The sequence below is a fragment of the Ranitomeya variabilis genome, chromosome 1, assembly GCF_051348905.1.
Source record: "Ranitomeya variabilis isolate aRanVar5 chromosome 1, aRanVar5.hap1, whole genome shotgun sequence".
In the NCBI taxonomy this organism is placed as follows: domain Eukaryota; kingdom Metazoa; phylum Chordata; class Amphibia; order Anura; family Dendrobatidae; genus Ranitomeya; species Ranitomeya variabilis.
In genome coordinates, this window is record NC_135232.1 from 268,425,352 (window position 1) to 268,497,440 (window position 72,089).

The 72,089-nt window shown below is 45.4% G+C and overlaps 1 protein-coding gene across 1 annotated transcript; it reads left to right on the plus strand.

The window, feature by feature from the left end:
• Positions 1–17,089: 17,089 nt before the first annotated feature.
• Positions 17,090–47,384, plus strand: LOC143814713 (glutathione S-transferase theta-1-like). Its single transcript, XM_077293468.1, has 5 exons — positions 17,090–17,478; positions 33,794–33,881; positions 44,777–44,927; positions 45,969–46,145; positions 47,067–47,384. The coding sequence occupies exons 1-5, from the start codon at positions 17,364–17,366 to the stop codon at positions 47,262–47,264; spliced, it is 729 nt and encodes a 242-aa protein (XP_077149583.1). The 5' UTR covers positions 17,090–17,363; the 3' UTR covers positions 47,265–47,384.
• The last annotated feature ends 24,705 nt before the right edge of the window (positions 47,385–72,089 follow it).

Sequence of the window (72,089 nt, forward strand, 5' to 3'; positions counted from 1 at the left end):
TACCGCTCATTAGAGAAATGAATATGCGGCTCCACCCCTGTTGTGAATTTGGTTTCTGGGCTCCCCCGGTGGTTTCTGGTGGTACTGCACTTGTGTGCTTCATCTCCTCTGTTCACCTGTTTCCATCAGGATGTGGGAGTTTTCTATTTAACCTTGCTCCTCAGTCATTTCTATGCCGGCCAACAATGTTACCAGAAGCCTTTCTGTTGCATGTTCCTGCTCCTAGACTACTATCAGCTAAGTTGGACTTGTAGTCCTAAGTTTGTTTTGCATTTTTGTTCCAGTTCTCTGCGATTGATTATTTCTGAGGCTGGAAGCTCTTGTGAGCTGAAATTGCCACTCTGGTGTCATGAGTTGATATTAGAGTCTTAAAGTAATTTCAGGATGGTGTTTTGAAAGGGTTTTCAGCTGACTGTGAAGTTCCCTTTTCTGTCTTCCTACTATCTAGTAAGCGGACCTCAATTTGCTAAACCTATCTTCATACTTCGTATGTCAATTTCCTCTGAAATCACCGACAATATATGTGGGGGCTACTGTCTGCCTTTTGGGGAAAATTTCTCTAGAGGTAAGCCAGGTCTGTATTTTCCTCTGCTAGGGTCAGTCAGTTCTCCGGCTGGCGCTGGGCGTCTAGGGATAAAAACGTAGGCACGCTACCCGGCCACTGTTAGTTGTGCGGTAGGTTTAGCTCACAGTCAGCTCGAGTTCCCATCTTCCAAGAGCTAGTCCTTTTTGTATGCTTTACTATGTTCTCTTGCCATTGAGAACCATGACACACCCCTATGGGAGTGGAGTCCATATTAATTTTTCTAATGAGCGGTCCCACGTGACCGCTGAACAGGGGAAGAGCTGCGTCACCCGGAGACCGTGGGACTGCAGGGACAGCGCCAGGAGCCCCGGAAGCAGGTAAGTATGCCTCAGCGCCCTCGACCCCTCACCCGCCGACCTTGACTCGAATATAAGCCGAGTGGGGCACTTTCAGCCCAAAAATTTGGGCTGAAAATCTCGGCTTATACTCGAGTATATATGGTAGTAGCTCAGAGGAGGAGGATACATTTCCAGCAGAGGCTACGGATAAGCTTATAAAAGCTGTTCACTCTACCATGGGGCTGGTAGATGAGAAGGCCAAAAAGACAGCCCAAGAACTTATGTTCAGTGGCCTACAAAAGAAAAAACGGAGGTCATTCCCTGTTAATGAACAGCTACAAGAACTGATTAAAAAGGGAATGGCAAAAACCAGAAAAGAGATCCCAAATAACCACCTTCCTAAAAAGAAGGTATCCTTTTGAAGAGGAGGCGTCCTCATCTTGGGACAGAGCCCCAAAAATTGATGTGGCGGTCTCCAAAGTTGCCAGGAAATCCTCCCTGCCATTCGAGGACCTAGGTTCTCTAAAAGAACCTCTGGATAGGAAGGTGGACAGTTCCCTGAAGACAGCATGGGAAGCCTCAGCAGGAGCACTAAGGCCAGCTATCGTGGCCACTTGTGTAGCCAGATCCCTTAAAATCTGGATAGACAACCTGGAGGAACAGGTAGAGCAAAAAGTTCCCAGAGAAGCTATCCTGGAGGCAATACCAACCATGAGAGCAGCGGCTGTGTTTCTAGCTGAAGCATCAGCAGACTCGGCTAGGCTGGCAGCAAAATCAGCAGCTTTAGCCAACACAGGACGCCGTGCCGTATGGCTTAAATGCTGGCCAGGAGATACTCAGGCGAAGATGAAGCTTTGCTCTTTGCCTTGTGAGGGGAACTTCCTGTTCGGACCGGCATTAGACGAGGTATTGGAGAAGGCCGGTGATAAAAAGAAAAGCTTTCCAAAACAGCCATTTCAGCCCTTTCGTCGCTCCTTTCGGAGAGGCCAAATATTCCGAAGGCAGCAGTACAGAGACCGAGACAGGAGCAACCTGGACAAGCGACCCAGGGGAGGAAAGGGCTTCTATTTTGGCAAGTCCCCGAGAGACACCAAAAAACCCTCCCAGTGACAGTCCTTCTCAGGTGGGAGGGAGGCTCTCTCACTTCCTTCCAGCCTGGGAGAGGATCTCATCCAGCATATGGATCCGGCAGATCGTAGGATCCGGCCTAAAACTAAAATTCCACCACTGGCCTCCAAAAAGATATATGCAGACTCCGGTACAGTCCTCCCAAGAGAAACAAGACAGTCTGGAGGGGGAAGTAACATCACTCCTAGACAAGCACGTCTTGGAAGAAGTTCCTATAGAGGAAAGGAGGGAAGGATTTTATTCCCCTCTTTTTCTCATGAAAAAAACCGGACAACTCGTGGAGGACAATAATACATTTAAAAGGCCTCAACAAATTTCTTGTAATACCATCATTCAAGATGGAGACCATAAAATCAGCGGTGAAGCTTCTATATCCCGAGTGTTACATGTCCGTCCTCGACCTCAAGGACGCTTATGATCACGTCCCAATCAGACAACAAGACCTTCGGTTTCTCAGAGTGGCAGTTCAGATGGGGTCCCAGTTGCGTCACTTTCAGTACAGGGCTCTGCCCTTTGGGATAGCAACAGCCCCACGGGTATTTACAAAGCTGATTGCAGAGGTCACAGCACATCTCAGAGTAAAAGACACTCTGATAATACCCTACTTGGACGACTTCCTGATAGTGGGGAAGAACTTTTCTCACTGTCAGGAGCAGGTCAGGATAGTGATGGACACTCTACAGACACTGGAATGGCAACTAAACCTCAAAAAAATCAAAACTAGAGCCAGCTATGGTCCAGAATTTTCTGGGGATAACAGAAGACTCTGTGGCACAGGAGTGTCGCCTCCCAGAAGAAAAAGAGGAAAAAAATCGAACAGATGATTATGACCACTTTAAAAAAGCCATAGATGACTTTAAGAAGAGCCATGTCAGTATTGGGGTCCCTAACCTCCTGCATACCGGCAGTAAAATGGGCCCAGTTCCATGCAAGAGAACTGCAGTGGTGTGTGGTGCAGAACGACCTGGAACTTCAGGTGCAGCTAGAGCAGAAGCTCATTCTCCCACTCTCTGTACTCCAGTCGCTCAGGTGGTGGTTACAGATAGAGTCATCTCCGAGAGGAGTTCCCTGGGCATATACAGCCTCCAAAGTGATCACAACGGACGCCAGTCCATGGGGGTGGGGAGCTCACTCAGACACGCTATGGGTCCAAGATCCCTGGGCTCAAGAGGAGAAAAATCTATCCTCAAACGAGTGGGAACTCCTAGCAATAGAAAAGGCGCTAGAGAAGTTACTTCCACACTTGGCAGGGCAACATGTGAGAATCCTATCAGACAACCGAACAGTGGTCGCATACGTGAACCACCAGGGGGGCACCCGTTCTCGGTCACTGATGCACATAACCAAGAGACTCATGGCTCTAGCAGAAAGGCATCTCCTTTCATTATCGGCCCTGCATATTCGAGGTGTGGACAACATAAAGGCAGACTTTTTAAGCAGGAACCACTTGAGGCAAGGGGAATGGTCCCTAAAAAAGTCAATTTTTCAACGGATAGTACACATGTGGGGAAGACCCAGGGTAGACCTCTTTGCCTCAAAAGCCAACAAGAAAGTTCAAAAGTTCTGCTCCCTGAACCCAGCAGACAGGCCATTGGCAGTAGACGCCTTCAGTATAGAATAGACGTCAGGACTCCTGTTTGCCTTCCCACCGATATGTCTAGTTCCAGCAGTTCTGAGGAAGATCAGGGAGGAAAAGGCCAGGGTAATTATGATACCTCCCTTCTGGCCGAAAAGACCATGGTTTTACTGGCTGAGAGTGATGTCAGTGACAGACCAGTGGGTTCTCCCGGAAGACCAGGACCTTCTAACGCAGGGTCCCTTCAACCACCCGCAGAACTCCGGGCTTCATTTGACAGCCTGGCATTTGAGCGGTTGTTACTAGAGAAAGAAGGGTTCTCAGCTGGGTTAATATCCACCTTGCTCAGCAGCAGAAAACCAGTAACGACCAAGATCTATGGGAGAATATGGAAGAAATTCCTCTCCAGCACAGGGCCAATACGGGAAGGGGAGGTCCCGATAGTAGCAATACTAGTTCCTGCAAAAGGGCTTAGATCTGGAGTTAGCTGTTAGTACCCTCAAAGTACACATTTCAGCCTTAGCAGACCTATTCAACTGTGACCTGGCAAGCAATAGGTGGGTGGTGAGGTTTATCTGAGCCTGTAGTAGAGCTGACTCTGTTCCATCCCCTACTCCTCCACCATGGGATCTAAATCTAGTGTTAACAGCTTTGACAGAAAGCCCCTTTGAGCTATTAAATACAACTTCAGATAAAATACTAACATTAAAAACAGGTTTGTTAGTGGCACTTACATCGGCCCGTAGGGTGGGGGATTTACACGCGTTGTCATCTGACCCCCCTTACACACAAATTATGGACGATAGGGTTGTATTAAAATTAGATCCGGCATATCTCCCCAAAGTGGTATCGAGATTCCATAGAGCTCAGGATATAACCCTACCCTCTTTCTGTCCCAATCCTAGTAACAAGAAAGAGGAGAGACTCCATTGCCTAGACGTTAGGAGATGTATCCTACAGTATCTAGACGTGACAAAATCCTGGAGGAAGCAGAGGGCTTTATTTGTTTCATTCCAGGGGTCAAGGAAGGGCCTTAAAGCCTCAAAACAGACTATAGCTAGATGGGTGAGAGAGGCCATTATTCTAGCATATAGTAGTGCAGGCAGGGTTGTTCCACAGGGTCTGAAAGCCCATTCCACGAGGGCCATGGCGACATCGTGGGCGGAGAAAGCAGATGCTACCATCGACCAAATCTGTAAGGCGGCCACTTGGTCCTCTCCGTCTACATTTTTTAAACATTATAGGCTAGACCTATCTGCTACCTCTGATCTCACATTTGGGAGAAGAGTGTTACAAGCAGTGATCCCTCCCTAAAAGAGAATACAAATCTCTGTAACTCTCTCATGGTGCCGTCATGTATGATGGAAAAACACGGGTATTACATACCTGGTAATGTGTTTTTTCATGAGACATGACGGCACCCTTATATTCCCACCCTTTTGATCACGTCATTAGTTGGGTGCATTATTAGCATTATTTGTATTATACACTCCCTGGGGTATCGTGAATAGAGCCGTATAGGATGTATTATTTATGTGTACACTAACCAGCGGAGTTCCTCTCGTACTCTGTAAAACAACTGATGTGGAGAGAGGAGCCGCCCCTTTTATCTTGAAGGTTTCCTGTCCTTGATGGGCGGATCCCCTCTCTCGTGGTGCCGTCATGTCTCTTGAAAAAACACATTACCAGGTATGTAATACCCGTGTTTCCCAATTTTAATTTTTCCAATTGTAACGGGACCCCAAAACTTATTGTGCAATTTGTCCTGAGTACGTCGATACCCCATAAGTGGGGGTAAACCATTGTTTGGGAGCATGGCAGACCTCAGAAGGGAACGAGCACCATTTGACTTTTTCAACGCTGAATTGACTGGTATTGATATCAGACGCCGTGTCGCATTTGGTGAGCCCTGATGTGCCTAAACAGTGGAAACCCCCCAATTCTAACTCCAACCCTAACCCCAAGATACCCCAACCCTAACCATTTTCCTAACCACAAACCTAACCCTAACTCACCCCTAACCCTAATGCCAACCCTAACCCTAATCCCAACCCTAACCATAATCCCAACCGTAATCCTAACTTTAGCCCCAACCCTAACCCTAATGGGAAAATAGCAATACTTTTTTTAATTTTATTATTTTTCCCCAACTAAGGGGGTGATAAAGGGGGGTTTGATTTACTAATCATAGCGGGTTTTTATGTTTGGCAGCTGTCACACACTAAAAGATGCTTTTTATTGCAAAAATAGTTTTTGCATCACCACATTTCGAGAGCTATAATATTTCCATATGTTGGCTTACAGAGTCATATGAGGTCTTGTTTTTTGGGGGACGAGTTGACGTTTTTATTGGTCACATTTTCGGGCAGATGACATTTTTGATGGCTTTTTATTCCGATTTTTGTGAGTCAGAATGAACAAGAACAAGCAATTCATGAATTTTTTTTTTTTTTGGGGGGGGGGCATTTATATCGCTCCGCGTGTGGTAAAATTGATAAGGCATCCACATTCTTCGGGTCAGTACAATGACAGCGATACCTCATTTATATAATTTTTTTATGTTTTGGCGCTTTTATACAATAAAAACTATTTTGTATAAAAAGTAATTATTTTTGCGTTGCTTTATTCTGAAAGTTATAACTTTTAGGCTATGTGCACACGTTGCAGATTTTGATGTGTTTCCGCAGCTTTTTTGGGTACACAGATTTGCATCAAATCCGCAGTGTGGTGCACAGCCAATGTTAATCTATGTGAAATTGACATTTGTTGTGTACACGCTGCAGAAAAAACCCCGCAGAATCGCATCTTTTTTTTCCCCACAGCATGTCAATTCTTTTGGCAGATCTGCAGCGCTTCTGCACCCATTGACTTCCATTGTGTCAGGCACATCCGCAGCAAAACTGCAGGTTTAAAAAAGATCTACGGATGAAATGCTGCAGATCGGGAGGAGGGAGTGTGTGGGCAGAGCTATGTGCATGTATGTGTGTGTGCCGGTGTCTGCGTGAATCTGTGTCTGTGTGCAGGTGTGCGTGGGTCTGTGTGTGTGTGCGTGTGTCCCTGTTTGTGTGCGTGTCTGTGTAGGCAGCCATTGTCTGATAGGACTACTGCTCCCACCCGGCAATGAATGCTCACAGTGACAGCATAGCCGATGATGGGAAAGTAGTCCCATCAGACAATCAGACAATGGCTGTGTTCAGTAGTAAAAAAAAAAACAAAAAACATACAGAACATACAGCAGACATACAGGACATACACATAACATACAACACATAAGAACATAATCAGTGTGTTCTGATTTATTCACACTGCGGGACGGGATCTTGGGCCACGGGTACACGCAGGCAGGGGATGAATTCCATCAGGTTATGTGAGTCAAAGGGCAGCGCAAAGGGCGCATGCCCAAAAAAGAGAAGCACAGTGCAGGTGCCGGGTATGTTACTGAAGACAGAGGAGGCGGCGCCCGGCCCATGGAGGGGCTGACTGATGGCTGGGAGGCGGTTTTGTCCGGGGAAAAAGACGTGCCCCCAGACAGACTAAAGGTATGGCGCAAAAATTATAAAAATATTGCGTTAGAAGGGAGCACAAAAAGAAGAGCCACCTTCACAGAATGCAGCATTAGTGGCTCTTTTAGTTAAAAACGCCAGGGGGGTGACAGGTTCCCTTTAAGTTCATTCTCTCGCCGGCAACGCTGTGTGAGAAAATTCCCAGGCAGCATTGCCATAAAGCGAGAGAATGAACTCAGGTAACTTCTTCAGCGATGCACTGCAGGAGCCATTATCTTCTGTCAGTGCATCGTGGGAGGCCTATAGAGCAGTGATATCACCCGATGTCAGTTTTATAGGGGAGATCATCGTGGGACACTCATTATTAATTGGACGGCGTCGGATGAGGGAGTATACTGTTGGTTTATTATTTTTTGCAGGTGAACGATGGCTTCGGGGAATTAGGAGTGGTTGTAAGTATGGTGAAATTAAGAATATTAAAATACTTTTTTCTGGCTGTGTCTGTTTTTAACTCTTTCACTACTATAGGATTATTGATGGATAGGTGTCTTATTGACGCCTCTCTATTACTAACTGGGCTTAATGTCACCTTACAATACAAAGGTGACATTAACCCGTTATTACTCCATATGCCACCGCTACAGGGCAGTGGGAAGAGAGAGGCTAAGTGCCGAAATTGGCGCATCTTACAGCTGCGCCATTTCTGGGGCAGCTAGGAGCTGGTATTTGTAGCCAGGGGGGCCAATATCCATGGCCCCTCTCTAGGCTATGAATATCAGTCCACAGTTGTCTGCGTAGCCTTTCTGGCTATTAATTATAGGGGGACCCCATGTCATTTTTTTTTTGGGGGGGTCCCCCTATTCTAATAGCCAGTAAAGGCTAAAAATAAAGCTGCGGGCTGATATTCATAGCCTGGGAAGATCCATGGGTATTAACCCCTTCCCAGGCAAGCTTTCCCTCTGTGGTGCAGAAAATTGAGCGGGAGCCCACAACTTTTTTTTAAAAAACATTTTTTTTAAAATTAAACAGATACTGCGTTTAATAAAGCAGATTTTGTGTGTCTTTACTTAACTCTTTATGTACCATTTTATATTGTTTATTACTAAACATTAGGCTTGGTATTATCCATCTATCTATATCTGTATCTACAGTATTTATAGATCTATCTATCATCTACCTATTATCTATCTATTATCTATCTATCATCTATCTCTTATCTATCTATCTATATATATCTGTGTGTGTAAACCTTATTCTTCAATGGAGTATGTAAATGAGGAGGTTGGACAAGAAATGACATCACAATATATTTTTTTTCAATAATAGATCTTTATTTAGCTTTGAAAAATGCATACAAATCTGCATGAAAAACCGCATGAAAATCTGCATCAAATCCGCACCTGCGTTTTCTGGCAAGAGAGGAAGAATCTGAACAGAAAATTCCACAGGCAAATCTACAACGTGTGCATATACCCTTATATTTTTCCGGTAATGGAGCTATATAGCAGCTTGTTTTTTGTGGGACAAGTGACGTCTTCAGCGGTACCACGTTTATTTATATTTGTCTTTTTGATCGCCTGTTATTCCACTTTTTGTTCGGCGATATGATGATAAAGCAATTATTTTTTTAAATGGTGTTCACTAAAGGAGTTAACTAGAGGGATAGTTTTATTGGTTGGGTCGTTACAGATGCGGTGATACTAAATATGTATATTTTTATTGTTTAGATTTTTTGTTTAATTCAAATATTCATTTATTGATGGAATAAATATTGATTTATTATTATTATTTTTTTTTTAAATAAAAAAATATTTTTTAAGTTATTTTAATTTTTAAAAAATTAATTCTTATTTTTACACTTTGTACACTTTGTCCCACTATGTGACACTCATTTTTTGCAGGCTGATCACTTCTATAGCATGCAGATCTGCATGCCATAGAAGCTGTCAGCGCTGCAGCTTCTATACACTGACCTCAGACACTTCCTGACATGCACTGCGCATGACAGGAAGTCTGTCAGGTCTGGAGACCTGGATGTCGTCATGACGACATCGGGTCTCCATTGCAGCGATCGGGAGCCTGCGGCATGCTGTGGGATCTCTGATCCAAAGGCAGAGGGGCTGTTAGCTAAAGCTGGAGTGTGTCAGCAGTTACTGCAAGATGAAGGCATTGAAGCTATGGACTGGCCCGCCCGTTCCCCAGACCTGAATCTGATTGAACACATCTGGGACATCATGTCTCGCTCCATCCACCAACGTCACATTGCACCACAGACTGTCCAGGAGTTGACGGATGCTTTAGTCCAGGTCTGGGAGGAGATCCCTCAGGAGACCATCCGCCGCCTCATCAGGAGCATGCCCAGGCGTTGTAGGGAGATCATACAGGCACGTGGAGGCCACGCACACTACTGAGCATCTTTTCCTTGTCAAGAGGCATTTCCACTGAAGTTGGATCAGCCTGTAATTTGGTTTTCCACTTTGATTTTGAGTATCATTCCAAATCCAGACCTCCATGGGATATTCATTTTGATTTACATTGATCATTTTTATGCTTTATTTTGCTGAACACACTCCACTATGCAATGAATAAAAATTAGCAACTGGAATATTTCATTCAGAGATATCTAGGATGTGGAATTTAGTGTTCCCTTTATTTTTTTGAGCAGTGTAATATAATGCACTCCCCATAGACCTCCATATAGTATAATGCACTTCTCACAGGCAGACTCTATTTTGTATAATGCTTTCCCCATAAGCATACTCTATTGTATAATGCATGCCCATAGGCAGACTCTATATTGCATAATGCACCACCCATAAGGAGATTCTATATTGTATAATGTACCCCCATAAGGAGACTCTATATTGTATAATGCATCCCCCATAGGAAGACTCTATATTGTATAATGCACCCCCATAGTCATACTCTATTATATAATGCACCCCCTATAGGCAGACTATATATAGTATAATGCACCCCCCATAGGCAGACCCTATAGTATAATGCACTCCCCATAGGGAGACTCTATACAGTATAATGCACACCTCATAGGCAGACTATATCTAGTATAATGCACCCCTCATAGTCAGACTATATATAGTATAATTCACCTCTATAGGCCTCTATAGTATAATGCACCCCCATAGGCAAACTCTATATAGAATATTGCACTCCCATAGGCAGACTGCATATAATATAATGCACTCCCTTAGGCAGACTATATAGTATAATGCACCTCCCACAGGTAGACTATATACAGTATAATGCAGCCCCCATAGGCCTTTATAGTATAATGCACTCCCAATAGGCAGACTCTATAGTATAACGCACTCCCCATAGGCAGACTACAGTATAATGCACCCCCATAGGCAGGCTGTCATGATTCCCAATGGCAGGGACTTAGGCAAAAAACGGACAAGCTCTAGGAAGGATGGTATCTTAGGTAACTGCGATACTGAACCTAACACGCAACTAAAAATAGCCAGGGGGTGTGCCTACGTTGTCTCTAGACACCTCGCGCCAGCCGGAGAACTAACTACCCCTAATAGAGGAATACACAGACCTGACTTGCCTCCAGGGAAACCCCAAAGGTTATAGTAGCCCCCCACATATAATAACGGTTAGGTAAGAGGAAACCACAAACGCAGTATGAATATAGATTCAGCAAAGCGAGGCCCTCTGACTAGATAGCGGAATATACCAAAGAGGACTTCGCGGTCACCTCAAAACCCTGAACAGCCATCCTGGAATTACCTTAACTCCGTTGTCAACTCATGACACCGGAGTAGCAATTCCAGATCACTAGAGTTTCCAGCCGCACGAGATATGAAAATGCATGCTGGACAAAACAAACACAAAAGCCAAAGATTCAACTTAGCTGACTTGCAGACTTGGAGCAGGAAGCAAGCAACAAGGTGCTCTGATAACATTGATTGCCGGCACTGCAATGACTGGGAAGCCAGACTAAATAGGAGACTCCCAATTTCCTAATGGAAACAGGTGCACTGGAAAAAACAAGACACCAGTCAACCAGTACCACCAGTAACCACCAGAGGGAGCCCAAAAACAGAATTCACAACAGTACCCCCCCCTTAAGGAGGGGGCACCGAACCCTCATGAGAACCACCAGGGCGATCTGGATGCGCCCTATGAAAGGCACGAACCAAATCCGAAGCATGAACATCAGAGGCAGTCACCCAAGAATTATCTTCCTGACCGTATCCCTTCCATTTAACCAAATACTGAAGTCTCCGTCTGGAAATGCGAGAGTCCAAAATCTTCTCCACAACATACTCCAATTCACCCTCCACCAGCACAGGAGCAGGAGGCTCAACAGAAGGAACAACCGGTACCTCGTACCTCCACAACAACGACCGATGGAAGACATTATGAATGGTGAAAGATGCTGGTAGATCCAAACGAAAAGATACAGGATTAAGAATCTCCAAAATCTTATAAGGACCTATAAACTGAGGCTTAAACTTAGGAGAGGAGACCTTCATAGGGACATAACGAGAAGACAACCACACCAAGTCCCCAACACGGAGATGATGACCCACACGACGATGACGATTAGCAAACTGCTGAGTCTTCTCCTGAGACAGCTTCAAATTGTCCACCACATGACTCCAAATCTGGTGCAGTCTATCCACCACAGTGTCCACTCCAGGACAATCCGAAGATTCCACCTGGCCAGATGAAAAACGAGGGTGAAACCCTGAATTGCAAAAGAAAGGAGAAACCAGAGTGGCAGAACTGGCCCGATTATTGAGGGCAAACTCTGCCAACGGCAAAAAGGCGACCCAATCATCCTGATCAGCAGACACAAAACACCTCAAATAAGTCTCCAAGGTCTGATTAGTTTGCTCCGTCTGGCCATTAGTCTGGGGATGGAACGCAGACGAAAAAGACAAATCAATGCCCATCCTGGCACAGAACGCTCGCCAGAACCTGGACACAAATTGAGATCACCTGTCAGAAACGATGTTTTCCGGGATACCATGTAAACGAACCACATTCTGAAAAAACAAAGGAACCAACTCCGATGAAGAAGGCAATTTGGGCAAGGGTACCAAATGAACCATCTTAGAAAAACGGTCACACACCACCCAAATGACAGACATTTTCTGAGAAACCGGGAGATCCGAGATAAAGTCCATAGAGATGTGCGTCCATGGCCTCTTCGGAATAGGCAAGGACAACAACAATCCACTAGCCCAAGAACAGCAAGGCTTGGCCCGAGCACAAACATCACAAGACTGCACAAAGGTACGCACATCCCGAGACAAGGAATGCCACCAGAAGGATCTGGCCACCAAATCTCTGGTACCAAAAATTCCAGGGTGGCCTGCCAACACAGAAGAATGGACCTCTGAGATGACTCTACTGGTCCACTCATCTGGAACGAACAATCTCCCAGGCGGACAACGATCAGGCCTATCAGTCTGAAACTCCTGCAAAGCACGCCGCAAGTCTGGGGAGACAGCAGACAAAATCACTCCATCCTTAAGGATACCCGTAGGCTCAGAATCACCAGAGGAGTCAGGCTCAAAACTCCTAGAAAGAGCATCTGCCTTCACATTTTTCGAGCCCGGCAAGTATGAAACCACAAAATTAAACCAGGAGAAAAACAAAGACCAGCGCGCCTGTCTAGGATTCAGACGCCTGGCAGACTCAAGGTAAATCAGATTCTTGTGATCAGTCAAGACCACCACCTGATGTCTAGCACCCTCAAGCCAATGACGCCACTCCTCAAATGCCCACTTCATAGCCAAGAGCTCCCGATTACCGACATCATAATTTCGCTCAGCGGGCGAAAATTTTCGAGAGAAGAATGCACATGGTCTCATAACTGAGCAATCGGGACCTTTCTGCGACAAAACCGCCCCTGCTCCAATCTCGGAAGCATCAACCTCAACCTGAAAAGGGAGCGAAACATCAGGCTGACGCAACACAGGGGCAGAAGAAAAGCGGCGCTTAAGCTCCCGAAAGGCCTCCACAGCCGCAGAGGACCAATTGGCAACATCAGCACCCTTCTTAGTCAAATCAGTCAGAGGTCTAACCACACTTGAAAACCCAGTTATAAATCGACGATAGAAATTAGCAAAGCCCAAGAACTTCTGAAGACTCTTCAGGGAAGTAGGCTGCGTCCAATCACAAATAGCCCGAACCTTGACAGGATCCATCTCAACAGAAGAAGGGGAAAAAATATACCCCAAAAAGATCTTCTGAACCCCAAAAATGCACTTTGAGCCCTTTACAAACAAAGAATTGGACCGCAAAACCTGAAAAACCTTCCTAACCTGTTGAACATGCGACTCCCAGTCATCCGAAAAAATCAAAATATCATCCAAATACACAATCATAAATTTATCCAGGTATTTACGGAAAATATCGTGTATAAAGGACTGAAAGACTGAAGGAGCATTAGAAAGACCAAAAGGCATTACCAAATACTCAAAATGGCCCTCGGGCGTATTAAATGCAGTTTTCCACTCATCTCCCTGCTTAATCCGCACCAAATTATACGCACCCCGAAGATCAACCTTAGAAAACCACTTTGCCCCTTTAATACGAGCAAATAAATCAGTCAATAGTGGCAAAGGATACTGATATTTGACTGTAATCTTATTCAACAAGCGATAATCAATACAGGGCCTCAGGGAGCCATCTTTTTTACCCACGAAAAAAAAACCTGGTCCTAAAGGGGATGAGGATGGACGGATATGTCCCTTTTCCAAGGACTCCTTAATATACTCTCGCATAGCAGCATGCTCAGGCACAGACAGATTGAACAAACGACCCTTGGGAAACTTGCTGCCAGGAATCAATTCTATAGCGCAATCACAATCCCGGTGAGGGGGAAGAGAACCAAGTTTAGGCTCCTCAAAAACATCACAAAAATCAGACAAAAATGCCGGAATTTCAGAGGGAGTAGATGAAGCAATGGAAACCAAAGGTACTTCCCCATGAGCCCCCCAATATCCCCAGCTTAACACAGACATTGTTTTCCAGTCGAGGACTGGATTATGAGTTTGCAACCATGGCAATCCAAGCACTAAGACATCATGCAAGTTATGCAACACAAGGAAGCGAATCACCTCCCGATGGTCAGGAGTCATACACATAGTCACTTGTGTCCAGAATTGTGGTTTATTCCTAGCCAAAGGTGTGGAGTCGATACCCTTCAGAGGGATAGGAACTTCCAAAGGCTCTAGGCTAAACCCACAACGTCTGGCAAAGGACCAATCCATAAGACTCAAGGAAGCGCCAGAATCCACATAGGCATCCACAGCAATAGATGATAATGAACAGATCAAAGTTACAGACAAAATAAACTTAGACTGTAAAGTGCCAATTGCAAAAGACTTATCAACCTTTTTTGTGCGTTTAGAGCATGCTGATATAACATGAGCAGAATCACCACAGTAGAAGCACAACCCATTTTTGCGCCTATGATTCTGCCGTTCACCTCTGGACAGAATTCTATCACATTGCATAATCTCTGGTGCCTGCTCAGAAGACACCGCCAAATGGTGCACAGGTTTGCGCTCCCGTAAACGCCGATCAATCTGAATAGCCATAGTCATGGATTCATTCAGACCTGTGGGCGTAGGAAACCCCACCATGACATCTTTAACGGCGTCAGAGAGACCTTCTCTGAAATTCGCCGCCAGGGCGCACTCATTCCACTGAGTAAGCACAGACCATTTTCGAAATTTTTGACAATATATTTCAGCTTCATCATGCCCTTGAGAGAGGGCTATTAAGGCCTTTTCAGCCTGAATCTCCAAATTAGGTTCCTCATAGAGCAACCCCAGTGCCAGAAAAAACGCATCCACATTGAGCAGCGCAGGATCCCCTGGTGCCAATGCAAATGCCCAATTCTGGGGGTCACCCCGCAACAAGGAAATCACAATTTTAACCTGCTGAGCGGAATCTCCAGCGGAGCGAGATCTCAGAGAAAGATACAATTTACAATTGTGCTTAAAATTCAAAAAACGAGATCTATCTCCAGAAAAGAACTCGGGTATAGGGATCTTGGGTTCAGACACAAGAGCATGCATAACATAGTCTTGGATATTTTGAACCTTAGAAGCGAGAGCATTTAGGTTTGAAGCTAAACTCTGGATATCCATTTTTCAACAGCAGAGATCTGAGCCATTCAGGGGTTAAGAGGAGAGAAAAAAAAACAAAACAGCAGACTGCAATTATGGCTAGGAGAACTTCTGAGCAAAAAAAAAAAAAGTGTCAGAAACTTCTTTTACTCTCTTTCTTCAGCCAATACTCTTAATACATTAGGCCGGCAATACTGTCATGATTCCCAATGGCAGGGACTTAGGCAAAAAACGGACAAGCTCTAGGAAGGATGGTATCTTAGGTAACCGCGATACTGAACCTAACACGCAACTAAAAATAGTCAGGGGGTGTGCCTACGTTGTCTCTAGACACCTCGCGCCAGCCGGAGAGCTAACTACCCCTAATAGAGGAATACACAGACCTGACTTGCCTCCAGGGAAACCCCAAAGGTTATAGTAGCCCCCCACATATAATAACGGTTAGGTAAGAGGAAACCACAAACGCAGTATGAATATAGATTCAGCAAAGCGAGGCCCTCTGACTAGATAGCGGAATATACCAAAGAGGACTTCGCGGTCACCTCAAAACCCTGAACAGCCATCCTGGAATTACCTTAACTCCGTTGTCAACTCATGACACCGGAGTAGCAATTCCAGATCACTAGAGCTTCCAGCCGCACAAGATATGAAAATGCATGCTGGACAAAACAAACACAAAAGCCAAAGATTCAACTTAGCTGACTTGCAGACTTGGAGCAGGAAGCAAGCAACAAGGTGCTCTGATAACATTGATTGCCGGCACTGCAATGACTGGGAAGCCAGACTAAATAGGAGACTCCCAATTTCCTAATGGAAACAGGTGCACTGGAAAAAACAAGACACCAGTCAACCAGTACCACCAGAGGGAGCCCAAAAACAGAATTCACAACAGCAGGCTCTATATAGCATAATGCATGTCAATATGCAGACTCTCTGGTATAATGCACCCCTATAGGCAGGCTCTACATAGTATAATGCACCCCCATAGGCAGACTCTATATAGTATAATACACCCCATAGGCAGACTCTATATAGTATAATGCACACACCCCCATAGACAGACTCTATAGTACAAGGACCCCCCCCCATGCAGAATCTATAGTATATTACACCTCCACACACACACAGGCAGAGTCTATAGTATAATGCACCCCCCCCATAGGCAGACTCTATAGTATAATGCACTCCCCATAGACAGACTATATAGTATAATGCACCCCCATAGGCAGATTCTATATAGTATAATGCAGCCCCCCATAGGCAGACTCTATAGTATAATGCACCCCCATTGGCAAACTCTATATATTATAATGCACTCCGGATAGGCAGACTCTATATAGTATAATGCACCCCCAAAGGCAGGCTCTATAGTATAATGCACCCCTTCTAGGCAGACTCTATAGTATAATGCACCCCAATAGGCAGACTCTATATAATATAAAGCACCCCCCATAAAAAATAAAAATACATACAATACTCACCCGAGTCACCTTTCCTCCTGGTTCTTCTGCTGCTCCCACTGCCCGCACATCTTCGGACAGCGGACGGAGGTTATCGGGGGCTGTAAACAGCCCCCACTGTAAGTCAATGGGACCTGCCAAGGTTTTTTTTTTGTTTTTTTTTTTTTTACTGAAAATAAACGCTAGTGTTTTCTTAATTTTCTTATAAATATTTTTTAAAAAGTCTTGAACTCTATTAAAAAAACTGCTGAGGAAATGACCCCCAAAACGCTGGCAAAACACGCTTCAGTATTACAAAACTTCAGAGAAAAGTAACGAATGCTGAGGCGTCTTTTGTTTGGAAAACAGACACGCAGTGTGAACATGCCCTAATTTTATGCTAATGAGACTGACATGTGCTTTCTCACAGGGATAAAACTCTGAACTCCACCAGAAAGTGTTTCTCTATGGGGAGGAAATTAGTAGAATCCTGACAGGAGGATTAGAACAAGATGGCAGTGACCAGGATGCATGAGGAATCTCGGCAGTGAGGAGATGTGTCAGCCATGAAGCAACAATGTGACACCGTGCAATTAACCCTAATGGAGCCATAGGCAGCGCAATAGGTGAGAGCTTGGGGCGGGCGAGGCTCCGTGCCGTGGGCGTGGGCACTGCTGAGTAACCGGAGTCCCTTCCCGGAGCCTCTCACTGCCGAGTGCAGGACTGGTGTGTCATCATGTCGGCACTGACCCTGTACTTAGACCTGCTCTCCCAGCCCTGCCGCGCGGTGTACATCTTCGCCAAGGCTAACAACATCCCCTTTACACACCAGGAGGTGCTGCTGTTCCGAGGTCAGTCGGGGGTCTTGTGATGTGGGTGTGGGGGGCAGTTCTTGGCAAGAATCTTCGGAGACTTGCAGCTGCTGCAATGGTGGATTAGCCGTGTTCTCTGAATAGATGGTGTCAGAAGTGTGCGGGCTGATGTAAAGGATGTAGCTGGGTCAGAGGTGACTGTCCTCTGTGGCCCCCAGGGGCCCCTACACCGCAGCCTTGTAAGTCAGTGATATGGTAGATGATCATTGTACCGAGGAGTTCATAGTGCGGCAACGGCATAAGGGGCACAGATCGAGTGTCCGTGTGCTGTACGCTATTCCATCTTGGCGTTGTGCTTGGTGATATAAGGCTTGCATGCTGCTCGGCCGTGGAAATCCATGTGATTGAGTCAGCAGAGTTACTGAACAGAGTTCATAGCTGAGTTATGGAATGGGCACATGTTAAAGGGAACCTGTGGTGCTAAAATCCGCTGTTAATCAGCAGGTTAACGGCTTTCTTAAGCCATGCGGCCGCCACACGGAGAACCACACCTACAGGAGGAAAAGGACTTTATCCATCCCTGCAACCTCCGGCTTCAGTCACCGCTCAGTAAACTGCGCCCCCCAACGCTGACTGACAGGCAGGGCCGGTTTTATAAAAAGTGAGGCCCCAAATGCTAACACATTGCACCATCATACAGAAACATTTCAGTTGTATTTACATGCGCTGATTTCCAGCCGTTAAATAACTGTGATTGACAGTATTGAAGTTGTTTGACGGTTGTTCCCAAGTTTCTTTACACCGACTGAGGAAGAATGACTTGATACAGTATAATTATAATGCAGGTCCCATGTAAAACTTATAGCATAATGCACTCCCCATGGTCATTGATAGAGTACAATGCAGCCCCCTAGGAGTTTAATGCAGCCACTCTCATAGACTATACTGCCCCCCAACAAATACAGTATAATGCAGGCCCCCCACACCCAGTATAATGTTGCCCGGGCCTTAGAGTATACTGCAGCCCCCCTCAGATTATAATGCCACCCCCATAATAGTATACTGCAGCCCCACTCATAGAGTATAATGCAGCCTCCCCATACACATATTATAATGTAGCCCGCCACACACACACAATATTGAAGTCGTTTGACGCTTGTTCCAGAGTTTCTTTACATCGGCTGAGGAAGAGTGACAGGTAGTCCTTCACACAGGTACCATATAGAACATATAGCATAATGCACTCCCCATGGTCCTTAATAGAGTAATGTAGCCTCCTTGGAGTATACTGAAGCCCCACACAACAGTATACTTCAGCCCCCCCTCAGAGTATACGGCCTCCCCCCTTAGAGTACACTGTGTGTGTGGGGCTGCATTAGTATACACAGTATAATGCATCCCCCTTCATAGACTATACTGCAGGACCCCCCCACACAGTATAATGTAGACCTCAGAGTATAACGCAGACCCCCACACACAAACTGTATACTGCAGCCCCCACAGAGTGACAAAGTATAATGCAGCCCTCCTCATCGAGTATAATGCAGTCCCCCCATACACAGTATAGAGCAGCGCCCTGCGCAGTGTAATGCAGCCCTGTTATGGTTCTCAATGGCAAGAGAACATAGCCCAGCAAAAATAAGAACTAGCTCTTGGAAGGATGGAAACTAAACTGACCATGAACTAAACCTGCCGCACAACTAACAGTAGCCGGGTAGCGTAGCCTGCTTTTATCCCTAGACGCCCAGCGCCGGCCGGAGGACTAACTAATCCTGGCAGAGGAAAATATAGTCCTGGCTCACCTCTAGAGAAAATTCCCCGAAAGGCAGACAGAGGCCCCCACAAATATTGGCGGTGATTTTAGATGAAATGACAAACGTAGTATGAAAATAGGTTTAGCAAAATTGAGGTCCGCTTACTAAATAGCAGGAAGACAGAAAGGACACTTTCATGGTCAGCTAAAAACACTATCAAAACACCATCCTGAAATTACTTTAAGACTCTAGTATTAACTCATAACATCAGAGTGGCAATTTCAGATCACAAGAGCTTTCCAGACACAGAAACGAAACTACAGCTGTGAACTGGAACAAAATGCAAAAACAAACAAGGACAAAAGTCCAACTTAGCTGGGAGTTGTCTAGCAGCAGGAACATGCACAGAAAGGCTTCTGATTACAATGTTGACCGGCATGGAAGTGACAGAGGAGCAAGGCTAAATAGCGACTCCCACATCCTGATGGAAACAGGTGAACAGAGAGGATGATGCACACCAGTTCAATTCCACCAGTGGCCACCGGGGGAGCCCAAAATCCAATTTCACAACAGTACCCCCCCCTCAAGGAGGGGGCACCGAACCCTCACCAGAACCACCAGGGCGATCAGGATGAGCCCTATGAAAGGCACGGACCAAATCGGAGGCATGAACATCAGAGGCAGTCACCCAAGAATTATCCTCCTGACCGTATCCCTTCCATTTGACCAGATACTGGAGTTTCCGTCTGGAAACACGGGAGTCCAAGATTTTTTCCACAACGTACTCCAACTCGCCCTCAACCAACACCGGAGCAGGAGGCTCAATGGAAGGCACAACCGGTACCTCATACCTGCGCAATAATGACCGATGAAAAACATTATGAATAGAAAAAAATGCAGGGAGGTCCAAACGGAAGGACACAGGGTTAAGAATCTCCAATATCTTGTACGGGCCGATGAACCGAGGCTTAAACTTGGGAGAAGAAACCCTCATAGGGACAAAACGAGAAGACAACCACACCAAGTCCCCAACACAAAGCCGAGGACCAACCCGACGCCGGCGGTTGGCAAAAAGCTGAGTCTTCTCCTGGGACAACTTCAAATTGTCCACTACCTGCCCCCAAATCTGATGCAACCTCTCCACCACAGCATCCACTCCAGGACAATCCGAAGATTCCACCTGACCAGAAGAAAATCGAGGATGAAACCCCGAATTACAGAAAAAGGGAGACACCAAGGTGGCAGAGCTGGCCCGATTATTGAGGGCAAACTCCGCTAAAGGCAAAAAAGCAACCCAATCATCCTGATCTGCAGACACAAAACACCTCAAATATGTCTCCAAGGTCTGATTAGTCCGCTCGGTCTGGCCATTAGTCTGAGGATGGAAAGCAGACGAGAAAGACAAATCTATGCCCATCCTAGCACAGAATGCTCGCCAAAATCTAGACACGAATTGGGTACCTCTGTCAGAAACGATATTCTCCGGAATACCATGCAAACGGACCACATTTTGAAAAAACAGAGGAACCAACTCGGAAGAAGAAGGCAACTTAGGCAGGGGAACCAAATGGACCATCTTAGAGAAACGATCACACACCACCCAGATGACAGACATCTTCTGAGAAACAGGAAGATCCGAAATAAAATCCATCGAGATGTGCGTCCAGGGCCTCTTCGGGATAGGCAAGGGCAACAACAATCCACTAGCCCGAGAACAACAAGGCTTGGCCCGAGCACAAACGTCACAAGACTGCACGAAGCCTCGCACATCTCGAGACAGGGAAGGCCACCAGAAGGACCTTGCCACCAAATCCCTGGTACCAAAGATTCCAGGATGACCTGCCAACGCAGAAGAATGAACCTCAGAAATGACTTTACTGGTCCAATCATCAGGAACAAACAGTCTACCAGGTGGGCAACGATCAGGTCTATCCGCCTGAAACTCCTGCAAGGCCCGCCGCAGGTCTGGAGAAACGGCAGACAATATCACTCCATCCTTAAGGATACCTGTAGGTTCAGAATTACCAGGGGAGTCAGGCTCAAAACTCCTAGAAAGGGCATCCGCCTTAACATTCTTAGAACCCGGCAGGTAGGACACCACAAAATTAAACCGAGAGAAAAACAACGACCAGCGCGCCTGTCTAGGATTCAGGCGTCTGGCGGACTCAAGATAAATTAGATTTTTGTGGTCAGTCAATACCACCACCTGATGTCTAGCCCCCTCAAGCCAATGACGCCACTCCTCAAAAGCCCACTTCATGGCCAAAAGCTCCCGATTCCCAATATCATAATTCCGCTCGGCGGGCGAAAATTTACGTGAGAAAAAAGCACAAGGTCTCATCACGGAGCAATCGGAACTTCTCTGCGACAAAACCGCCCCAGCTCCGATTTCAGAAGCGTCGACCTCAACCTGAAAAGGAAGATCAACATCAGGCTGACGCAGCACAGGGGCGGAAGAAAAGCGGCGCTTAAGCTCCCGAAAGGCCTCCACAGCAGCAGGGGACCAATCAGCAACATCAGCACCCTTCTTAGTCAAATCAGTCAATGGTCTAACAACATCAGAAAAACCAGCAATAAATCGACGATAGAAGTTAGCAAAGCCCAAAAATTTCTGAAGACTCTTAAGAGAAGAGGGTTGCGTCCAATCACAAATAGCCTGAACCTTGACAGGATCCATCTCGATGGAAGAGGGGGAAAAAATATATCCCAAAAAGGAAATCTTTTGAACCCCAAAAACGCACTTATAACCCTTCACACACAAGGAATTAGACCGCAAAACCTGAAAAACCCTCCTGACCTGCTGGACATGAGAGTCCCAGTCATCCGAAAAAATCAAAATATCATCCAGATACACAATCATAAATTTATCCAAATAATCACGGAAAATGTCATGCATAAAGGACTGAAAGACTGAAGGGGCATTTGAAAGACCAAAAGGCATCACCAAATACTCAAAGTGGCCCTCGGGCGTATTAAATGCGGTTTTCCACTCATCCCCCTGCTTAATTCGCACCAAATTATACGCCCCACGGAGATCTATCTTAGAGAACCACTTGGCCCCCTTTATGCGAGCAAACAAATCAGTCAGCAGTGGCAACGGATATTGATATTTAACCGTGATCTTATTCAAAAGCCGATAATCAATGCACGGCCTCAAAGAGCCATCTTTCTTAGCCACAAAGAAAAAACCGGCTCCTAAGGGAGATGACGAAGGACGAATATGTCCCTTTTCCAAGGACTCCTTTATATATTCTCGCATAGCAGCATGTTCAGGCACAGACAGATTAAATAAACGACCCTTAGGGTATTTACTACCCGGAATCAAATCTATGGCACAATCGCACTCCCGGTGCGGAGGTAATGAACCAAGCTTAGGTTCTTCAAAAACGTCACGATATTCAGTCAAGAATTCAGGAATCTCAGAGGGAATAGATGATGAAATGGAAACCACAGGTACGTCCCCATGCGTCCCCTTACATCCCCAGCTTAACACAGACATAGCTTTCCAGTCAAGGACTGGGTTATGAGATTGCAGCCATGGCAATCCAAGCACCAACACATCATGTAGGTTATACAGCACAAGAAAGCGAATAATCTCCTGGTGATCCGGATTAATCCGCATAGTTACTTGTGTCCAGTATTGTGGTTTATTGCTAGCCAATGGGGTGGAGTCAATCCCCTTCAGGGGTATAGGAGTTTCAAGAGGCTCCAAATCATACCCACAGCGTTTGGCAAAGGACCAATCCATAAGACTCAAAGCGGCGCCAGAGTCGACATAGGCATCCGCGGTAATAGATGATAAAGAACAAATCAGGGTCACAGATAGAATAAACTTAGACTGTAAAGTGCCAATTGAAACAGACTTATCAAGCTTCTTAGTACGCTTAGAGCATGCTGATATAACATGAGTTGAATCACCGCAATAGAAGCACAACCCATTTTTTCGTCTAAAATTCTGCCGTTCACTTCTGGACAGAATTCTATCACATTGCATATTCTCTGGCGTCTTCTCAGTAGACACCGCCAAATGGTGCACAGGTTTGCGCTCCCGCAGACGCCTATCGATCTGGATAGCCATTGTCATGGACTCATTCAGACCCGCAGGCACAGGGAACCCCACCATAACATCCTTAATGGCATCAGAGAGACCCTCTCTGAAATTCGCCGCCAGGGCGCACTCATTCCACTGAGTAAGCACAGCCCATTTACGGAATTTCTGGCAGTATATTTCAGCTTCGTCTTGCCCCTGAGATAGGGACATCAAGGCCTTTTCCGCCTGAAGTTCTAACTGAGGTTCCTCATAAAGCAACCCCAAGGCCAGAAAAAACGCATCCACATTGAGCAACGCAGGATCCCCTGGAGCCAATGCAAAAGCCCAATCCTGAGGGTCGCCCCGGAGCAAGGAGATCACAATCCTGACCTGCTGAGCAGGATCTCCAGCAGAGCGAGATTTCAGGGACAAAAACAACTTGCAATTATTTTTGAAATTTTGAAAGCAAGATCTATTCCCCGAGAAAAATTCAGGCAAAGGAATTCTAGGTTCAGATATAGGAACATGAACAACAAAATCTTGTAAATTTTGAACTTTCGTGGTAAGATTATTCAAACCTGCAGCTAAACTCTGAATATCCATTTTAAACAGGTGAACACAGAGCCATTCCAGGATTAGAAGGAGAGAGAGAGAGAGAGAAAGGCTGCAACAAAGGCAGACTAGCAAGGATTCAATTACAAGCACACTCAGAACTGAAGGAAAAAAAAAAAAAAAAAAATCTTCAGCAGACTTCTCTTGTCTCTCCTTTCTCTGTCAATTAATTTAACCCTTTTGGGCCGGTCAAACTGTTATGGTTCTCAATGGCAAGAGAACATAGCCCAGCAAAAATAAGAACTAGCTCTTGGAAGGATGGAAACTAAACTGACCATGAACTAAACCTGCCGCACAACTAACAGTAGCCGGGTAGCGTAGCCTGCGTTTTATCCCTAGACGCCCAGCGCCGGCCGGAGGACTAACTAATCCTGGCAGAGGAAAATATAGTCCTGGCTCACTTCTAGAGAAAATTCCCCGAAAGGCAGACAGAGGCCCCCACAAATATTGGCGGTGATTTTAGATGAAATGACAAACGTAGTATGAAAATAGGTTTAGCAAAATTGAGGTCCGCTTACTAAATAGCAGGAAGACAGAAAGGACACTTTCATGGTCAGCTAAAAACACTATCAAAACACCATCCTGAAATTACTTTAAGACTCTAGTATTAACTCATAACATCAGAGTGGCAATTTCAGATCACAAGAGCTTTCCAGACACAGAAACGAAACTACAGCTGTGAACTGGAACAAAATGCAAAAACAAACAAGGACTAAAGTCCAACTTAGCTGGGAGTTGTCTAGCAGCAGGAACATGCACAGAAAGGCTTCAGATTACAATGTTGACCGGCATGGAAGTGACAGAGGAGCAAGGCTAAATAGCGACTCCCACATCCTGATGGAAACAGGTGAACAGAGAGGATGATGCACACCAGTTCAATTCCACCAGTGGCCACCGGGGGAGCCCAAAATCCAATTTCACAACACAGCCCCCCAGACACGCACAGTATAGTCCTTTTCTCTGCCCTTATTCACACACTGAAGTCAACATTGACACATGGTAAGGTTTTAATATTAGACAGTGTAGGACCGTCCCGATCAGGGTCACCTTGTCGACAGTGGGATGGCTTTTATGCTATTGTTTAATCAAAAACAGTATTACTAAGAACTCCGTGTTGTTATTTAAATGCACTTTTGCTTTTTCTTATTTAGTTACAGCAGGGTTTTTGCTCATTTTGTCTCTTGTAGGTTTTTTTTTACACACAATGTAGTGCAGCCCCCCCCCCCGCACACACAGTATAGTGCAGCCCCCACACACATAGTATAGTGCAGAGACACACACAGACTATAATGCAGATACACACAGTGTAGTGCAGCCCACACAGGACACACATATACAAACACACACAATACTCTCCTCTCCTCCTTGTTCCCCACGCTGCTCCAGGCTCTGCCTTCGGTCTCAGTAAGCTCCACTCCTGGCACAGCGTGGCGCACGATGATGTGACATCATTGCGCACCTGCTGAGTCACAAGCAGAGCGGGACTGATGGGAGAGGGAGCATCAGCTGACGCTCTCTCCTCCATAACTGCTTTCAACTGTATCGGCGTCTATGATGCGTATAAGTTGCATGTCCAATGGAGGGGTGGAGCTGGGCCCCATAGCGGCCGCGTGGTTTGGTGCTATTAGTGGCAATCCACTGGCTGGGGGCCTCTGGAGGAGAGGGGGCCCTAGGCAGCTGCCTGGTCTCCCTGCCCCTAACCCGGCCCTGCTGACAGGCAGCACATCAGTGCAGAGAATGCAGTTAACCCCATGTCTACAGGTTAATAGCTTTTTTTTTAGATGACAGGTTCCCCTTTAAAGGGGTTGTCCGGTCTTGGGATACAAGTCTGGACTGCGCACTATGAGGATTCTCCTGTGGCGGGTATGTAGCCACAAGTATCTGATTTGCAGCCACACAGTCACGTACCGACTAGATGGTCGTGGCCTTAGAATGGCTATAGACTTGTACCCTAAGGCCAGACAATCCCTTTAAATATTTGCTGCAGACATTTCTGCACCAATAAGGCTGGTTTCACACTTGCGTTTCGTTGCACTGTGGGTGGCGGCGTACTTCCTCTTGTTTCCTCCGTGAAGCTCCGCCTACATCCTGCATTTCCCTGTGTACCTATCTTTAATATTGGGTATGCAGGGACATGCGTTGTATGCGGATGTGTCCGCATGCGGCAATTTAAGGTGTGCAGTGATCACACGGGAACGCAAAATTTCGCACAGATCGACTGTGTATAGCAGAAATGCTTACTTGCTATGAGTGCCGACATCAGGGTGGCGCTCATCACAATCTGGCAATGACAACCATAGAGGTCTGCTATAGACCTCTGTTTGTCTTGCCGACCCATCGGTGACCGGCAATCATGTGACTAGGTCACCGATGGGCAGGATTAGTGATGCGCTTCCTGTAAGCACAAGTTAAATGCTACTGGGAGAGATTGACAGCGGCATTTAATTAGTTAACAGCCGCGAGTGGATCGCAGCTGTTGCAGGCACATGTCAGCTGTACAGATCAGCTGACATGTGCTCAGAAAGCTGTGGACTCCGTGCCGGAGCTCACACCAAACAGGGGGAGTCTGGCATCGACGTACTATTACACACATGTCGAAAAGGGGTTAAGATCGTAAGAATGAGGATCCTGCAACCCCTTTGTATCCTCAGACGTGCCCCTGTATACCTCCAAAAATGTGTTTTATACTTGTCCCATGCTGTGTGTAAATTGCACGGTACGTTCCAATGGGTTTCTCCATGTTAACAGTGCCACCCCGGTCCCTTCAAACGCCACTGCTTATAAGTGCATGTAAGTGGGTGACGTCTCTCCGCCATCCACGTAGTGCTTAGTCTCGCGCATGTGCAGTGGGTTACTGGCTGTTCAATAGGGCACAGTGAGGTGCTCCTGTGCAGCTCTCTGATTCCACTGTGAAAGTGCGAGACTTAGGGCACTACATGCATGACTTACACAGGCGGCTTTTGGAGGGACTGGGGCAACGCTGACCACATATGGGGACACCTGTTGCAATTTTCATAGAGCACGGGAAAAGTATAAAACACATTTTCGGAGGTATGCAAGGGCACGTCTGAAGATATAAAGGGATTGCAGGAACCTCATTCTTATGATCTTAAAGGTGATGGGCAGAGTTTATAAACAACAAAGACTGGTTCCCATTAATGTGTGCACATAGCCCAAGGGTATGTTCATATGCAGAGTTTTTGCTGTATTTTTCTGCAAATGTAAAGCTGCATTTTACAGTACCAGTAAAAACTGAGATTTCAGAAATTTCATGCACTCACTTGTCTAATTTCCTGACTGAATTTGAGCACTGCAGCGTTTTCTAAATTTGCAGCATGTCAATTCTTCCAGCATGTTTGCAGCATTTTTTCACCCATAGAAAGCAATGAGAAAATGAAGAAAAAAAAAAAAACCGCAACGGTGTTGTTGACTAAAACCTAACTTTATTAAAAAGGGCATCCGGTCTAAGATGAATAGGCTGCAGTCTCTCTGTGTGACTGCAGACTCTTGAATCCTCCCAGCACTGTACTCTGCGAGGACTCGCCGTTCTCTGTCTGAGGAACAATATCCATACTCCAGGCAGAGGCCGTCTAATGGGTGCCGGCCACTTGTATTGAATTTGTAAGGGTATGTTCCCACGGGCAGTAAACGATGCGGGTAGCACGCTGCGTATATCCGCAGCCTCCAACTCGCAGCGGCCAGATGTTACAGCATAGTGGAGGGGATTTCATGAAGATCTGGAGTGACCCTTCACGGTTGACTCAGTGATTTTCAAATTGATCCACAGGGCGTTGCCGGCAACTGAAAATGACCAGACAGAGACGTATGTCTCTGGGGGGATCGAGCAGATCTCTGACCCCCGTTTATTGTGTCGCACTTTCATAATCTTAGAAGATATACCTCAACCAATCAACATAAGAACACGCTCACAGTTCTTAACCTATAAGAATGCAGTAACAGTCTGTACGTCAAGGTCTTCTTAGAACAATACACCTTCAGTCTCATGTCTTGTTCAGGTTGAAACAATCAAGGTCTCATAACAACTATGAACTTTTACTTAGTAACAAAAGTTATCTCACAACAGCAAGAGGGAGTCGAAAAGCACAAAATGAAGCCTGCTTTAATTTCTCTTAATTTAACCCTTCACATCATCTCCACTATGCGTGCATGGACGCCTCCGTCTTCCCTGCATATCCTGACATGCGGCACATCTTTCCAGACTGCAGCATGCCTATTTATCTTACGGAGATGCTCAGTCTTCGCAAAATAAAATCACCCATGCAATGTATAGGATGTGGTGATTCCTCATGGTTCAATGAACACATGCTCAATCACCACGCATACAAAAGCCGGCAGCGCTTTGGACGCAGCGGATATGTGCTATGTCCAAAGCTCTGCCAATACTGACCGTGGGAGCATACCCTAAGATAAAAAATGTGAAATTAAAATTACTGTATATATGTTATTTTACCCTTCGCCATGACAGCACCCACTGGAGAGATAGGGATCCGCCCCAAGGAACAGGAAACCTACAGAGACATAAAAGGGGGCGGTCCCCCTCTCCTCCTCAGTTTAGGTTTCCTGTTCCCAGGGGACAGGATCTCTGAAGACTACAGAAGATCTTACCTGGGCTAGGAGCATCCGCCTGTGCGGTTTCTGCGGGAACGGCAGGGGATGCAGTCCAGATGCAGCGTCGGGGGAGATTCCGTTAGACGGCTCCCCCCTCGTCTGGCCGGCATGTGGGATGGCTGAGTCCGGGAGAGACGACGCCGATTCCACAGGAGCAACGCTGCAGAGGTGCGGCCTTGAAGAGGCTCCAGACGCGGACCACCAGGTAAAGGGTCCGGGATCTGCGGCACAGCTGCAGCGGCAGCCGGTACACCGCTCCATAGCGCAGACCGGGATAATGGCGGCCGCACATGCGTGGAGCGGTGTAAGAATCCCCAGAATGACCCGGAGGTAGAGGAGCACTTCCGGGTCACTCACACAGCGGTGGGGGAAAGCGCGGTTTCGCGCATGCGCAGTGCACCGCTGTGGGAGAAGAGAAAAAAAAAAAAAAAAAAAGTTTACTGACCGGATCCTGGCCTATAAAAAGGGGGAAGTTGCAAACGCACAGGCGATGCAACATGTCGTCCCCAGGCAAGACTGTGGACCCAGCAGGTGAGCCAGCCAGCAGAAGGTCCTCAGATGCCAGCCACAGGAGTGAGACCAAGGATTCAAGATCCAGAAAGTCGCAGCCTCCTTTTTCGGTACCGTACAGCTTCACTGGGTGAGTGTGATTTCCCCTCTGCCTATAAAGCTGACACCCTTTTCCACAAATGTCTTCTTCTCCCAGGCCAAAAAGAGACAGAAATCTAAGCACAAGCAATGTGCGTTATGTGACGAGCCTCTCCCAGATTCCCACCCCAAAAAACTCTGCAATCAGTGTATGGAGGAAACAATGCAGAGTCCATCTATGTCGGTCACAGATATACGGGCCATAATTAGAGAGGAATTACAGGCCATCTCACAAGCCAGTACCCCCCCTAAAAAATCCGGGAAAGAAAAGGCTATATCCAGCTCTGAGTCCGAGGAGGAAGGCGTTATCCACTCAGACTCCTCGCAGGCGTCATCCTCTTCCTCAACACATTCCGACATTGAGGGTCGAGCTTGTTTTCCCCTTGATGGGGTGGACAACCTAGTAAAGTCCATCAGGAATACTATAGGTTGTGAGGATACAAAGGACGACCAAACTGCACAAGACATCATGTTTGCAGGGTTGGCGGAGAGGAAGAGAAGAGCATTCCCAGTAATTCCTGCGGTTAAGGCACTGATAAAGAGGGAGTGGGAGAAACAGGACCAGAGAGGTTTTCTCCCATCAGCCTCCAAAAGGAAGTACCCCTTTAATGATGAGGAGTTAATTTCATTGACTAAAATCCCTAAGGTGGACGCTGCAGTCGCCTCCACCTCAAAACAGTCAGCTCTACCAGTCGAGGATGCGGGCCTACTTTCTGATCCTCTAGATCGGAAGGCAGAATCGTCACTGAAACGATCATGGGAGGCTTCCACGGGCATATTTAAACCATCAATTGCCAGCACGTGCACTGCTAGATCCATGCTTGTTTGGATTGATCAGCTGGATCAACAGATCGAACAGGGGGTCTCCAGACAAAAATTGCGGGATGCGATACCACTAATTAGAGGTGCAGCAGCATTCATGGCCGATGCTTCAGCTGACTCTCTTCGCCTTGCAGCAAGATCAGCCGGTCTAATTAATAATGCCAGACGTGCGTTATGGATGAAGAGCTGGAAGGGGGATACGCAGTCAAAGGCTAAGATCTGCGCTATTCCGTGTGAGGGTGAGTTTTTGTTTGGGAAAGCATTAGACGAGATCCTCAAAAAAGCAAAAGAGAGGAAAAAAGCCTTCCCTGACCCCTCAATTCCTTTCTATAGGAAGACCTTTAGGAAGAGGCCGTTCGGGAAAAGAACACAAAATGAAAGATCGTCACGATGGGCCACAAGAGAGGGAAAACAGGGTGGCACTATGTTCAAAGGCCCCCCCTTCCGTAGAGACAACAAATTCTGAAACACCAGACACCCCAGTAGGGGGCAGGTTAAAATTTTTCTTTCCCCAATGGCGAAAAATCACGTCAAGTTCCTGGGTGCTAAATATTATTAAGGAAGGAATGAAAATAGAATTCCTCCAAATTCCCCATGATTCCTTTATTTTAACAGCCCTTTCCTTACCAGTGCAACAGAAGGCCCTTGAACTGGAAATTAGAAGTCTTATAGTTAAAAATGTTTTAGTTAGGGTGCCAAAGGGACAAGAGGGTAAAGGGTTCTACTCTCCGTTATTTTTAATCCCTAAACCCGATGGTTCATTTCGAACAATTATAAATCTTAAAAAACTCAATACGTTTATTAAAAATTATACGTTTAAAATGGAGTCTATTAGATCGGCCATTAAGCTCCTTTTTCCAAATTGTAGAATGGGCGGCATTGATTTAAAAGATGCCTACTACCATCTCCCTATCCATAGTAGGTATCAAAAATACTTAAGAGTGGCAGTAACTCTTGAAGGGGGAGATTCATCATTTCCAGTATACAGCCATGCCCTTCGGTCTCTCCACGGCACCCAGGATCTTCACGAAGGTAATGTTAGAAGTAATGGCCTACCTTCGCCAGAGAGACACATTAATCATTCCCTACTTAGATGATTTTTTAGTTGTAGGAAATTCATCCCTTCAGTGTGCGGAACGATTAGCTGACACTGTCTCGTCCTTAGAAAGCCTGGGCTGGATCGTCAACTATAAAAAATCCAGACTCATCCCACTTTCTCTTCAGACATTTTTGGGATTTAATCTAGATTCCATAAAGCAAAAATGTCTACTTCCCCAAGAAAAAATATCTCTTATAGAGGGTAAAGTTGTGGCGGCCATTCACAAACCTCAAATGTCCCTGAGAGCAGGAATGTCCTTGCTAGGATCCCTCTCCTCCTGTACTCCAGCCGTTCAGTGGGCACAACTTCATACCCGAACATTACAACATCAGATACTTCGGGAACAGAGAAAATTTCTGGGGCACCTTGAATCGAAAATAACTTTAAGGAGGATAAGACTTTCTCGGATAGTGGTGGCTAAATAAAGACAACCTAGCGGGGGGTGTCCCTTGGGTAATATCACCATCCCACACGATAACTACGGACGCTAGTCCCCACGGGTGGGGCGCACACATGGGAGATAGATTCTGCCAGGGAACCTGGGATAAGAATGAGGATTTATATTCATCAAACCTGAAAGAATTGAATGCGGTAAACTATGCACTGCGTCAATTTCTCCCACAGCTACGAGGAAGCCACGTCAGAATCTGTTCAGACAACACTACGACAGTGGCGTATTTAAACAAACAAGGCGGCACAAGATCAGACGCTCTAATGTCTTCCGCAAACAGTACCTTAATCCTGGCCGAAAAGCATCTGTTGTCCCTCTCGGCAGTCCACATCAAAGGAGAGGACAATCAACAAGCGGACTTTCTAAGTCGACACACTCTTCATCAAGGAGAATGGTGTCTCAATCCTCACATTTTCCACAAGATAACATTGTTATGGGGCAAACCCCAAATAGACCTGTTCGCTACAAAACAAAACAAACAAGTCCACAAATTCGCATCTCGGTCCCGTGCAGATCACCCGGACATTCTAGATGCTCTTCAAATACCATGGCAATTCAAGCTGGCGTATGCTTTCCCTCCGATAATTCTGCTTCCACAAGTAATACGGAAAATCAGGGAAGAGCAGGCCAGGATAATACTGATAGCGCCATTCTGGCCCAAGAGACCATGGTTCTCGTGCCTGCGGTCAATGTCGGTGACGGATCCTTGGGTCCTTCCCTCAATCCCAAACCTTCTCTCTCAGGGACCTTTCTTCCACCCTCAGGTGGACAGCCTCCACCTGACGGCCTGGAATTTGAAAGGCAGATATTAAATTCCAGGGGGTTTTCAAAAGGCCTAATTGATACACTCCTGCTTAGCAGGAAACCATCTACGACAAAAATTTACACCAAAGTATGGAAGAAATTTCTACAGTTCCATACTAGTTCAAACCCCTCTGAAGTCCCAATAAAATCTATATTAGAATTTCTACAGAAAGGGAAAGAGTTAGGTCTGTCAGTTAACACATTAAAGGTCCAGGTGTCTGCTCTGGGTGCCCTCTATGGCCATAATATTGCTGGTAATAAATGGGTATCCCGCTTCATCACGGCCTGTGAACGAGTTACTCCTGTCCACATACCTAGGGTAGCTCCTTGGGATCTAAATCTAGTCTTAGACTCTCTAACAGAATCTCCGTTTGAGCCTATAGACACAGCATCTTTAAAACACTTGTCGTTAAAAACAGCCTTCTTAGTAGCCTTAACATCGGCTAGAAGAGTCAGCGACATTCAGGCCTTGTCGATAGATCAACCTTACCTTCTCACATTTCATGACAGACTAATCTTAAAACCGGACCCCCTATACCTTCCTAAGGTAGCAGGGAAGTTCCACAGGTCACAGGAGATACATCTTCCTACCTTCTTTAAAGACCCCTCTACTCCTGAAGAACAAAAATTCCATACTCTAGACGTCAGGAGAGTAGTTTTGCAATATATTGAGAAAACTAGTAGTTGGAGGCAGAGTAGGGCTCTGTTCATATCCTTCCAGGGCAAAAAGAAAGGATATGGAGTCACAAGAGCAACATTATCCAGATGGATAAGAGACGCTATCCGGTTGGCCTATTCCATGAAAAATGAAGAACCTCCGGAGGGCATCAAAGCACATTCCACCAGAGCCATGGCTTCTTCCTGGGCCGAAAAAGGGAACGTGCCAATCGAAGATATATGTAAGGCTGCAACTTGGTTGGCTCCTTCCACTTTCTATAATCACTACAGGCTCGACCTGTCTTCCGACTCTGACCTACACTTTGGCAGGACTATCCTCAGCACGGTGGTCCCCCCCTAGGTGTTGGTCTCTGGAAATCTCTCCAGTGGGTGCTGTCATGGCGAAGGGTAAATAGCCGGATTACTTACGGTAATGCTCTTTTAATGAGTCCATGACAGCACCCAGTCACATCCCTCCCTAATAAAAGCCAATGTAATTACTTCTATGAAGTTTATATTCTGATGATACATTGTGATGATTGACTAACACTGGCGGTCCTCCGGGTACTCTGAAATTAAACTGAGGAGGAGAGGGGGACCGCCCCCTTTTATGTCTCTGTAGGTTTCCTGTTCCTTGGGGCGGATCCCTATCTCTCCAGTGGGTGCTGTCATGGACTCATTAAAAGAGCATTACCGTAAGTAATCCGGCTAATCCTCATAATGCGATACTGATAGCAGCACATACTGTGCCCAAATTGTGAAGATGAACAGGTGTAATGATAAATCACGGTAGTATATTTCTGGAAATGTCCTGATCTCAATACAGAATATTTGGATCCTTTTTTTAGGAGATCAGCTGAAAGAAGATTTTGGCAAGGTGAACCAACTTCGTAAGGTGCCAGCTCTCAAGGATGGAGACTTCACAATGGCGGAGAGGTAAAGAATCATGTTAACCCCTTTTGTGACAGCCAATTTTTACAATTCTGACCACTGTCTCTTTATGAGGTTATAACTCTGGAACGCTTCCATGGATCCCGGTGATTCTGAGATTATTTTCCAGGACGTCCCCCTGACAGCACATTGGAGGACGTCCTCCTCCTCCTCCTTGCAGGGACAAGAAATACAACACGAGAGGTTAAAAGGTCCCACTCCGCCCCCTTTCCCTCTGTTTTTCCTGTCCCTGCATGGAGGGACACACGAGAGGAACAGCGCTATACAGCGTGAAGACTCACCAGACCGGAGGGCTCGGGGGATCGTGCAGCTAGGCCAATATCCTTCCCCCGCAGTATTAAGCCCCAGGCAGAAACTTCCCGGTGGGGAGTCCCTCTGCCCAGAGACCAGTTGAGCGGACGGGCTCCTGGGTTGAACCGCTTCCTCCCGGGGGGGCTCTCGGTTCAGGTGCCAGGAGAAGAGGCGCCGCATGGGGGAAAAATCCGGCGCCAGCAGCAGGTGCAGCGAGCGTTCCACAGCGTGGAACGCGGCAGTAAGAACTCATATACCGGACAATACTTCCGTTATCAGCGCAGGTAAGGTGACATCATATCCGGGGGCGTGCCTCGACGCTCTCTCCTCCCGGCATCTCAGCGTGCCTTCCACCTGGTGGAACGCGGAAGTGAGCGTCTTTAAAGGCGCAAAACACAGAGCACCGCAGATTCTCATCCAGCGTTCCTTCCGGTGTGAGGAGCGCCAGATTTGAAATTCGGGAGTAGCGATTTGGCTGCAGGACACAGGATTGTGTGGGTCTGTGCGAGCCAGGCTGTTGCAATATGCCAGAGACTAAGGGTGAGTGCGGCAGATGCTGCTATATCCCTCATTTGTTTGTTAAAATCACATATTTATATGGGGCATTTCTCAACAGAGAATGTGGAGGACAGAAATGAGGAGACGGGGGTAAGTGCGCAGTGTGCAGACTACTTATATACGCCCGCACGCACACTGAGACGTTCTTATTCTTATTGTCGGATAAAGAGGCCACTCAGACTCCCCTCTCTCAGGCAAAAAAGCCGGGCAAAGTGTTAACAAAATGTAAGAGGTGCTCCATATGTAATGTGAAGCTTTCAGAAGCATACAAGAAAGCTCTCTGGAGTTCTTGTATCACTAAGGTCGTCAGAGATGAACAACCAGCAATGTTATCGGAGATGAGGAGTCTAATCCGCGAGGAGATCCAAAGTTCTTTGGCCTCTATGTCTCAACGGGATATGGGCAGTCCGAGTCCAGCTCGTAAGAGACCAAGAAGGGATCCAGAACAGGAAGACCAGGAGGGTTCTTCAGAAGCAGAATCGGAATACAGAGATTTTGACCAGGAAGAAGGAGAATTGCCATTGGAAGAACAGGAGCAAGGGAGAAGGTATTACTTTCCGGTAGAAGACACAGAAGAGCTGGTTCAAGCGGTCAGAAGTACCATGCAGATAAAGGAAGATCCACGTCCAAGATCTAGACAAGATCAGATGTTCGGAGGTCTCACACATCAGGAACAAACAGTGTTCCCGGTGAGCGACCATATTCGTCGTATGATATCACAGGAATGGAGAGATGTGGAATGTAGGTTGGTGATGTCTAGAGAGTTTAAAAATCGTCTTCCATTCGATCCAGAAGTGATCAAGACATGGGAAGAAATTCCTAAGGTAGATGTCCCAATAGCCAAGGTGGCAAAGAAGACATCCATACCTTTTGAAGATTCATTTAGTCTCAAAGATGCAATGGACCGTAAGGCGGGTATCCTGTTACGTCGAGCCTGGGAGACTTCAGCAGCTTTAATAAAGACCAACATCGCAGTCACGTCAGTAGCAAGATCCATGTTCCTATGGATGGAACAATTGGAAGAACATTTGATTAATAAAACTCCAAGGGCTGATATAATTTCGTCCCTACCTATCATAAAGTCAGCCACGGCCTTCATGGCAGACACCTCGGCTGAATCGGTTAGATTTGCGGCTAGAAATAGCTCTTTGTCAAATGCAACCCAAAGGGCCATTTGGCTTAGATCTTGGTCGGGGGATAATGCATCCAAAAATAAGTTGTGTGCCATTCCATTCACAGGCTCTAGAATATTTGGTCAGGCTTTAGATGACATTCTAGAATCTGCCGCTGACAGTAAAAAAGGGTTCCCTGAGGATAAACCTAGGAGATTTCAGCCCTTTCGGAGAAGACCACTTCCCCCCCCCCCCCCCTCCCCCACGCAGACAACCGGAGTATAGAGAGCAGTGGAGATCAGGCAGAGGAACCTTTAGGAGTTCTTACGTCCAGAACAGAAGGGGAAGATCCTCCCTTTTTGGTTCACGTTATAGACCAAGAAAGCAATGACGCCATAGGTATAGGCGGGAGACTAAGCTTCTTTTTAAGTCATTGGAATCAGATATCAGACAACAGTTATGTCCTCAAAGTAATCTCAGACGGTTACAGAATAGAGCTGATTTCCCGCATACCGCAAAGGGTTATTGCACCAACAGTGGTAGCTACAAAGTCCCCGATGGTCTCAGACCTGCAAGGTCTGTACAAATCCTGGGTTATAGTTCGGGTTCCCTTTCCGGAACTAGGCACAGGTCATTATTCCTCCCTATTTTCAATTCCAAAAGCGTCGGGAGAGTCCCGTACAATAATAAATTTGAAACCTCTGAATGTATACGTCAGGTACAAAAAATTCAGAATGGAATCAATCAGATCAACCATTCACCTGGTAAACAAGGATTCGGTGATGTGCACTCTCGATCTGAAGAGTGCGTATTATCAGGTTCCGATACACCCCTCATCTCAGGAGCTACTGAGATTCTCGGTGAGTTTTCCGGACCAAACCTGCCACTTCCAATTTCAATGCCTCCCGTTCGGTCTAGCATTTGCTCCAAGAATTTTCACGAAATTGGTAGCAGAAGTAGTGGCTTTCCTAAGAAACCAAGGAATAACAATAATTCCGTACTTGGACGATTTTCTCATCGTAGCACGGACAGAGGTCATTCTGCTGCAACACAGTGATCGGGTTATAGCAGTATTGGAACAACTAGGATGGGTGGTAAACTGAAAAAAGTCTCATCTAAGACCAGAGACTCAAAAAATCTTTCTGGGAGTACTCTTTGATTCTACAACCAGACAATCCTTCTTGCCAAGGGACAAACGAATCTCCTTAATAAAGATGATTCTATAGTTCCAAAAAGGCCACTTACGATAAGAATGGCCATGGAAATCTTGGGGAGGATGACAGCTTGCATCCCATGTGTCAGATGGGCTCAGGCGCACTCAAGACCTTTACAAGAACAAGTACTCTCGGTATGGGATCGTTCTCGTTCATCACTAGACAGGAAGATGCTCCTTTCAATGAAGGCAAGAAGATCTCTACGATGGTGGACCCAGGACTACAATCTAAAAATGGGCGTCCCTTGGATATCATCCCCTTGTGTGGTAATCACCATGGACGCAAGTCAGTGGGGATGGGGAGCACACTTGGAAGGAAGATTCTTTCAGGGCAAGTGGCCCGAAGAAATCAGTCGGATGTCGTCAAATTACAGAGAACTATACGCAGCTTGGGAAGCTCTCAGAAGAAACTATTCATGTCTAAAGGACAAACACGTAAAGATCCTATCAGACAACGTGACGGCAGTATCCTTTTTGAGACATCAAGGAGGTTCCAGACACAGGGCGCTTCAAAATCTAGCGCAAAGAATATTTGCCTGGGCAGAGAACGTTGTCCTATCAATAACAGCAGTGCATCTAGAAGGATCCCAAAACATCCTAGCCGACTATCTAAGCAGAAAGAAAGTTTGTCCAACCGAATGGGAATTAAATCAAGAAATGTTTCAAATACTATGCCACCGTTGGGGAATGCCCAGGATAGATTGTTTCGCCACAAGGAAAAATTCAAAAGTGTCCAGATTTTATTCACTCAACCCTTCAGACATGCCGGAAGCAGTCAATGCCCTAAGCCAAGCATGGAACGAACCTCTGTCTTACGCTTTTCTCCCAATAGCACTTATTCCAGTAGTGCTCAGGAAGATTCAAGAGGACCAGGCAACGGTGCTGACGATTGTATCATTCTGGCCAAAGAGAAGTTGGTTCCCCTTGTTGGGAGCCATGACAGTGGAAGATCCTATCAAACTCCCGGTATGGAAGAATATCATTCATCAAGGGCCGGTTTTGCATCAGGACCCGGAGAGATTACATCTATCAGCATGGATCCTGAAAGGGACATCTTGAAATCCAGAGGTCTTTCGGAAGAAGTAATCACAACCATCCAGACTAGTAGGAAGCCTGTGACCACAGCCATCTACCACAAGATCTGGAGGAAATTCTGTTTGGAAAGTGGCAGGTCGGCCGTGATACCGGGAGCTTTGGATGTTCCTAGAGTCTTAAATTTTTTACAGACTGGCTTTAACTTGGGGCTCAGGCCGAGTACAATTAAAGTCCAGATTTCGGCCCTCAGTACCTTCTTAGATTATCCGTTGGCCTCCCACCACTGGATAATTAGATTTGTTAGAGCTATCCAGAGATTACGTCCTTCTTATAAGACAACTAGCTCCTACATGGGACAAATCTGGTCCTCAGGGCTCTATGTAAAAATCCTTATACTCTCGAGGAGGACATGCCCTTTTCAATACGTACCTGGAAAACGGCCTTTTTAGTAGCGATTACAACTGCTAAACGCATAGGTGAAATTCAGGCTCTTTCTATCAAGGATCCATACCTTCAGGTTAGAGAGGACCATATAATTCTGAAATTAGATCCGGCTTTTATCCCTAAAATAGCCTCAGTTAAAAACCGAGACCAGGAGATAATTTTACCGTCCTTTTGTGAGAACCCTGCTAATGAAAAAGAACAGGCTTTACACTCCCTTGATGTTAGGCGGGCGGTATTAAACTATCTAGAGGCCACTAGCTCCTGGAGGAAAGATCCTAATCTTTTTAGGGGTAAGAATAAAGGTAAAAAAGCGTCCAAGGCTTCAATAGCTAGATGGATCACGACTATAATTTCAAAAGCCTACTCATCAGAAGGGATAGCTTGCCCAACAGGGATAAAAGCGCACTCTACTAGGGCTGTTTCAGCATCCTGGGCTGAACGTGCAGGAGCGTCCCTAGATCAGATTTGCAAGGCCGCAACTTAGGCCAGGGTAAACACATTTTGTAAGGATTATAAATTAGATGTGATGGCAGCTCAGCAGATGTCATATGGGAGAAAAGTTCTCCAAGCAGTTGTCCCACCCTAAAGGAGGTTTTCTTTGGTATTCTCCAATGTGCTGTCAGGGGGACGTCCTGGAAAATGGGTATTATACCTACCGATAATTCGGTTTCCAGGAGTCCATCCTGACAGCACCGTTATTTCCCCCCCTATTCATGCCAGTTCATATGCTGTAATATGTTTGGTTAATAAAGTTTTCAAAGTATATCTATCCATGGTGTGGTACTTGTCAAAACACTGAGGGAAAGGGGGTGGAGTGGGACCTTTTAACCTCTCGTGTTGTATTTCCTGTCCCTGCAAGGAGGAGGAGGACGTCCTCCAATGTGCTGTCAGGATGGACTCCTGGAAACCGAATTATCGGTAGGTGTAATACCCATTTTTCTTTACATATTGTACTTCATGTTAGTGGTAACATTTCTTCAATATGACTTTGTGTTTATTAATGAAAAAAACGGAAATATGGCAAAGTTTGAAAATGTTGCAGTTTTCAAACTTTGAATTTTTATGCTCTTAAATCATAGAGATATGTCACAAAAAATTCTTAACAAATCACATTTCCTACATGTCTACTTTACATCTGCACAATTTTGGAAACAAATATTTTTTTGTTAGGAAGTTAACCCCTTCACCCCCGGAGCTTTTTCCGTTTTTCCGTTTTCGTTTTTCGCTACCCTCCTTCCCAGAGCCATAACTTTTTTATTTTTCCGTCAATTTGGCCATGTGAGGGCTTATTTTTTGCGGGACGAGTTGTACTTTTGAACGACATCATTGGTTTTAGCATGTCGTGTACCAGAAAACGGGAAAAAAATTCCAAGTGCAGTGAAATTGCAAAAAAAGTGCAATCCCACACTTGTTTTTCGCTTGGCTATTTTGCTAGGTTCACTAAATGCTAAAACTGACCTGCCATTATGATTCTCCAGGTCACTACGAGTTCATAGACACCTAACATGACTAGGTTATTTTTCACCTAAGTGGTGAAAAAAAATTCCAAACTTTGCAAAAAACAAAACAAAACAAAATTGCGCCATTTTCCGATACTCGTAGCGTCTCCATTTTTCGTGATCTGGGGTCAGGTGAGGGCTTATTTTTTGCGTGCCGAGCTGGCGTTTTTAATGATAGCATTTTGGTGTAGATACGTTCTTTTGATCGCCCGTTTTTGCATTTTAATGCAATGTCGTGGCGACCAAAAAAACGTAAATCTGGCGTTTCGAATTTTTTTCTCATTACGCCATTTAGCGAACAGGTTAATGCTTTTTTTTTATTGATAGATCGGGCGATTCTGAACGCGGCGATACCAAATATGTGTAGGTTGGGGGTTTTTTTTATTGATTTATTTTGATTGGGGCGAAAGGGGGGTGATTTAAACTTTTATATTTTTTTTATTTTTTTCACATTTTTAAAAACTTTTTTTTTTTACTTTTGCCATGCTTCTATAGCCTCCATGGGAGGCTAGAAGCAGGCACAGCCCGATCGGCTCTGCTACATAACAGCGATCATCAGATCGCTGTTATGCAGCTAAAATGCAGGTGTGCTGTGAGCGCCGACCACAGGGGGGCGCTCACAGCCACCGGCAATCAGTAACCATAGAGGTCTCAAGGACCTCTATGGTTACCTTCCTGACTCATCGCCGACCCCTGATCATGTGACGGGGGTCGGCGATGCGCTCATATCCGGCCGCACGGCCGGATGCGGTAGTTAAATGCCGCTGTCTGTGTTTGACAGCGGCATTTAACTAGTTAATAGCGGCGGGTGATCGCGATTTCACCCGCCGCTATTGCGCGCACATGTCAGCTGTAAAAAACAGCTGACATGTCGCGACTTTGATGTGCGCTCACCGCCGGAGCGCACATCAAAGCGGGGGTCCCGACATGTGACGTACTATACCGTCACATGTCGGGAAGGGGTTAAAGGTTAAAAGTTGACTTTGAGGGGTGTACATGACAGAAAATACCCAAAGTGACACCATTCTAAAACTGCACCCCTCACGGTGCTCAAAACCACATTCCAGAACTTAATTAACCCTTTACATGCTTCACAGAAACTGAAGCAATGTGAAAGGGAAAAAAATGAACATTTAGCTTTTTTTCACAAACATTTTATTTCAGAACCAGTTTTTTTTTTGTAAAAACAGAAAATGAACCAAAAAATTTGTTGCACAATTTCTCCTGAATACGCCGATACCCCATATGTGGGGGTAAACCACTGTTTGGGCGCATGGCAGAGCTCGGAAGGGAAGGAGTATTGTTTGACTCTTTCAATGCAGAACTGGCTGGAATTGAGATCGGATGCCATGTCGCGTTTGGAGAGCCCCTGATGTGCCTAAACAGTGGAAACCCCCCTCAACTGACACCATTTTGGAAACTAGAACCCCCAAGGAACTTAACTAGATGTGTGGTGATTACTTTAAACCTCCAATTGTTTCACTAAAGTTTATAATGTAGAGCCGTGAAAATAAAAAATCATTTTTTTTTCCATAAAAATTATTTTTTTAGCCCCCAATTTTTTATTTTCACAAGGGTCACAGGAGAAATTGGACCGCAAAAGTTGTCCAATTTGTCCTGAGTACGCTGGTACCCCACATGTGAGAAAAAACTGTTCGGGCACACCTTGGGGCTCGGAAGGGAAGTAGTGACGTTTTGGAATGCAGACTTTGATGGAATGGTTTGCGGGCATCATGTTACATTTGCAAAGCCCCTAAACAGTAGAAACTCCCCATAAGTGACACCATTTTGGAAACTAGACCCCCCCCCCCCCCAGGGACCTTATCTTGATGTGTTGTGAGAACTTTGAACCCCCAAGTGTTTTACTAAAGTTTATAATGCAGAGACGCGAAAATAAAAATTCTTTTTTTTCCACAAAAATGATTTTTTAGCCCAATTTTTTTTTTTTTTCACAAGGGTCACAGGAGAAATTGGACCGCAAGTTGTCCAATTTGACATCAGACGCCATGTCGCGTTTGGAGAGCCCCTGATGTGCCTGAACAGTGAAAACCCCCAAATTCTAACTCCAGCCCTAGCCCCAATACACCCCTAACCCTAATCCCAACCCTAACCCTAATTCCAACCATAAACGTAATCCTGACCCTAACCCTAACTTTAGCCCCTCACTTAAGCTCAACTCTAACCCTAATGGAAAAATGGAAATAGATATATATATATATATAATATTTATTTCATTATTGTTCCCTATCTAAAGAGGTGATAAAGGGGGGGGGGGGGTTGATTTTTATTTTTTTTTATTTTGATCACTGTGATAGTTCTTTCACGGTGATCAAAATGAACCAATAGAAAAGATCTCCTATTGGTGCCGATCTAGGCAGGCGCACTGCGCATGCACCCACCATTTTCTTACCAGAAGATGTCAGCCAAGACCATGGAGAAATTCTGACTCTGGGGGGCGCCATACATTTTTTTCCACATCGCCGTTATGTCGCCGTGGTTTAAGTACCCTTAACTACCGCCATTAAAAGGCGTATCAGCGGTCGTTAAGGGGTTAAAGCAAATTTATCAAACTTAATTTTTTTTTTTTAATTCTAAACTATGTAAATGTACTTTTTAAATATTTGTAGATTTTCTTTTTTTTACGTGAAAAACTGATGCAACAGGGCTGGATTTGTGTAGAAGTAATTATGAATGGAGAGGAGGTGATGTTAGATAATCAATTTTTTTTTTTTTTTTTTTTTTTTACTGAAGATAATATTGGAAATAAAAATAAAACAAATATCCTCCTCTGTCCCACCCCATGTAAAGTCTATTTCCGGAGGACCTGTCCCCTGTTGTATAGCCTAGATAAGTTTACTTAGTTATCAGTTCTAATTCCACCATTAGTATATACATTAAGTATAGTTATGTACATTAAGTATGTGAATGGTTTCCAGAGAGCGTATCTCAGGAATAAAAAAAAAATAAAGGTACCGTATATACTCGAGTATAAGCTGAGGCGCCTAATTTTGCCACGGAAAACTAGGTAAGCTTATTGACTCGAGTAGAAGCCGGGCATGCATTGTCCCCTTATCCCTGTCATGGTATGCGAGGCTCCCCTCTGTCCTGTCATGGTATGTGTGACCCCTCCCTTCCTTGTATGCATGCTTCCTATTACTAAAAAACAAACATCCTACTCACCCTCTCATCACCTCGTTCTGGCTTCCAGCAGCTCTTCCTGTGCCGAGCGTTCAAGTGGTACCGCTCATTAAGGTAATGAATATTTCCTCCACGCCTATGGGAGTGGAGACGAGTGCATATTTATTACCTTAATGAGTGGTACCATGTGATCACTCAGCACAGGAAGAGCTTGCTGGAAGCCAGCACCAACGAGATGCTGCGACGGAAAACTGGGTAAGCTTATTGACTCGAGTATAAGCCGGGTATGCATTGTCCCCTTATCCCTATCCTGGTATGCGTGGATCCCCCCGTCCTGTCCTAGTATGTGTGGCTCCCCCCTTCGCTGTCCTGGTTTGTGCTGAAAAACTAGGCGTATATACGATATTTTACATAAAAAATAAAATCGTTTGGATTGGATTTTTTCTCTCAGATGGCAGTTCTCACTCATTATTACTACAAAATGGGGTAGCAGTATATTACATTTATAACATTGGGATTGCATAGCAGATGCTACAAATCCATGTTTAGATCACTTCCTAACCCTTATAATCTTGGATTAAGTTGCTGTTACATTTTCATTTATGAATTAGATTTATTGACTGCACATTATAATTACTGTGTATTTTACAATGGGAATACAGCAGAAGATAACCCCTAATGCTCCAGAAAACCTTTTTTTTTTCATTTACTCCTAACGGTATGTTTACAGGATTGTTGCAGAAATATCTGAACTCCTATTTCTGAATTCATGCTCTTGTTGCAGAAACCTCACCATTCACATCTATGACTGCAAGGAGTGTAAAACATAGCAACCCTTTCCCATAATAATTGGGCTGTGTTACCAACAAAACACACAACCTTACCAGGTTGTTTTGAATAAAAATACCAGGAAACACAAGTGTTGGGTTAAGTGGGTTGGCCACAGCTTTTATTTAACCAAAATACACATTACATTCATTACCAAAAATCATTCATCGTCCATTCCCATTTTTTTATGCTTTTATACCAAAAGAAAAACCAAAGGCCAACCGCTGATGCACAGCAAGCCTTGCAAAAAAAACTCATCGGGCTTGGACGAGAACCGCCATGCTGTAACAACTAACAAAACCATAAATCTTGCTATAAACCATTAATTTAACACACAAAAAATAAATGCGGGCGGGTGGGCTCTTCACACTCAGGTAAACTGGCTGAATGTCCATTGGTGCTCTTTTGCCCTCTTATCATCCTTATCAAACCACACCCCTATTTGCATAGGGCAGCCCCATTATTTCCCACACTTTTACTTAAGGGTACCAACCAAACCTCCCTCACAGTCCTAGGACATTTCCATACTTAGTTCAAGGCCCTCAAGGAATAGATGCTCAGTTCTCACAATAATAGTGTGTGAACAATGTTTAATATTGGGTTTTTATTCTTCGTGCCCTTGGTACTTTGTTCTTTTAACGACTGCCTAGTAATCCAGAACATGTGATAATCCAGCAACTATCAGGCCTTGTCAATGCTGTGTACATAATTATATATTTACCCTAATAGTTTGTGCTTACTCGGCTTTCATTCTCTTTCCAGCACTGCAATCCTACAATATCTAGCTAACAAGTATAAGACCCCAGATCACTGGTACCCATCAGACCTCCAGAAACGTGCTCGTGTAGATGAGTACCTGTCTTGGCAACATGCAAATACACGTCCACACTGTTCCAGAGTGTTTTGGGTCAAGGTAAATGTGTCTTTAAAATAAAGAGCCCTAATCAGGTGAATAGGTTTTTGGAATATGGATAGGCGTTTGGGTGGCACGGTCATCAGTCTCTTCTGGTGGATTGTTTGCATTGTGTGGCATATGAAGAAATGGAGGCCACACTTGCTCTGAAGTGCACTATTTGGAGTGATGGCTGTCACAGCTTCTTTTCCTTTGAACTACCAGGGTTGGCCAAATGCTGTACTCTGCTCCGGCAGTACAAGAGTGAGACTGGAGCAGTGGGGCATATGCCCAGCCATCGTTTCATTTAAAGGGGTTTTCCTACAAACAATGCACATTTTAATCAATAGATCTTGGAATAATAATAATTTGCACAATTGGATGTGTTAAAATAAAATGTTCCTGAGCTGAGATAATCTTATACATGTGTCCCTGCTGTGTACTGTGTAATGGCCGTGTCTCACTGTACAGGGACATGGTCAGGTCAGATCACAGCTCCTGGGCAGGGGAGGAAGGAAAGACTATACAGATATTACAGCATGGGATCGCAAATGATTCTTTCTGTAAGGTAAAACATGTTTTACCTCACAGAAAGAATCAGCTGTGATCCCGTGCTGTCCTGTCTGTATCCTCTTTTGCTTCCTCTCCTGCCCAGGAGATGTGGTAAGATCAGACCATGTCACTGTACATTCAGACATCCAGTACACAGCAGGAGCACATTTATAAGATTATCTCAGCACAAGAACGCTGTATTTAAACCCATCCAGTTGTGGAAATTATTATTCCAAGACCTATTGATTAAAATTTACTCTATTTGTAAGGAAAACTCCTTTAAGCAGAGCAATTGAAAGCCCCAGTGTCAGGATAACGGGATTCCCAGTGGAGGGCCCTCTAAGCAAGTTATTGTGGTGCAAGGTTGTTTCAGTAATTCTATGGGCATCCTGCCTTTTATATCTGAAATGCATACTGTCAATTTGTGATCATAAATTAATGTACATTAATATTTATTACAGTAGGATGTAGATTTAATAAATTCCAAGTACTCCTGCCTTTTTGTTCCAGGGCATGACTCCATATATCCTTGGTCATGAAGCCGCGCCTGAAAATTTAAATCCTGCTCTATCCGAGCTTAATGGGACGTTGACAGCCATAGAAACTAAATTCCTGCAGGACAAACAATTCTTTGCAGGGGATGAGCTCTCCATTGCGGATTTGGTTGCTATTGTAGAGATTATGCAGGTGAGTATATCGTATTTGCTCTATTTTGTTTTCCCCCTAAAATCTCTATTGGACAACCACTGCTCAATCATTTAGTTGTCCAGTAGTAGACAACCACATTTTAAAAGGAACGTGTGAGTAATTCCTGCTGCTCAAACATCGGCAGAATGAACGGTTGCAGCCAGGTATAAAATTATATGAAACACTCGGGTGTTTTCTAGAAGGTATAGTTTGAAGAGCCGGCCCAGAACAATAGGCAGATACGAGACTAGGCCTGGGCTGCCCCTGGCTGTCTTTTCCCAGCCCTGCTCCAGGTGATTGACAGGTCTCTTTAGTATTGAAAGACTTGTCAATTGGCTGGAGTGGTCCTGGGAAAAGACAGCCAGGTACGGCACAGGACTGGTCTCATCTCTGTCTATGCTCCCCGGTCAGTTCTTCAAACTATTTAGAAAATTATACCTGGCTGCAGTCTGTAGCCATATTCTCATACATGCTGCCTGTGGTTTGAAAAGCATAAATCGACCGACAGATTCCTTTCAATGCTTACTTGATCTTTGACTCTTGCAACTGGAGCAGTTGATAGTTTACAGAATCGCTTAAAGAGATCCAATCGCCAATCTAAGGCTACCTTATTTTATTTATTTTTTCTTTTTTAGTAAGGGCGGGCTGCCCTTTTCAGTTAATAAAGGAATGGGCAGCCCTAGACTGGTGATTTTTCTAACTATGAATTGTCAGCAGTCTGCAGAACAGACCCTAATGCCCCGGGGCTCAACTTTCTAGCAAAAGTTGGGCTTGAACATCCGGGTTGTGTGACCCCGGCATGCAGAGTGGGTCATATGGCCCCTGTCTCACATTGAAAGTATTCGATCAGCTTGGTTTCTGCAGCATGAATTGGATGTTCCCTTTAATATCTAGCATATTATTACAACTCTTTATTTACAGGCAATTGCATGTGGGGTTGATGTTTTTGAGGACAAGCCCAAGTTGTCAGCCTGGAAGCAAAGAGTGGAGGAAGCAATCGGAGCAGATCTGTTCAAAGAAGCACATGAGTCAATAACACGTTTCAAGGAGCATCAGTCACTCCCTCCTGAGCTCAAAGAGCGACTTAAAGCCAGATTAGATTATTTCAATCGCAAATAGCCATTCCAAAGGTTCCAAGCTCCTGTACGACTCGTCTAATAAATGAGCAGGGAAGTCATCTGACTACATGCTGATATATTTCATAAGTGAGCAGAATTATTAAATTAAAATATGTTAAAAGGACTTTTTTTTTATTGCATTGAAAGTACTATTATTCCAGCTCTATGCATCTATAATTTAGGATTCAGATATTTTCTGCTACACTGGATTATTTTGTTGCAGTTCTCCTATTTCATCATCCTTGTATAGCCGTCTTAGTTTTCCCCAACTGCTATGTACTATGGCTTTATCCCAGCTGCTGACCTAATTCCACAGGAAAAAGAGCTAACTGACTACTCAACTTTTACATATACAGTGGGGGGGAAAAAAAGTATTTAGTCAGCCACCAATTGTGCAAGTTCTCCCACTTAAAAAGATGAGAGTCCTGTAATTGACAACATAGGTAGACCACAACTATGAGAGTCAAAATGAGAAAACAAATCCAGAAAATCACCTTGTCTGATTTGGCAAGATTTCTTTTGCAAATTATGGTGGAAAATAAGTATTTGGTCATTAACAAAAGTTCATCTCAGTGTTTTGTTATGTACCCGCAATGAGAGTGGTCAAATGTTTTCTGTAAGTCTTCACAAGGTTGGCACATACTGTTGGTGGTTTTTTGGCCCATTCCTCCATGCAGTTGTTATAAAGAAGACCTTGCACTCAACTTAATGCTCTTTTGTGGATTTTTATTGTAGTACCCAAAACGTTTCGGTCCAACACACCGGACCTTCATCAGTTACTACAGGAAGTGTCAAATAAGTTGAAAATAATACATAATGATAATACAAAAATAAACAGAAAAAAAGTATATACATGAACATATATTGGTAAATGCTTCAGAGCAAAAATAATGTAACTGGTTTCCAGAGTAACATGGAGATATTGACAAAGTGTCGGGCTAGAGGAGACAGGTCTAATATAAGGCACTTAATGTGAGGGGTAAAGGTGAAAGGAACATATCTTAACGTACCGTACTGTGTATGGAGTAGTGGGGAGAGACAAATCACTGTCTCTGGACACACTGCCAGAGCGGCGTCTAGGACAAGGAGAAGGTGGTATTATGACCAAAATGAAAGTGACGACGTGCATGTGAAATCTAACAACCCCGTGGATAGTCATACCTGAATAGAAAAAACCGTCAGGGATTGGATCCACTAAGAGAAAATAAAGTACGCTGGTAAGAAATCCCTACTGGCTATATGAACTAACAATGGATGTGTGCCGGGATATTACCTTTATGGGAGAGAGAAGTCGTGTGCCATGTGAAGACGCGGAGTCCTCCGCTCGTCTAACATGCTGGGGATGTGTCCGCATTGAAATAGAGGAGGGGCGTGTCACCGGCAGTGACAATGGGTCAATGAGAGTGCGCGCCAGGCGGGCGAAAGTAACGTTGTCACAAGATGCGTGTGTCAGCATCAGGGGATGCGGTACGTCTCTCCTGTGTGTGCGCTAGTGCTGCGGATGTGACGCCGTTAGATGTGCGGCACATGAGGAGGAACACTTAAGGTACCTTCACACGAAGCGACGCTGCAGTGATAACGATGCCGATCGCTGCAGCGTCGCTGTTAGGTCGCTGGAGAGCTGTCACACAGACCGCTCTCCAGCGACCAACGATGCCGAGGTCCCCGGGTAACCAGGGTAAACATCGGGTTGCTAAGCGCAGGGCCGCGCTTAGTAACCCGATGTTTACCCTGGTTACCAGCGTAAAATGTAAAAAAAACAAACAGTACATACTTACATGCGTCCCCCGGCGTCCGCTTCCTGCACTGTGTGAGCGCCGGCAGTAGCAGGGCACAGCGGTGACGTCACCGCTGTGCTGTGCTTTCACTTTCACTTTGCAGCGCTCAGTCAGTGTGGGAAGCGGACGCCGGGGGACGCATGTAAGTATGTACTGTTTGTTTTTTTTACATTTTACGCTGGTAACCAGGGTAAACATCGGGTTACTAAGCGCGGCCCTGCGCTTAGTAACCCGATGTTTACCCTGGTTACCAGTGTAAAATATCTCTGGTATCGTTGCTTTTGCTGTCAAACACAACGATACACGGCGATCGGACGACCAAATAAAGTTCTGAACTTTATTCAGCGACCAGCGACATCACAGCAGGATCCTGATCGCTGCTGCGTGTCAAACTAAACGATATCGCTAGCCAGGACGCTGCAACGTCACGGATCGCTAGCGATATCATTACAAAGTCGTTTCGTGTGAAGGTACCTTACATTCCACACAGCTTAGGATTAGGTACGCATATTGATTAAGGGGGAGGACCTGACGTGAGGTGGTGTTTGAGGAAGAAAACATAGGCAGGCATATAACTGATTCGGATTGGAGAACATAGCTGGTGAAGGTGAACTATGTCCAATGGAGCGGAATTCGGTGGAGAGCGTGACCAAGAAAGGTGAAAACAGCTTCAATAAAGACGACTCTATAACAGAGAAAAAGAGAATTAAACACTGAAGCATATAATGGATTCATACATAACGGACGAGGCACCGTCCCATAGTAGCATTATAATAAAGGGTACTTGGACACTAGAGCCTATGATGAAATATACACCTATGACGTTATAGTAAAATAAAGGCATCGCTTAATGGTTACTTAGTTGATTCACAGATGTAATAAGCAAATACAGTAGTTCTTGTAAATAGATATTACTGACCAGATGAGCAAAAACGGGCAAAGAAACCTTATGCCATATGGCATACCTATAGAACACGTTCATAACTATAAAAAAGTGAAATGTTCTTTTGACATAATTACTTTAACTATTGAGCATTTACAGAAGGCCATAAGCACAAGCACGGAACGCATCAAATCCATCGAGGCGCAGTTATCATCAACTGGCTCCCCGGAAGAACTCACCTCCCTGAAGGAACAAATCTCTAAAAATATTGACAAACCCCGACGTGAAACAGAGGAAAGGAAACGGAACAAGTTTAATAGAGATACGGAGGATTACGAGTCCAACCTCATCTACAAATGGCAAGACAACTTCTCCAACCGGCGAAATCCATCTCGTCCCACCCCTCGTCCTCTCTGGATTACTCCACATCAGGCTCAGAACAAGAGCGAGGTACAGCTCCAACTGGCCCCTCTCATTTTTTAGGACAGCGACAACGTCCTCCTCGAAGAAGACAACAAGGTGGGGCCATGGACGCAGGACTAACCCCAGATTACACGAGGATCACGAGATCTCAGGTACCAATCCATTGGTAATTAATACTTCGGACAGGACTTTGGGGGTGGCGGAATACAAGATTTTACAAAAAGGTCTATCATTCTGTCCCACGTACCGCTGAAACCTTTGACCTAGAAATGGACCTCCAACGGTTTTTCCGAACGCTAAGGTTAAAGGCATATTTCTCTAACATCCCTGATACCACTCCAGTATCATCCGATACGGTAGCTCCACCCAGTATCCTTTCATCCCGCGGTTTGGGTCTACACAAAAAAAGCAATTTTAGACCCCCTCACGGCTCACATGCAATGGAGTCTTTCATTGAGTTTGTACAAAACTCTTTTCACTCACTACGGGATAACATCAATAGAGGGAATCTTTTTTTATCCCCCTAATCTCACCACCATTGAACGTCAGGCCCTCTGTGGCCTACAGGAAGACAACAAAATAATCATAAAACCAGGAGATAAAGGTGGGGCCCTAGTGGTAATGAACAGGTCAGACTACCTTCAAGAGATTTCTCGTCAGCTGAGCGACATAACAATCTACCAGAAGTTACAGAGGGACCCTACTTCTTTAATACGTCAGAAAATCTCTGATACTCTCCATAAGTATACACAATTAGAGGTCCTTGACACAAAAACTGTAGACTTCCTCACCAATCCCCACCCAGTTATCCCAGTTTTTTACACGATCCCCAAGATACACAAAAATCTTGAAAAACCTCCAGGGAGACCGATTGTGGCCTCCACTGACTCCATACTTTCCCCTCTGGCAGTGTACCTTGAAAAAATTCTGACCCCGTTAATTCAGACATCAAAATCATATATCCTGGATACAGGGGCATTCCTTGAAGTACTTCGAAATTTGGAAAACATTCCCCCAAGGGCATTACTGGTTACCATGGACGTGAAGGACCTCTACACATCGATCCCACATGTAGAGGGTATCAACTCAGTACACAGGCTCCTCACTCACTCTGGTCTACAGGAAGACCAAGTCAATTTCTGTGTTGAACTTTTAACCATTATCCTTACCTACAACCATTTTATGTTTCAGGATGACTTCTACCTCCAGGTCCGTGGCACTGCAATGGGCTCTAACGTAGTGCCCCCGTATGCAAATTGCTATATGGCGGACTTCGAGGAGAGCTCCATCTACCAAAATCCAATGTTTAAGTCCAACGTCCTCCTGTGGAGACGTTACATTGATGACATCTTTTGCATATGGGGGGGCTCGTTGGAAGCCCTTGCCTCCTTCTTTGAATGGATAAATACTGCCTGGCCAGGCATTACATTCACCATGTCACATGACTCACAGATGATCAATTTCCTCGACACAATGGTTATACTTAAACCTGATGGCTCCATCTCTACTGATCTATACACCAAAAGCACGGACTGAAATAGTCTGTTACATTTTTCCAGGTTCCACCCTCCCTCCACAAAACGATCCATCCCCAAATCCCAATTTCACCGAGTCTCCAAAATCGTGTCAGATGCAGATATCCGTCCCCTCAGGCTACAAGAAATGGCTTCCAAATTCTCCCAACGTGGTTATCCAACCACGGTACTTCGTGACGCTACACCTCCGCAACAAAGACCAAATAGATCCACTAACCGGATTCCGTTTGTCCATACATTCCATGCTTTTGCCTATATTTTACACAAATCCATCCGTAAACATTGGCACCTCCTAGCAAATGGCTATCCGGATATTCCTGAATTCCGGGAACCGTTTCTTCCCTGCTTCAGACGGCCACCCAACCGTAGGGACTCACTGGTGAAAGCAGACATAGGGACTAACAAATCGATACCCCGCCAGCGGTTTCTACAAAATCCTCGTACCGGCACTTTCCCTTGTCTTCATTGCTCCCAGTGCCACAACGTCCTTAAAGGTACCTCTTTTCACCACCCACAATCAGGCAAAGTGTTCCATATTTCAGACTTTTTTACTTGTAATACTTTATGGGTTGTGTACTTAATTAAATGCCCGTGCGGTCTGATTTATGTGGGAGAAACAACTCAGCCCATACGCAACCGCATCTCGAAACACAAATCCACCATACGTTGCAAAAATCTACTATTACCCATTCCTTCACATTTCACCAACCATGGCCATAATATTTTGCAGCTCCCCAGAGTCCTGGTCGTTGCAGTAATGTCGCTCTGCCACTAAGGGGAGTGATGTTATGTCTGACTGCACTAAAGGAGTTCACCTGATCAGGTAACACACACACTACACTTCACACTCCGGCCACCAGGGGGGGTGGTTTTATCTAGTAGGCCACTCCTCACACTCTGGTAAAACTGGGGGTTGGACAGGAAGAGAGTGAGAAGTAACTGGGGAGAGCTAGAGAGAGGACCTGTCAGGGATGGGATCCTGGCAGACTCCTGAGAGCAGCACAAACCAGTGAGCAACGGGAATACAGCAAAGAGGCAATAGGACCAGAAGGAGTCGTGCTGTAAGAACAAGGCAACATCCTTCTGAGGAGCAGACAGTCGGTGGCCGGAACGCCGAGCAAGTAAGAGACTACAAGCATTACTTCAAACCACGGCCGGACAGCCAATTATAGGTTGGCTGTCTCACTAAACACCTAAGCAGACAATGGAGGCAGCTGTGGGAGAGGGGCGACTCTAGGGTCCCGGAAGAACTCCAGGCCTACCCCGTCATACGGGTGCGTCCTAACCATATTATCTGGGGGACGGAGAGAACGAACATCAGAGACAGACACAGCAGTTGTGAGGACTATCCCGGGGTGCTCAGCAGGGAAGGACTACAACACACAGGCGCTAGAAGGTAGACACTGATTCCCACCTGCAAAGGGAACTCCTGATGTGCTTTTGGACCGGCCGGTCTCAGACAGCCCTGTTAACAGTGCTCCGGACTGAGGACTCTGTAACCTTCAGTAAAGAGGTAAAGAGACTGCACCCCTGTGTCCTTGTGATTGATTGCGTCCTGCACGATAACACCCTCCTATACCTCTACCTTCATTGTACGCCCCTCAGCAGGGTCACGGGCCGGGTCTAGCCACCGTGACTACCCCAGAACAGAGACTCAGAGGCCCGGTACCGGGTGCCCCTCGGCCCTGCGGCAGTGGGGGCGCTACAACTTCACAACTCAAGTTCCAGGTAATTGAGCATATACCCCCCTCAAGACGGGGAGGTAATAGGATAGCACATCTAAAACGCAGGGAGGCTTTCTGGATCCACACCCTGGACACTCTACACCCGAAGGGCCTCAACAGGGACTATGACCTGGCATCCTTTCTATAAATCAACCATTAGCCAGGCACCCCTTCTCTTCTCATTATTCTAGTATTGTTTCCACATTGATCTAGGAATTAATGGGCCCCTTTCCTACATACCTTCCTATGTCCGCACAATTTTATAGTTATGAACGTGTTCTGTAGGTATGCCATATGGTATAAGGTTTCTTTGCCCGTTTTTGCTCATCTGGTCAGTAATATCTATTTACAAGAACTACTGTATTTGCTTATTACATCTGTGAATCAACTAAGTAACCATTAGGCGATGCCTTTATTTTACTATAACGTCATAGGTGTATATTTCATCATAGGCTCTAGTGTCCAAGTACCCTTTATTATAATGCTACTATGGGACGGTGCCTCGTCCGTTATGTATGAATCCATTATATGCTTCAGTGTTTAATTCTCTTTTTCTCTGTTATAGAGTCCTCTTTATTGAAGCTGTTTTCACCTTTCTTGGTCACGCTCTCCACCGAATTCCGCTCCACGGGACATAGTTCACCTTCACCACCTATGTTCTCCAATCCGAATCAGTTATATGCCTGCCTATGTTTTCTTCCTCAAACACCACCTCACGTCAGGTCCTCCCCCTTAATCAATATGCGTACCTAATCCTAAGCTGTGTGGAACTAAGTGTTCCTCCTCATGTGCCGCACATCTAACGGCGTCACATCCGCAGCACTAGCACACACAGGAGAGACGTACCGCATCCCCTGATGCTGACACACGCATCTTGTGACGACGTTACTTTCGCCCGCCTGGCGCGCACTCTCATTGGCCCATTGTCACTGCCGGTGACACGCCCCTCCTCTATTTCAATGCGGACACATCCCCAGCATGTTAGACGAGCGGAGGACTCCGCGTCTTCACATGGCACACGACTTCTCTCTCCCATAAAGGTAATATCCCGGCACACATCCATTGTTAGTTCATATAGCCAGTAGGGATTTCTTACCAGCGTACTTTATTTTCTCTTAGTGGATCCAATCCCTGACGGTTTTTTCTATTCAGGTATGACTATCCACGGGGTTGTTAGATTTCATATGCACGTCGTCACTTTCATTTTGGTCATAATACCACCTTCTCCTTGTCCTAGACGCCGCTCTGGCAGTGTGTCCAGAGACAGTGATTTGTCTCTCCCCACTACTCCATACACAGTACAGTACGTTAAGATATGTTCCTTTCACCTTTACCCCTCACATTAAGTGCCTTATATTAGACCTGTCTCCTCTAGCCCGACACTTTGTCAATATCTCCATGTTACTCTGGAAACCAGTTACATTATTTTTGCTCTGAAGCATTTACCAATATATGTTCATGTATATACTTTTTTCTGTTTATTTTTGTATTATCATTATGTATTATTTTCAACTTATTTAATTTGATACTTCCTATAGTAACTGATGAAGGTCCGAAACGTTTTGGGTACTACAATAAAAATCCACAAAAGAGCATTAAGTTGAGTGCAAGGTCTTCTTTATAACTATTGTAAGGTGTGGGAACTTACCTTTTGCACCATCACCAGTAGTGCACACGTCTCTATTATTTAAGCTGCATTCCTCCATGCAGGTCTCCTCTAGAGCAGTGATGTGTTGGGCCTGTCGCGGGGCAACACGGGCTTTCAACTCCCTCCAAAGGTTTTCTATGGGGTTGAGATCTGGAGACTGGCTAGGCCACTCCAGGACCTTCATATGCTTCTTATGAAACCACACCTTCATTGCCCTGGCGGTGTGCTTAGGATCATTATCATGCTGAAAGACCATCCACGTTTTATCTTCAATGAAATCGCACAACAAATTTTGGGGTCCATTTTCACCTGTTACCCTTGGGAAAATACATAATTTTGGGGCTAAAAAACAGTTTTGTAGGAAAAATGTGATTTTATTTATTAATCTTTTTTCATGGCTCGATATTACAAACATCTGTAAAGCACCTGGGATTTCAGGGTACTCGCCACACATCTAAATAAATTCCCTGAAGGGTTTAGTTTTCAAAATGGTGTCACTATGGGGATACTCCAACTCGCGGCCCCATGAAATGCAAGCGCCAGGCCGTCGTCATAGAGACCGTGCAAGCGTGCATATTGGCCACTTGTCAGAATTTCTGTGTCAGTGGAAAAGCTGGGCATGTGCCCATGGGCTGGGATCGAGTTATACCAAAAGATATCAGCACGGGATTTACTTCATGTGTATGGGGACAAAGGTCATAAAAAACGTGTATGCCATAATATCACTAACTTTATTGTGGCATACAATATAAAAAAAAATGCAAACTAACAGTAGGAATGGATATTGTAATTACAGACGTTAAAATAAGTTGTGTATACATCATAATATAAATGAAAGGTAAAGTGCTCTGTCCGAGAATAGATACAACCTAAGGAATGAAGCAGTGAAATATATCCATATTTTGAATATTGATAGTATGAATAATTAGGTGCATGGGCAGGGTAAGGCTGCCGTCACACTAGCAGTATTTCGTCAGTATTTTACATCTGGTTTTGGCTTACAAATACTGGAGTGGGTGATAAATACAGAAGTGGTGCATATGTTTAATGCAATACAGACCAAAAGTTTGGACACACCTTCTCATTTAAAGATTTTTCTATATTTTCATGACTCTGAAAATTGTAAATTCACACTAAAGGCATCAAAACTATGGATTAAGACATGTGGAATTATATACTTAACAAAAAAGTGTGAAATATGTCTTACATTCTAGGTTCTTCAAAGTAGCCACCTTTTGCTTTGATGACTGCTTTGCACACTCTGGCATTCTCTTGATGAGCTTCAAGAGGTAGTCACCGGGAATGGTCTTCCAACAATCTTGAAGGAGTTCCCAGAGATGCTTAGCACTTGTTGGCCCTTTTGCCTTCACTCTGCGGTCCAGCTCACCCCAAACCATCTCGATTGGGTTCAGGTCTGTTGACTGTGGAGGACAGGTCATCTGGCATAGCACCCCATCACTCTCCTTCTTGGTCAAGTAGCCGTTACACAGCCTGGAGGTGTGTTTGGGGTCATTGTCCTGTTGAAAAATAAATGATGGTCCAACTAAACGCAAACCGGATGGAATAGCATGCTGCTGCAAGATGCTGTGGTAGCCATGCTGGTTCAGCATGCCTTCAATTTTGAATAAATCCCAGTGTCATCAGCAAAACACCATCACACCTCCTCCTTTCTTCACGGTGGGAACCAGGCATGTAGAGTCCATCCGTTCACCTTTTCTGCGTCGCACAAAGACACAGTGGTTGGAACCAAAGATCTCAAATTTGGACTCCTCAGACCAAAGCACAGATTTCCACTGGTCTAATGTCCATTCCTTGTGTTCTTTAGCCCAAACAAGTCTCTTCTGCTTGTTGCCTGTCCTTAGCAGTGGTTTTCTAGCAGCTATTTTACCATGAAGGCCTGCTGCATAAAGTCTCCTCTTAGCAGTTGTTGTAGAGCTGTGTCTGCTGCTAGAACTCTGTGTGGCATTGACCTGGTCTCTAATCTGAGCTGCTGTTAACCTGCAATTTCTGAGGCTGGTGACTCGGATAAACTTATCCTCAGAAGCAGAGGTGACTCTTGGTCTTCCTTTCATGGGACGGTCCTCATGTGAGCCAGTTTCTTTGTAGCGCTTGATGGTTTTTGCAACTACACTTGGGGACACTTTCAAAGTTTTCCCAATTTTTCGGACTGACTGACCTTCATTTCTTAAAGTAATGATGGCCACTCGTTTTTCTTTACTTAGCTGCTTTTTTCATGCCATAATACAAATTCTAACAGTCTATTCAGTAGGACTATTGTTATGATCCTTGGTGGCTGAGGATCACAGAACTGACTAGCTAAGTAACTGAACATAAGACGAGCTCTAGGGAGGTGGTAACTGGACTGACCGCAATCCTGATCCTAACCGCACACACTAAAGGTAGCCGGTGAACGTGCCTAAATTCCTAGATGTCTCGACGCAGCCTGAGAAACTAGCTACCCCTAGAGAGAAAGCAAAGACCTCACTTACCTCAGAGAAATAACCCCAAAGATATAGAAAGCCCCCAACAAATAATAACGGTGAGGTAAGGGGAAAATACAAACGTAGAAATGAAACAGATTCAGCAAATGAGGCCCGCTAATACTAGATAGCAGAAGATAGATAGGAAACTGTGCGGTCAGTAGAAAACCCTATACAAAATATCCACGCTGAGAATTCAAGAACCCCCACACCAACTAACGGTGTGAGGGGAGAAACTCAGCCCCCCAGAGCTACCAGCAAGCGAGGAAATCACATACTAGCAAGCTGGACAAAGACTAATAATAAAACAAGAAACATATTGAACACTGATGAGCAAAAAATGAACAAACAGAAACTTAGCTTCTCTTGGAGAGACTGATAACGAAGGTAGTCAGGGGAGATCAAAATGGCACTGAATACATCGACAGCAGGCCACAACTGAAAGTCCAGGTGAGCTAAATAGGAAACCAACTAGCAGATAACGAGACAGCTGATCCCAGCCACAGACCCGCAGAATGACAAAAAGAGCCACCAGAGGGAGCCCAAAGATAGCACTCACACAGTACCACTTGTGACCACAAGAGGGAGCCCAAAAATAGAGTTCACGACAGACTATCAGCTGTGTATCCACCTGACTTCTGCTCAACACAACTGATGGTCCCAACCCCATTTATAAGGCAAGAAAGTCCACTTATTAAACCTGACAGGGCACACCTGTGAAGTAAAAACCATTTCTGGTGACTACATCTTGAAGCTCATCAAGAGGATACCAAGAGTGTGCAAAGCAGTCATCAAAGCAAAAGGTGGCTACTTTGAAGAACCTAGAATATAAGACATATTTTCAGTTGTTTCACACTTTTTTGTTAAGTATATAATTCTACATGTGTTAATTCATAGTTTTGATGCCTTCAGTGTGAATTTACAATTTTCTGTCTTGAAAATACAGAAAAATCTTTAAATGAGAAGGTATGTCCAAACTTTTGGTCTGTACTAATATTAGTACAGACCAAAAGTTTGGACACACCTTCTCATTTAAAGATTTTTCTGTTGAGCAGAAGTCAGGTGGATACACAGCTGATTGTCCTACTGAATAGACTGTTAGCTGCTTTTTTCATGCCATAATACAAATTCTAAGTAAAGAAAAACGAGTGGCCATCATTACTTTAAGAAATGAAGGTCAGTCAGTCCGAAAAATTGGGAAAACTTTGAAAGTGTCCCCAAGTGTAGTTGCAAAAACCATCAAGCGCTACAAAGAAACTGACTCACATGAGAACCGCCCCAGGAAAGGAAGACCAAGAGTCACCTCTACTTCTGAGGATAAGTTTATCCGAGTCGCCAGCCTCAGAAATCACAGGTTAACAGCAGCTCAGATTAGAGACCAAGTCAATGCCACACAGAGTTCTAGCAGCAGACACATCTCTACAACAACTGTTATAAGAGGAGACTTTGTGCAGCAGGCCTTCATGGTAAAATACTTCTAGGAAACCACTGCTAAGGACAGGCAACAAGCAGAAGACTTGTTTGGGCTAAAGAACACAAGGAATGGACATTAAACCAGTGGAAATCTGTGCTTTGGTCTGATGAGTGCAAATTTGTGATCTTTGGTTCCAACCACCGTGTTTTTGTGCGACGCAGAAAAGGTGAACGGATGGACTCTACATGCCTGTTTCCCACCGTGAAGCATGGAGGAGGAGGGGATGCTTTGTTGGTGACACTGTTGGGGATTTATTCAAAATTGAAGGCATACTGAACCAGCATGGCTACCACAGCATCTTGCAGCGGCATGCTATTCCATCCAGTTTGCGTTTAGTTGGACCATCTTTTATTTTTCAACAGGACAATGACCCCAAACACACCTCCAGGATGTGTAAGGGCTATTTGACCAAGAAGGAGAGTGATGGGGTGCTACGCCAGATGACCTGGCCTCCACAGTCACCAGACCTGAACCCAATCGAGATGGTTTGGGGTGAGCTGGACCGCAGAGTGAAGGCAAAAGGGCCAACAAGTGCTAAGCATCTCTGGGAACTTCTTCAAGATTGTTGGAAGACCATTCCCGGTGACTACCTCTTGAAGCTCATCAAGAGAATGCCAGAGTGTGCAAAGCAGTCATCAAAGCAAAAGGTGGCTACTTTGAAGAACCTAGAATATAACACATAATTTCAGTTGTTTTACACTTTTTTGTTAAGTATATAATTCTACATGTGTTAATTCATAGTTTTGATGCCTTCAGTGTGAATTTACAATTTTCATAGTCATGAAAATATAGAAAAAAATTTAAATGAGAAGGTGTGTCCAAACTTTTGGTCTGTACTGTATATGTATAATATTAGATGGTTGCCCGATTCTAACGTATCGTGTATTCTAGAATATGTAGGTAGTATATATCACAGGCTACGTACTATATTGCACAGTGACGTAGTATATAACACAACCGACGTAGTATGTAACAGCTACGTAGTATGTAACACAGCGTACGTAGTATATAGCAGAGCTATTTAGTATATAACACAGCCACGTAGTATATAACATAGCCACGTAGTGTATTGCATAGGTATGTAGTATATTGTAGAGGCACGTAGTATATTGCATAGCTACGTAGTATATTGCACAGTCGACATAGTATATAACAGAACCGACACAGCCACATAGTATATTGCACAGCTACGTAGTATATAACACAGCACGTAGTATATTGGACAGTCACGTTGTATATTGCCCAGCTACATAGTATATAGCACAGAGATGTATATAACAGAGCCCACGCAGCATGTAACACAGCCCACGTAGTATATAGCAATGTGGGCACTATATGCGTTGTTAAAAAAGACTTAAAATAAAAAATAAACATATACTCACCTTCCGAAGACCTCTTGAAGTCCTGGCGCCTGTGTGCGGTGCACGCAGCAGCTTCCGGTCCCAGGGTTAGTATGAGCGCAGGACCTGTGATGACGTTGCAGTCACATGCCGTGATGTCATGGCAGATCCTTCTCGCATAGCATCCTTGGCACCGGAACCTGCCGCTTGCACTGCCGAGGACAGCCTCGATGTCGGAAGGTGAGAATAACCTTTTTATTTTTCTATTATTTGTAACATTAGATCTTTTTACTATTGATGCTGCATACGCAGCATCAATAGTAAAAAGTTGGTCACACAGGGTTAATAGCTGCGTTAGCGGAGTGCATTACACCACGGTCCGTTAACACTGGCATTAACCCTATGTGAGCGCTCAGCGCTGACTGCAGGGCAGTAAAGCAGCGGCCATTTCGCTGCCAGACTATGGCCGTCACTGATTGGTCGTGGCAATGGTCATGGGCGTTTTGCCATGACCAATCAACGACTTGGATTTCCATGACAGACAGAGGCCGCGACCAATGAATATCCGTGACAGAAAGACGGAAGTGACCCTTAGACAATTATATAGTAGATATATATATCAACTAAGGTATAATACACATCATACAATGGAGTGTGCCTAGATTATAAAGGTGAATATAAAAGTGCTAAATACAATTATTATAGAGGTACGTATGTATTAAAGTGCAGAATAAAGGTGCAGCAATAAGGTGTAATTGACCCTTATTATATAAAAATGGAAGTGTGCTCAGTGGAAGATCCCCAAAATATGCAGGCTAAGAAGAATTATAAATTAAAAAAAAAAAAAAAAAGCTGCTGCCATTTTAAGTTGTATTCAGTGTCATAGGTCCTAGAATACTATTGCAGCGCCCCCACTGCCGCAGGGCCGAGCGGTACCTGGTACCGGGCCTCTGAGTCTCTGTTCGGGGGTTGTCACGGTGGCTAGACCCGGTCCGTGACCCTGCTAAGGGGCGTACAATAAAGATGTAGGTATGATGACGATGTTATGGTGCGGTGAAGTGCCGGTCGCAGTAAATAACGAGGACACCAGGTTGCAGTCTCTTTACCTCTTTACTGAAGGCTTCTGGATCCTCAGTCCGGAATACGGTTAACAGGGCTGCGCAAGTCCGGCCGGTCCGATGGCACCTCCAGAGTTCCCTTTGCAGGTGGAAATCTGTGCCTACCTTCTAGCGCTTGTGTGTTGTGGTCCTCCCCTGCTGAGCACCCCGGGGTAGTCCCCACAACTGTTGTGTCTCTTTCTCGTGTTCCCTCACAACTCGATTCTGATGTTCTTCTTCTTCTCGTCCCCCAGATCTTATGGTTAGGACGCACCCGTATGACGGGTAGGCTCGGAGCTCTTCCGGGACCCTAGAGCCGCCCCTCTCCAAATGTTGCCCCCTATGTCTTCGTAGGTGATTTAGGTGAGACAGCCAGCCTATAACTCACTGCCCTGCCGTAGGTTTGAAGTAATGCCTAGAGCTCTATACTTCCTCGGTGTTCCGGCCACCGGTTGTTTGCGCCTCAATAGGATGTTGCCTCGGTCTTACAGCACGACTCCTACTGGTATTTCTCCTTGTTGCGTTGATCTCGTTTCTCACTCAGCACAATAAACCTCGCTTCTTGTCCTTTCTTGGGGTACCGCCGCTATATCGTGCAGGCGCGGTCCCGTAACGTTCTCTAGGTTCGCTAGGCCTCTGTCAGGATCCCATCCCTGACAGGGACCCTTCTGAATCTTCCCCCACAACACCCTCTGCCACAAGGTGTTGCCTGGTTCCAACCCAGTCAGCTTTCTCATCTAACTTCCTGCCTAACCCCCAGTTTTACCAGACTGTGAGGAGTGGCCTAATACATAGAACCCTTAGCTCCCCCTGAAGGCCAGACTGTGAAGTGTATTGGTGTATGTGATACCTGGTCAGATGAACTCCTTCAGTGCCATCAGACGTACCATAGCCCCCCTTAGTGGCGGAGCAACAGTACTGCAATGACCAGGACTCTGGGGCGCTGCACTCCCCCCCGGTTAAATCCAGTACTCCTGGACTGGGAAGAAAACAACAATACATGTCAGCAAAAAGACATACAATTTTGAAAATGCAAGTACAAGTCAACTTTTTAACAGAGCTTCCCTTTATGGGAGGTGAGGACACTTGAACGTTACAAACATGGTTAAATACTTTTAAATAACTTTCTATGAATAACTTTTCTTACCCAACCGGGTATTCTACTAAGTGCAAAATTTTTGAACAATAATTTAACTTTGCCTTTAAGGACGTACTCGCTGAATCCACTAAAGAACTTCTTATAAAACACTATAAGGTTAATCAACTTTTCTGCATTCTCCTTCTTTACATCTGCAGGACCGCCTGTCCTAACTGCTTCAGGCCTGCTGCCTCTCCTTTCTGTTACAGGACCGCCCCTTTCCGCCCAGGCCTTCTGCCTTTCCACTACTATACACAGTATAGAACATATCATCCATCTTTCAGTTCAAGATTACTGAGCCATCTCTGTATGGCTCCTAGGAGGACTCACTGACTAACTCCGTACGGGTTCACTTTCTGTCCTCATTCTTCTATCAACATTATTAAACATTTCTTACAATCAACTAGTTAGTTACACTTAACTTTTTCTTTCAAGACATTATTGCCATTTTTACCATCTTTAAGGCAACACTGTTCGTAAGTGCAATATGTGAACATTCCCTTTAAGAGGGAGCCAAGTCTCTATGAGGTAGTGCAACTTCTCAAGCTGTAAGTCTGTTCGCAGCAAGGACTCCGGTGCTGTTTCCAGGAACAGTTTCTTTGCAAAGAGTCCTTTCTTTATGTAAAACCAGTAGAGAGCACCTTTAAGAAGGTGCAAACTATGTACAAAAAGTTTGTAATCATGCATTGTTCATGATTCAGCAGTTCTTGATAACTGGGGCAACAGTAGAAAACAAACAAAAAGCAATAGGGATCCCGGGTCAACAAAGGGATCCCTTTAAGAGTTAACCCTAATCGGGTTGCAGCAGCAAACAGGAAACAAACAATGAACTATTTACATTTTCGTGGTATCGAGGTTTATTCCTCTAGGTCTGTGGGTGGCTTCCGTGAGGACTGCCCCCCACCTACTACCACATAGAGCGCGTCCGCACCCTGGATAGGGGTTTGTGTACTCACAGTTCTCTTCGGGGTGATGTTCCGCAGGCATTTGGCACACAGGGAGATTGGAGCAATAACCGCTGGTCCCGGGGAGTCGCCGGATGGTGGCACAGTCACTTCCGGCTTGTATTTGCGCACATGCAAGGCATACCACCCTTTATCTCCCCAGTGGCGGGTGTACCGGACTCAGTCCCCCGGGTAAAGATCCCGGCCTGGGTGTCCCTCGATGAGGTGCGCCTCCACATCCCGCCGGTTCACGAATACCTCCAACGCAAGACCGGGCTCTTTGATGAAGCCCCAACCTCCCTGCAGCCGGAAGGTGCTGATGACTCCATAGCGCTGCGGGCCCCGGTCCTTCTCAGCCGCCTGCCTAACCTGGATCTTGGCCTGGAGGTCCCTTTCCCGCTCTGCCTGTCGGCGGAGTTCCTTCTTACGGGCCCATTCTTCCTCCTGTTGGCGTAGCTGTCGGCGATATTCCCGTTGGTGAATAACCTCGATGCTCTTCCCCTCGGGCTGAGCCTCCCCGGGGAACCCGATCAGGTCGGTGGTAGCGCGGGTCCACTTAAAGGTCATCCACTCACCCTGGAGGTTCACGGGCTGTGCAATGGGCCGTAGAGGGACATCAGCGGTTTTTAGCATCTCCCACGGCCTCTCACACTCGAGGCGGCTACACACCCGTCCGGGTGGTGGTGGTGGAGGGGAGTCTATGTCAACAAGCAGGAGCTCTCCGGCCGCCTGGGCCGGGTCAGTGGCGCCATCCGCCTCCGCGGTGTCTCCGGTGTCAGCCTCCTTCTCCTTCGATTGCGGTACCAGCGCTTGGGGATGACGTGGCCCCTCACTGGCAGCGGCTTTCCGCCGGCACAGACTCCGGAGTTGCCGGCATAGCTCTTCCACTTCCGCACCGAGAATTCCCTGGTCCTCGCAGCCTGGTGAGAGTTGGCTCAGCTCCCATTGGCTGGGACTGGTGCGGGTCTTCTCCTCCTCCTCTGGGCGACCTTGGCTCGTCATCTTGCCAATCCGGCCCTGCCTCACGTCGTCCAGGGCTTCTGGCTTCGCCCCATCCGGAGGGCGGTTCTTCTTCCCGCCGCCGTCCCAGACTAAGAGGCGGGCCTTCCTCGTCGATGGGCATATCTCTCGAACATAGTAGTACCTGTGAGGGGCTGGCTCAAGCTTTGCGCCATTCTTCCAAGCTACTCCCACGACGACACGCCCCACTCGTTCTGCACGCCACATGATGTCTCAATGGCGGCAATTTTGGCGGGAACTTTTGACGGTCAGCGGCAACACACAGTCTTTGCAATAAGTCACAGTTCAAGCAAAATAAATCACAGTTCCAAGGCACACATGACCTGATTCTTCAGGCTTAAGTAGATCCTGTTCGTGACGCCAAGTTTGCAGCGCCCCCACTGCCGCAGGGCCGAGGGGTACCTGGTACCGGGCCTCTGAGTCTCTGCTCGGGGGTTGTCACGGTGGCTAGACCCGGTCCGTGACCCTGCTGAGGGGCGTACAATAAAGGTGTAGGTATGATGACGATGTTATGGTGCGGTGAAGTGCTGGTCGCAGTAAATAACGAGGACACCAGGTTGCAGTCTCTTTACCTCTTTACTGAAGGCTTCCGGATCCTCAGTCCGGAATACGGTTAACAGGGCTGCGCAAGTCCGGCCGGTCCAATGGCACCTCCAGAGTTCCCTTTGCAGGTGGAAATCTGTGCCTACCTTCTAGCACTTGTGTGTTGTGGTCCTCCCCTGCTGAGCACCCCGGGGTAGTCCCCACAACTGTTGTGTCTGTTTCTCGTGTTCCCTCACAACTCGATTCTGATGTTCTTCTTCTCGTCCCCCAGATCTTATGGTTAGGACGCACCCGTATGACGGGTAGGCTCGGAGCTCTTCCGGGACCCTAGAGCCGCCCCTCTCCAAATGTTGCCCCCTATGTCTTCGTAGGTGATTTAGGTGAGACAGCCAGCCTATAACTCACTGCCCTGCCGTAGGTTTGAAGTAATGCCTAGAGCTCTATACTTCCTCGGCGTTCCGGCCACCGGTTGTTTGCGCCTCAATAGGATGTTGCCTCGGTCTTACAGCACGACTCCTACTGGTATTTCTCCTTGTTGCGTTGATCTCGTTTCTCACTCAGCACAATAAACCTCGCTTCTTGTCCTTTCTTGGGGTACCGCCGCTATATCGTGCAGGCGCGGTCCCGTAACGTTCTCTCTGTTCGCTAGGCCTCTGTCAGGATCCCACCCCTGACAGGGACCCTTCTGAATCTTCCCCCACAACACCCTCTGCCACAAGGTGTTGCCTGGTTCCAACCCAGTCAGCTTTCTCATCTAACTTCCTGCCTAATCCCCAGTTTTACCAGACTGTGAGGAGTGGCCTAATACATAGAACCCTTAGCTCCCCCTGGAGGCCAGACTGTGAAGTGTATTGGTGTATGTGATACCTGGTCAGATGAACTCCTTCAGTGCCATCAGACGTACCATAGCCTCCCTTAGTGGCGGAGCAACAGTACTGCAACGACCAGGACTCTGGGGCGCTGCACTATCTTTTGCCCCACAAACGAGGAGCTTAGTGTAGAAAGAAAAGAAAAATGAAATGAAACGTGACCTAAAAATTAACACCTTGAATACTGATATAGTGATAAAAAATAAAAATGAAATAACTACTGCAAAGTTTCATATACGGGAAGTCACATGAGCCAATAAAGTGCAAGATGTCATAATTACAGAAAATGAACCAAATTATGAAACAGTAGATTCAATTAATATATATACCTGATGGCATAGAAGCATGCATACAGAAGTTCCACAGTATTATCTTATGTGCCCCAAGTGGTCATAGCTCAGGTCATACACAAAATAAAAAAAGGACTATCTAAAGGATCCAGGTAAGAACATATATTGTACAGTTCAAAATGACTGTCTGATGTTACCAAATTTAGTCTAATCGAATATATGTGCCCTTCCATACATATCAAGGCAGTCATCCATTGAGTAATTTATACTTCAGTTCACATGATGTCATACTGATGCAATCCTGCCAAACTCCAAAATCTAAATGAATGAAAAAGAAAGGAATGAATACATGACTAAATAAGGCAAAACTAATGATGATAACATGAGTAAAGGAAGGAACATAACAAGATAAAGTGAATAAAAGCTACCCCAACCCCTAAAATAATTAATAGTCACCCACATTACAAAAAAAGACCCAAATTAATTATTAATTTTTATTAAGGCTTGCTGTAGTAAGTGTTGAGTCCGTATATCCAACGGCTCTTAGCGTCGGCTAGAATTTTAAATTGATCCCCCACTTCTTGATCCAAAAGAGATCTAATCAATAGCCCCGATGTAAAGCTTACTTGCATCAGAGTTGTGGTAACGCCTAAAATGCTTGGGCAAGGTTTTCAGTTGTTTGTCATTTTGTGATGTTCTTGCTTTTTCTGCGTCTTGAATATGCTCTCTAGTTCATATTTTAAATTCTCGGGTGGTCATCTCAATATAAATTTTCTTACATAGGCATTGGGCGTAGTAAATACGCCCTCAGATTAACAGGTTAATAGATGTAGAATTTTGCACACACGAGTCCCATCAGAATTACTGAATTCTTTGCTTTTCACTAGATTCTTGCATGCTTTACTGGCTGTAGAACCAGCTTGCTTTCACTCAGGTAGATAGCCACTGCATACCAAGAGATCACAAAGATTACTGGCTCTTTTGCAGTAATTGGTGGTCTTGATAGGAGAATTTTCTTTATTATTGATTTCTTTTTCAACAGATTCCAGTGCTTGGAAATCATATTAGTACCGTAAGTTAATCCCATAGGGTATTAAATGGTGTAATTAGTTTGACCTGTTCATGATTATTCCCGTCTTAGTCCTTCTTTTTGTATAACAAATGATTGCGAGGCGTATGCCCTTTTATACCTTTTACGGGTCTGTCTGTGGCTATATCCCCATTAATGAAAAGTTTGGTAAAGGTCTTTTGCTTGCCCACCAAATGCTTAATCACTAGAGCAGATACATTTAATTTGCAGGTGCTGGCCAATGGAAATCCCACAGATGTAGGATTTTGGATGCGATGAGCTGGCGTGCAAGAGGGAGTTTGTGGCTGTAGGCTATTGATATAAATCAGTAAGAACATGTCCATGTGGTGTTACTTGAATATCTATATCGAGAAAATTAATGGTGGCTATAAGTAAAAATGAGTTTGATATTCGATTCATTCTGATTAAGTTTTGTCAGTTAGTTGGATGAACCCACCCATACAAAGCACACATCGATAAAGCAAATCCAGTGATGTACCCTATCAATTTGGTCTATGAGATTACTGGAAAAGATTTCCCTCTCCCATGCCCCTAAAAACAAATTGGTGTTAGATGGGGAAAAAGGCGCCCCCATGGCGGTTCCTTGAAGCTGTAGATATATTTGATTTTTAAAAATGATACAATTGTGGGTGAGGATATATTCCAAAAGATTCAAAATAAGTTCACCCAAAGGTCATTCCAAATTACTCACTTCAAGAAACCAGGAGACGGCTTTAAGGCCATCCTTGTGCCGAACTGAGGTATATATGCTTTCTACATCCTCGGTTACAAATAGCATGTTATTTTGTAGGTATAATCAATCAAAACTGCATAGTGTCGCTGTAGTGTCCTTAATATATGAGGGTAGGATGGCGACTATAGATGTAAGGTAGAAATCTACCACTTGACATGCCAGCTCACACAAACCCTCAATCCCGGACACGATATGTCTACCCGGAGGATTGATGGGATCCTTTTGTATTTTGGGAATTACCGTATTTTGCGGTTTATAAGACGCTTTCGATTATAAGACACACCCCAAATGTTGAGAAAAATAGCCCATTTTTAATAAAATGGTGGTGCTTCTTACAATCCATGCATCTTATTGCTTACCGGGGGTGGTGGCTGCAGTGGGGTCCCAGGATCGCTGCTGGCAGAGGCAGGAGTGGGGAGATGTTGCGGACCCCAGACTGGGAGAAAGGAATGTTTGGATGTGCGACGCTGCAGGTGTTCGGTGGTGTGGTGGCTCCGCCTACATTTTGTGAAAGCCCGGAGTCCCAGTGCATCCATGGTTTACTTTGCGGTGGACTTTGGGAAAATGGCCACTGGTGGCGGCGCATGTGCAGATGGAGATCTTGGCCCTGAGATCTCCCGAGATCTTGGTGCCGATATCTCCATCTATGCATGCGTTGCCCATGGCAGCCATTTTCCCGGAGTCTACTGCAATGTAAGTCATGGAAGTGCGGGAGTCCCGGGCTTTCACAAAATGTTGGCGGAGCCCCCGCACCACCGAACACCCGCAGTGTCGCACCTCCAAACACCCCCTCATCCAAGCCTGCAGCACCACACCACTCTTGCCTCCTCCAGCAGCGACTCTGGGACCCTGCTCCACTGCGGCTGGTGAGGTATATTCGAATTATAAGACGCACCTCCATTTTCCCCCCAAATTTGGGGGGAAAAAAGTGCATCTTATAATCCGAAAAATACGGTAGGTAGAAGGTTGGTAATGGTGGCTTAACTGTAAGAATTTCATCCATCATTTTTTGGGGGTAATTCCCTCCTCAAAGGCCCTGGTAAAGATGTCAGAGAGTTTCTGTTGGAAAACAGGGAATTATGGCTCTTTTTTTTTTTATAGCATGCTTTTCCAGGTCACCACCTGACAGCACCTTGGAGGACGTCCTTATCCGTCATGGGACAGGAAACACAAGAGGTTAAAAGGACACTACCACCCTTAAGTGTTTTTCCTGTCCTATGATGGATAGGAACGGACGAGAGGAGTGGTAATGTGTACTCTGGATCTAAAGAGTGCATATTACCATGTGCCAATTCACCCAGACCATCAAAAGTTCTTGAGATTTGCGGTAAAAATGGGAAAAATCTACCATTACCAATTCCGCTGCCTACCCTTCGGTCTAGCGTCAGCCTCCAAGGTTTTTACAAAACTCATGGTAGAAGTCATGGCCTATCTAAGAAATCAGGACATTATGGTGATCCCTTACTTAGACGACTTTCTAATTGCCGCAGACTCCACAGTCCAGATCAGGGTCAACTGTCAATCCCTCATCTTTACACTGGAAAGTCTAGGATGGATCATAAACTGGACAAAGTCGGATCTGGTAAATACAATTCTTAGGAGTCATACTGGATTCAGATGCAAGAATGTCTTACCTACCAGAGAAGAGGCTAAAGGGCATAACAGCAAAAGTCCATCAATTTACCCGAAGCCGGAATTCTATCAGAGACACAATGAAGGTTTTAGGACTGATGACGGCCTGCATTCCTTGTGTGAACTGGAGCCAATTTCATTCTCGGCGACTACAGAAGGAGGTCCTTGCATTTTGTAACAGAAAACAGAACTCGCTAAGTCAGGAACTGAGACTCTCTCTTCAGGTCAAAACATCCTTAAAATGGTGGACGCTTCCCAGAAATCTTCAGGTTGGTGTGCCATGGCTTCAAAATCCAAGTATATTGGTTACGACAGACGCAAGCCAGCAGGGATGGGGAGGCCACGTCCAGGGCAGGTATTTCCAGGGACGTTGGGGAAAGAAGGACAGCAAGAGATCATCGAACTACAGGGAGCTACATGCAGTCTGGGAGGTCTTAGCAGCCGCCCAGTCCCTGGTAAAGAACAGGCATGTAAAAGTCTTTTCGGACAATACAACAACTGTAGCCTTCCTTCGTCATCAAGGCGGTCCAAGACATTTGGCATTGCAAGGCCTGACGGAACAGATCTTCAGATGGGCAGAAAAGTCTGTACTGTCAATCTCGGCAGTACATCTGGAAGGTTCTAAAAATCAGTTAGTGGACTTCCTAAGCAGGAGAAGAGTGGTCCCGACAGAGGGAACTCAACAACGAAGTCTTCAACAGTCTTTGTCATCGCTGGGGGAAGCCGGAGGTGGACCTGTTCGCTACCAAGCGGAATGCAAAAGTCAGAACCTTCTACTCTCTAAATCAAAAAAAAAAAAAACAGGAGGCGCTGCTTTATCACTTGAGGTTGATTGCTGCAAATATAGGGACGAACCCACTCCTATTCGTCCAAAAAGTAATATACAAAAGGAAAAGTTAAAATATTTGCGCTAAACTCCTCAATTTAAGATCATAAATAAAAAAAATAAAAAATAAATAAAAAACACCTGTGTGCTCCTTGTAGCCAGTCACGTGATCACATCACGTGCCTGTGACGTCACGCAAGGTCCTGTACCTTACCGGCTTTTTGCTTTCACATTAAGCTGCTTTTGCCAGTGCACGGCAGAGTTTGCATTTTCCAGGGGAACGCTAGTCACCGGCCGGGACAGCATCCTCTGTACTACAATTCATTACTTATTACTGCCCTCTGGCATTGGACATTAATGGAACAGTTATACAGATAAGGATCCAGCCGCATGCTTCACAGCACATAACTGCAGGACCTTTTGAAGATATAACAGGCAAAATCTAAACACAGTCTTGGACACTCAGGTAATTTCAGATTGCCATTCATTTGATATTAACGTGAAACATATTTTGTTTTTTATTGACATTTTTTATTTATTTTATTTATGATCTTAAATTGAGGAGTTTAGCGCAAATATTTTAACTTTTCCTTTTGTATATTACTCTCTAAATCCGTGGGAAAGCCAGGCAGGGATCGATGCTTTCTCACATCCCTGGAGCAATGGGTTACTGTATGCATTCCCTCCTTTAGCATTGATTCCAAGAACGCTCAGGAAAATCTGCGAAGACAAGGCCAAAGTCATTCTTATAGCACCCCATTGGCTGAAGAGGAGTTGGTTCCCCTTGCTAAAGAAGTTATCAGAAGAGAAACCCCTCCTGTTACCGGAAAGAAAGGATCTTCTTCATCAAGGCCCAGTTCTACACCAGAACCCAGAAGCTCTTGGGTTGGCAGCCTGGATCCTGAACGGCAGGTCCTAAGAACAAAAGGACTATCGGATGATGTTATCTCTACCCTCCAAGCCAGTAGAAAACCGGTGACGTCGGCTATCTATATGAAAATATGGAAACGATTTTGCAGTTTTTGTGAGGAGATGACAGTTGACACTGACCATCCTAATAATATTCCCAAGATCCTTGATTTTCTGCAGTCAGGATTCAGGAAAGGGTTTAGACCTAGTACATTGAGGGTCCAAATAGCAGCCCTGAGTGTGTTCTATGATTTCCCTCTATCTACTCATCCCTGGATTAGTCGATTTCTAGGGCAGTTCAGAGACTAAAACCTTTAATTAGGAGATCGGTGCCACCGTGGGATCTTAACCTAGTCCTTAACCCCTTCACACCGCGGCCCTTTTTTCGTTTTTGTGTTTTCGTTTTTCGCTCCCCTCCTTCCCAGAGCCATAACTTTTTTATTTTTCCGT

Coding starts and splice junctions, on each gene's coding strand:
- LOC143814713 (XM_077293468.1), top strand. CDS start 17,364: ATGTCGGCACTGACCCTGTACTTAGACCTGCTCTCCCAGCCCTGCCGC. Junction 17,479..33,793: donor GGAGGTGCTGCTGTTCCGAG/GTCAGTCGGGGG, acceptor TCCTTTTTTTAG/GAGATCAGCTGAAAGAAGAT. Junction 44,928..45,968: donor CCAGAGTGTTTTGGGTCAAG/GTAAATGTGTCT, acceptor TTTTTGTTCCAG/GGCATGACTCCATATATCCT.